The sequence below is a fragment of the Haemaphysalis longicornis genome, unplaced genomic scaffold (assembly GCF_048455015.1).
Source record: "Haemaphysalis longicornis isolate Haplotype H1 unplaced genomic scaffold, Haemaphysalis longicornis Haplotype H1 scaffold_12, whole genome shotgun sequence".
Taxonomy (NCBI): domain Eukaryota; kingdom Metazoa; phylum Arthropoda; class Arachnida; order Ixodida; family Ixodidae; genus Haemaphysalis; species Haemaphysalis longicornis.
The window spans coordinates 74,896,990-74,965,700 of NW_027526225.1; the positions used below are offsets into that span (position 1 = coordinate 74,896,990).

At 49.4% G+C, this 68,711-nt stretch overlaps 2 protein-coding genes across 2 annotated transcripts; both read right to left on the bottom strand.

Annotated features, from left to right (window-relative positions):
* Nucleotides 1-33,563: 33,563 nt before the first annotated feature.
* LOC144161677 (N-acetyllactosaminide beta-1,3-N-acetylglucosaminyltransferase 3-like) lies at nucleotides 33,564-41,186 on the bottom strand. The gene is made up of 3 exons (XM_077692302.1): nucleotides 40,557-41,186; nucleotides 36,700-36,930; nucleotides 33,564-33,935 (listed from the first exon to the last, which is right to left on the bottom strand). The coding sequence occupies exons 1-3, from the start codon at nucleotides 41,184-41,186 to the stop codon at nucleotides 33,564-33,566; spliced, it is 1,233 nt and encodes a 410-aa protein (XP_077548428.1).
* A 7,196-nt stretch (nucleotides 41,187-48,382) lies between these two features.
* Nucleotides 48,383-56,533, bottom strand: LOC144161679 (acetylgalactosaminyl-O-glycosyl-glycoprotein beta-1,3-N-acetylglucosaminyltransferase-like). The gene is made up of 4 exons (XM_077692303.1): nucleotides 56,453-56,533; nucleotides 53,664-53,894; nucleotides 50,680-50,913; nucleotides 48,383-48,424 (listed from the first exon to the last, which is right to left on the bottom strand). The coding sequence occupies exons 1-4, from the start codon at nucleotides 56,531-56,533 to the stop codon at nucleotides 48,383-48,385; spliced, it is 588 nt and encodes a 195-aa protein (XP_077548429.1).
* Nucleotides 56,534-68,711: the final 12,178 nt, after the last annotated feature.

The window sequence follows — 68,711 nt, forward strand, 5'->3', positions numbered from 1 at the left end:
GAAGACACTAGTAAAGCTGTCATCCAACAGTTCCGATACTTACACGGCTTTCGGCTTAACAGCGCGAAAACTGATCCCGCACACGGAAGGCACTTACCATACGCAAGCTCTGTCCTGCGATCGCAGTGGCTGTCAGCTTTCATTTTTTGACAGAGCTGAACTACGTAATACACATAGCTCATAGGATATTGTGTCGTTTATGAAAGGCTTCTGACCACACCGCTGAAGAAAATTGCTCACCGGAGCTCATTATTGCTTTTGTTACAGCCGAGCCTACCTAAATAGGGGTCTTTAGGTGCAAATTCTGTTCGAGTGAAATGGAAATATAATCGTATTTTTTATTACCAATAAGTTAATGCAGCAACCTGTACACACCTAACCACCGCTCTTTTTGAACTTAGTTTTCTCGTCGTGTGCAGAATTTGTAATAATCTAGAAGTGGCTGTACAGAATTCGGCCCGTGGTTCTTTTGCTGCTAGTCTCTGAGATCCCCCGGCGATCGCTACTTCATAAGAGCAAGATAGTCACGTGGCTGGACTCACGGAAAACAACTCCCCGAAAACGGGCTGCGTGACCCAAATGTTCGTGCCCCTGAAACGAGAGTTTCAGTATATGGTTGCCTTAGCGTAGCAGAGTTGCGAGTCCATCCGCCATCGTGAGTTCCAAAGTAGTGCGGGAAAGCCACCCATCACGCTTGTGGGAGCCGCCGTGCCCGTTGCGGGGGCGGGTCAACCGCAGCCGCTGACCTGCGCACAACAGGAAAAGCGATTCGGTACGCAGCACTTAAAGCGGGCTCTCCTGTCACGGTGGAACGGGCGGGCGGCGGCTCGCAGAAATCAGACGCGCAACTCTGCGAAGCGTAAACAGGCACTCCACGTTAAACATGACGGCAATGCCGGGTGCAGAAATACCCAGCAATTATCAAGCGTGAAGCTGCACAGAAACGGTCAGGTTTGAGAAGGACATCCAGGCCTGCCTCCCCACGCAACGATGCCGCAATCAACAAAAATAGGTTTTTACTTAATTGGCGCCAAACTTACACAGCTGGGACGAGTCACGTGACAGCTCCCTTTCGACAGCCAGTCAATTACGTAGTGTGGCTAGCGTGGGGTTTTTGTGTGTGCCGATCTGTGTGTGACGTTACTAAGCATGTTTTCCTATTGACTGCGTCGCAGCCCTACCGGGTCCGCGACTTTTTCGTTGTTTTTTCGTATCGTGGGTGCGTAGTGTGTGCGCGCGGTCATCTCCCTGTAAAGAGCACTTTCTCACGCACACACTACCCGCGTGGAAAAACATGCTTACAGTTGCAGCTCTGATGGGGCGGATTTTTTGTTTGAAAACACGTTCATGTTGCGCTTGGGCGCTGCATACAACCAGGAGCGTACGAGTGAACGACATTTACTGTACAAAAGCAAGTTACAGTACTAATGCAATGATTTTTATTTTTATCTTCGTATTCGGGATGAGAATTGGATTATTCTAGAACAATAGAATACTCGGTTCCGACGAAATATTCGGGCGGTACTGTAAATGTTGAAACTTGCATCGACTGCTAAATAAGCGGCAGCCGTAAAATTAAGCGTCCGAGAATAAATCACGCCAGGGTTGCACAATGTGAAGGTGGAAACACAAAGACGCATTGCTTTTTGATGCGTAGTACTCTTCGCCGAGTATCCCCACCGCCAGAAAGAGCCATGTAACGTCCTGAATTTCCACAAAAATGCAGATTTTGCAAAGGTAAGACATGTAATCGGTATAATGGCCTAAATGGAGACAACTGGTGCGACATGATTTTAAAAACAAAAAATTAAGAGAAAAAAAATAAAACTTACAAAAACGATTAGAAAAAACAAAAACAAAAATATGCGTCTTATACATCTTCCCCCCAAACCAGAGAATAAACGAAAAAGGTCCGCAAAAGAACTTCAGAAATACGATAGAATATATCATGAATGAACAAACCCTGTGGTACTCTTTGCATCTTCGAAGACAAAAAAAAACATAATTACCGAAGTAAATACACTTCATCGCTATAGTGGTATACATGTACATCATTGGCAGAAAGAAGCAAATGAAAACTTTTAAGGAACAAGATAATCTATGGTCTTTCGCTACTCATAGCTATATTGGGCTGTAGAGGACTCACACTCTACAGGCAAGCGGTATAATAATGCGCCGCATTATTGGAAAATTCTCTGAATTTCTGTAGAATTTTGTATTCCTAGTTCACATTTGTTGCCTCCCGATAGTACCGGAGCCCGCAAATAACACTTCGGGGTTTGAAAGATACAATAAAACTGAGGAAAGATATTCGGTATTCGATTCGATATGCTGAATCCGGCATTTTCTTGAAATATTTCTTCTGAATCCCTTTTTTTTATAGAAAAGTGCCCGTCTTTGACCTACGCGTGGCATTGCCGCGGCGAAATTGAGCGAACGCTAGGAGCGCAGGTATACCTGAAAAGGTGCAAGGTGACGTGAAAGGTGAAAGATGTACAGGCGAGGATAAAAATGAGCAGCGGATGATGAACGACGGTTGCAGCTAAAAGAGCGCGAGGAGGAGAGCGAATGAAACTGCTGCCAAAGAGTGAGGAGGAAATTGCGTGGGAGTGCGGATAAAATCAGATTGCGGTTATTGATACACTCCAGCCTTATGTGCCACCTCGGAGCCGACCAAGGCCGCGAGTTCCCTGCAACTCTTCTCAGAAAAGACGCGGGCGCTGCTGAGGTTTCGTCGTTACAGTAGCGCAAAGTGTGAAAGGGCCCAGCACCACGAGCAAAGCGGGGGTTGTCTGTTTTACCCAAAGAACACTCTGTTTGATTAGAAATAAGTAACGAGAAGCTGGCGTATCTCTTTCCTTCCAGCCGTTAATTTGAGTCGTGATGTAAAAGAGCACGTCACGAAGTGAGCCGATCAACTGCCGACCACATGCGACCGCGCACTGAGCAAACCGATTGAGCCCGTCTGGTGATGTGGTTTGGAAGGCGTGGAAAATATCTCGATTGGTCAACCTAACAGCTTACTGCCGGTTCGCTTGCGAAATTGATAGTGCTAATCATTCGATATCTTCAGCGTGGCGCGCGCGTTCACGCCCCCTACCAAGGTGTTTTACTCAAATGAGGAAATGCAGAAATGCTTTGTATTTAAAATGCTGCCCCTGCTATAAATTTCTATCCGGGCTGATCGGACATTTGTTAGCATCAGTTTGCGAGGATCATCTTCATAGTCTGCTGTAACCTGTCTAACCGCGCCTCTGTCATTTCAGCCATTTCCACTAGAACAGGGCCGTTATTTTCGCCACGATACGGTCAGGTACACGCAACGGCGCAATTGTGTGCGCCTCTGCGCAGTCGCACTTTCGGTGCAAGTCAATAGCGCGTCCTGTGCGCGTGCAGTCGGGGTCCTGTGGACATCGGCGCTGTGGCGAGAGGCTAGCGGGTTCTTGGTGCGGACGCTGACGTTCACCTTCTGCCTGGGCTGCGTGCTGGGGCCGCTGCTGAGCGAGCCCTTCATCACGGACCGCAGCATCGTCACCGCAGACTCGGCGATCCCGGCCCCGCTGAGCGATCTGAACAACCTCGAGGACAAGGACTTCATCTACGTGGGGTACGCGTACTGGCTCATCAGTGTGTACGCCTTCTGCGTCGCCTTCCTCGCGCTGGTAGCCATGTTTGTGGACCCCGGGCACCAGGACCTGCGGGACATGGAGAGCCAATGCCCCGTGCTCCCTTGCAGCGGCTTCGTGGTGCTGCTCTTCTTCTACCTGGCCGCGTGCCTGGCCGTGGAGACGCTGTGCAGCCAGCTCGTGGCCCCCTTCGCGCTCCTGCTTGGCCACAACAAGACGGCCGCCACGTACGTGACCAGCCTCTTCTGGGCCGCCTTCACCGCCGTCCGCGGCGTCTCCATCGCCTGCTTCCCGCAGCGGGGCTCCTTCGACGCCCTGCTCTTCTGCAACGCACTGCTCGTGGCGGCCACCGGGTTCAGCGCTTTCTTCGGCCACCAGACGCGGCTCTTGTGGATCGGCACGGCCGTCGTCGGCGCCTGCATGGCCCCCAGCATGCCGTCGACACTGCTGCTGCTGCACGACTACTCGGGCGTCTCGACCTCGCGCTTTGCCCTGGCTATGCTGGTGGCCTGCGCCAGTTCCGCCTTTCCGCCGCTCTGCGTCGGGGCCAAGCTGGAGCGGCAGCCGATGCTCTTCCACCAGGCGCTGGCCGCCCTCTCCACGGTCGCGCTACTCTTGGCGCTCATTGGGAGGACCTTGCTGAGGCGCATTGCCATGGAAGAGCGCTACGTCCGCCTTCCCACCGACGACATCCGGCGTCCGTCCTACAAGGCTCTCAAGCGGCGCGAATAGAAGAGCCTCATTCGTGGAGCCATAGGCGCGCGTAGTTCGGCGTGAACGCTGGTAGTGCTGCCATCGAAGACACAGGCGAAGGTCGTTTGATGTAATTATGGCCATAAATTTTCGCATATTTTTTGTTTATTATAACTTTTTAAATGAAAAGAGGCGGAAGTAGTGTCACGGTTCTTATTAGTTGAAACGCATTAACATTTGTGCCATCTTACCTTTTAGCTTTTTACAGACCTTCAATTCGTGCACGCTGTCCATGTTTACATGACGGATATAATTAGTCCCGAATTCATCTTTACGTGACAGATAAAATTTTTCCCGAGTTAATATTGCTTAAGGCGATCTATTAATTTTTCACACTGAAGGTTTTATCCAAAAATGAAGCGTGCCCCAAATTTCAGCTCTAAGTAAGCCTACAAAAATACCTGAGAAGAAGAAGGGTTGCAAGCTGGGCTAGTCGGAAAGAGGTATTTTTGGATGAAACCAGCGCAAACTTAAACAAAGACAAAATATTATAACCACAGCCGTCAGTCCAATGAATGTTTAATATCAAGAAGGGGGAATATAAACACATAACGCAAAAATAAAAAAAAAACACTGCGCGTGAGCGAAAGAAGATTACAAACGCCACGGTGATAAGGTAACTAGATAGACACCGGCTACAGTCAAGGTCCGCGCAGATATGCAATCTCTTTGGGATGAAGACACACACTTGCTTGGCTGATACGCTTGTCTCCTCTATCAGCTATGTGGAACGAACGCTTCCGTAATAACGCGGGACATTTGTTCACGGTGCCTAAATAAGATGTCAGTGGTAGGGAAATCAGGTTTACATCCGCTGCACTTAGTGCAATGTGAAGAAAGATTGGGCAATTGAGGGAGGGCCTTTAATGACAATTGATGCTATCTCAAACGCACGTTGATACAACGGTCAGTTTGTACAGCAAATATTCGTCCACAGGATAAACAAATGCTGTACACAACACCCGTTGCGAAGGCGACGTAGCGTTTCTTGTGGTTGACAGCACAGCCAACCCCTTTCTTATCACTTCCCCGCTTCTTTGCATCCTTAATTGTTTCACTCATGAGCAGGATTTTTCTTTTTTTTGATAAGTGTTCATATTCACCCTTCTTGATATCAAACATAATTTGTTAGACCAGTGGCTGTCCTTGTGTTTCTCTGTCTTTTTTTGAAAACCACGAAGCAGGCGAGGGTTAGAGGAGACCGCTTTATTTAGGCGTTCGAGCGGCTAGCGTTATTCACTTGATAAAGGTGTCACGAGCCCCGCTTCTCATGCGGTGGTTGCTCGTCTTCGATTCGGTGTCGCAGTCTTCCAATCAACCAGATCCCATTTTGTACCTGGCCATGGGCCGGCGCAATAATATGGATCTGGTTGGTCTCGGGTGACTATAGTATCTGGAACCTGGAAAGCGCTTGGCGAATGATTGGAATTTCTGAGGATGAGAAGAACTGGAGACTCCCGTTTCAGGTTTTTGTTACGCCACCCTAATTTACATGGTCTGTCCAGAAGGTGTTCTCCGTGCTTCCAACGTTCCCAGAGTGTCCTGGCCGATGAAGCTTCAGGCGGTGAAGTCGAGTAAAAACATTCGGCGGTTTCTTTCATATCGGCTTTTGCTTCGGTTTCGGCGAGGACTTTTAAGACCCATGGACTTTTCCGAATTCTTCGTCTGTAGCTCGTGGTTGGTCCGCGTCCAAAGAGGCCTTTTCCCGATCAAACTCTGGTCCTTCAGTTGATACGCGCGAGATGGAAACCACTTCTGATCCTACGATTGGTGAGGTAAGTGTCGCGTCTCCAGGCACTGTCCACCCAAAAACGTGCAGCGTCTGAAGGTAGTTCAAGTTGTCGCAGGAGGTTACTTTTTGGGGGTTTAGTAGTTTGATCATGTGGGCATTGATAATCACGGTTTTGTCTCCAAACATTTGCTGAAAAAGTTTGATAGCTATGGGGTAGCGGTCGTTAGCTGATGGTAATCCGCTGATGACGCCTTGTGCTTCCCCCTTCAGATAGCTATGCAGGTACTTGAATTTGTCAACATCTCAGCCATTCGTTCTTATGTTTCGTCCACTCGAACTGCTCCCAAAATGCAGGCCACCGTATGAATTCTCCGTCAAAAAGCGTATCTCAAGTTTGGGGAATCTTACTTGAGGTGAAGTTGCGGCCTTTACGACACGAGTTGTTAAACCGGCATGCGGCTGGAGGATGTCTTTCAGCGCGGAAGGCCATGCGTACGATAGAATCCCGGTAATCCTCTCCAGTCCTCAGTTCATCACCTAGTTCTTCATCGGGGACGATGGGCTCTATCTCTTTGTCTATTTAGGGTAATGAAAACTCTTTCCGCTTAAGCATATGAAGCTGTTCAGCCAGCTCACAGATTGGTAGTGGGGTCACCTCCATCATGGCCTTCATTTCGCTGATGATCTTTGTAGTCGAGACGCGGAGCATACCCCTTTTCCGTTTCAGACGGTCCATGATACGGCTCGGTAGGCAGAGACGACGTTCTGGTGGGAGATGATGCCATCCTCTTCAATGGGCTTGCTTAATCGGTAGAGGCCTTCAACGGTGTAATTCTTCCATCCTGCTCACGGCACAAAATTGTAAAAACCATGAAGCAGGCGACAGTTAGAGGACACCACTTTATTGGCGACGTTCGAGCGGCTAGCGTTATTCGCTTGATAAAGATGTCACCAGCCCCGCGGCTCGTGCGGTGGCTTCTCGTCTGCGCTTCGGTGTCGTCCTCCAACCAACCAGACCACCTTTTGTGACAGTCGCTGGTTTCATCCAAGAACTGAAAAGCGCCAACATTGGTTGTTTAAAGATTTATTATTGGGTTTAACGCGCCCAAACTACACAGGTTATAACGCGCGCTGTAGTGGAGGTCGCTGAATTTATTTTAACCACCTGGGGAATATTTAATGTGCGCCAAAATTTCGAACACAAGGGTGGCGTTGTTGCTTTTCGGTTCTAGTAGAAAAGCGGCCGCCGCGGCCACAACAATGGTGGTGATAATCTTCTTGCGTAAATTACTCGTGCCCAAAGACGCCAGTCTTTGCGCCTTCTGTACTGTTTACGGTATTTTCTGAACGTGAACACTGCCGTGCAGATAGCAGGATCATCATTGCCAAAACAGCATATCTCTTGAAAGGGTTAAGAGCGCACGTAGGTCCATTACAATCACAAAAAGGAGTGACAGCACGGTGTGCTGACTATGAGAGTGTCTGGGTCACGTGACGAACAATAAAATGAGCCGAAAGAGCTGGAATGAAAGACTGTCTTCTTGAAGATCGGCACGTGCGGATGCGGCTGCGCCCGCTTGCTGGTGATATTGTGGGCTACCGGATAGTGACAGTGGCTTTGGGCCTCGAACTGAGACGTCGTCCCATGTGGCAACGACTGACGGTAGTTGCGTGGGAAGTCGGTCGAGGTGATCGACAGCAAAATTCTGTAGAAGGTTTTCCGCGCGGGTGGCTTCACGCCTCCTGTCGTGTGCTTCAAACCTCTGCTTGATAATAACTTCAAGTGAGGGCAGGTGCGCATAACGATAAACAGAGTGCTCTGCTTATGCTGAATCAAGGGCCCGTTTACAGCAAAGAATTGAATGTCTCCAACCTGGACCAATAACACTAAGCTTGATGCTTGGACCATTCCACTCACCATCCTCCCAGCGCAAAGCCCTGTCTGCATTATTTGAGTACCTCGAGGACATTGGCGTCGCTACAACACTGTAGCCATCTCCCTAGCGTGTGCAGTCAAGTTTTTTACTCAGCGCCCTTAAACAGGACTCTATTCATTTTTAATTTTTATTCTTTTTTTTTCTTTTCTCTTGTCCCCTACTCTTCTTCTACCAGCTTCTTCCTTTGTTTCCTTCTCCCCCCTTCCCCGCAGAGTAGCATGTCAGCGAATTCATGCTGGCAAACCTCTCTGCTTTCTCTGTAATAAAGAGTCTCTCTCTGTCTCTCTCCACGCGTGTGAGCTTCGGTAGGCCGATAATAACTCTGAGGCTTTCGCCATGCAGAACTTCCAATTGTTGGAGTTGGGCCTTCTTTAGAGCGAAGCATACTGCCCCATAACAGGCAATTAGATATAAGCAGAGCCTGCATCAGGGTAGGTAGTACCTTTGTCGTCGCGCCTCCGAAGCGGCTTCCGATTCTCTTAAGAATCTCAAGCGGGTACTTCCAAACAATTTTCAGCAGTCTGAGCCACTCGGTTGCCCCTCTTATTTAGTGCAGCGGCACGCCAAGTATGCGTACCCATCTGTGGGCAGTCCGTTCGATTGGTTGACCATTCATTGGTAAATGCACTTGCGCTTGCAGGTGGTCGAGGCCCCCAATGGCGAGGAATTTTGTTTTATCAGGCAACGGCCTCATTCCGGTGGCAGGACGACGTGCCTCAATAGCATTCAGAGCACGTTGGGCTGTTGAAACCATGTAACCCACGTCGAACGCCGCTTTGTGAGGTCCACCCGGATGGTAATATCATCCGCAGGTGTGCTGCTGGTGCGGGATACCTCGAAGTTCATTGGCTACCTTTCTCATTACCAAATTAAATAGGGTGGGTAGGAGGATTGCGCCTTGGGGAACGCCGGTAGTGTTCGTGAACACGCGGGGATTCTGCACATGCGTTCTTATTTCAAATGTCCGGCCATTCAAAATGGTCGTCACGAATTTAATGACGCGCGTACCACCACCGCAGTATTCCAGAGCAGCTACAACAGCGGTATGTCGACCGCTTTCGAAAGGCTTCTTAAAGTCCACTGCAAGAAGCACGGGGGGATCTTGCTTCTGCGCCGTCTCCTGCTGCCGGTAACCTTTAGTGACACCCCACATTGAATATATGGGGTGTCACTAATGTGAACCGCATATGGGGTGTCCCAATAATGTGAACCGCATGCTCGGCTTCCTTCGATGTAATTTCTCTCGAGCTCCTACTTCATTCAAACGGCAGCTTTACAAGACCCTTGTCCGTCCTAAGATTGAATACATCTCTTTTGTATGGGATACGTATTCCGCCAATCTTGTCTCTACCCTTGAAGCTATGCGAAATCGGGCGGTTCATTTTATATGTATTTATTTATTTATTCAGGTTAACCCTAAAGGCCCTCTAGAAGAGGGTATTACATAGGGGGGGGGGCAATACCACATGGTGTGTAAACTACAACAACAAAAAAAGGAAAAAAAAAACAGAAAAAGAAAGCAGTACAACAGGATACGATGCAACGTAACAACTGCAACAAAACGCAAACCATGAATACGGGCAGCAATTGCATGGCGTTATACAATAGTTAAAAAAAGAGAAACAAAAACAGAACAACAAAAGCAAAAAAAAATAATTAGTTGGTCAGCGTAGCGCACATGAGCTCTAAAAACTTAGCCGAGTCTTTCTCGGTGGCAATGTGTGCGGGTAAACTGTTCCACTCAATAATAGTGCGCGGGATGAATGACTGAGCGATATTCTTTGGTTATTCTCGGTCATCCAGTGCCACTCGCATGAAACAAAAATTACGCCTGCCTGTTCTTGCAACCCGTCGTATGATATCCCGCCTATCTGTTTTCCATAAGACATTTTACACCAATCAGACGTTAAAACGATCCTTTTTTCCAGTTCCACCTTACGTGTCATCACGCAATGATCATCCGTTAAAAGTCTGTTTGCCGAACTCCCGAAGAAACCGCTACCTGAACTCGTTTTTTCCGATGACCAGCTTGCAGTGGAATCACCTTCCAGCCCCCATCGACTCCGTCAGCGACGCTGCACACTTCAAGTCCGCAGTCAGATATCACTTACTGTAGCTGCCCTGCTCTTTTCTCGTGTTTTTTATTGTATCCCTCCCCTCTCTAAGAGCCTCACGCCTCTGAGAGTAAATGACTGAAATGAAATCTATGGAGGAGCATACAGTGTCATAGGTACAAAGCCCTGGTCAAAATCCTGTTTGCGCAAAGTCACAGTACGGCTTTGAGCTAGCGTGCTCAAGAAGGTAAGTTAACCTTGTCAGCATTATGCGCTCGAAGAGCTTTCAATGCGTTGAGGTGAATGAGATAGGTCGCATGTATTGATACGGGTCATCATCTTTCCTTCCTTCGGAACGGGATGAACCACGGAGTGCTTCCACTCAACCGGTAATTGAACAGACATCCTTTCAGTGTTCAGTTCCGACAACATCTGTATGCTGGCGTCGCCATCGATGGATAGACGGACGGACGCAAAGACGGGTGGACGGACGGATGGAAACTTTATTGACAGCGGGGTGGTGGAGATGATTCAGCCGCCTTTGTCCAGGCAGCCGCTGAGGGCCCTGATGAAGTGGCCCGCCCCTTCCCGATGCTCTTGGAGACTCGCGGCAAGAGCCAGCCAGTTCCCGCTGTAATTGCGTGGTTGGAAGGGTTGTAAGGGCATTCCCGTATGGGGGAATAAGGAAGTGGGGACAGAATGGTACACGGGTGTCTGGCATGCGTTAAAATAGATGTAACTGAGTGAGTGTGCAAGTTTGTTTGTTTGTGCCTGCCGAATGATTACTTGCTCGCTACGGGTAAGCCCTGAGAGGAGGGGAGGGGATGTGTGACGAATGCTTAGAAGGTCTTCTCAGGTGGGGAGGAGAGTGGGAGGACAATGATTTGTGCCGCGCGTGTCGACAGGGTCCCGGAGGAGAGCATCGCGGGCAAGCTGATGAGCGTGTTCGTTCCCTTCAACGCCTGCGTGGCCAGGGATCCAGTGCCCGTGAAATTGTCCTTTAAAGTTGTTGAGAAATGATAAGGCAGAGGGGAAGGCGAGACCCTGGGCCAGGTGGTAGCATGCTGACTTGGAATCGGTGTAGATGTTGATTGTGCCGGCGGGGGATGTGGTGTCAGCAGCGGCAAAAACGATGGCAAGAAGTTCGGCTTCTTCTAGGGAGGTGCAGCGTTGAGTGACGGAGTAGTGAATACCTCGTGAAGTAATGAAGGCGACCGCACCGAGGTTATCTTCAAATGCCGCGTCTGTGAATACGTGGCGGCTGTCGGTACCGCGGTTTATTTTCTTGAAGTATGCGGCACGAATAAGACGGCGTGTGGGATTGCGTTGCTTGTGAATGTGGCGGGGAATGGGTTCTACGGTAATATTTTAGAGTATTTTGCTGTCTAGAGGAGTCGGTTGACGTCGGCGGGGACGGGATGGGTATCATAATGGGCGTAAGATATGACGACCTGTTGCAGTTTCGGAGAGTTGTTGACGTTGGTGGCTGTGATGGATGTCAATTAAATCAGGGTGCATATTGCGTGGTAAGACGGGCACAATTGAGTGTTTCCTAATGGAGTGGGGTACGTTTCCAGTAAAGAGAGGTGGCTGGCTGAGCAGGGCCGACAGCGCCAAGCGTGAGAAGATGAACCTCCCCGCTTCGGTTGCTCCAAACCTTAATCGGTGGCGAGACAGGTGCGCCTCTAATAACTGCTCGGCCGAGTTGTGGATGCCAAGTCGGAGTATCTGTTCGGTTCAGGTGCTTGCCCAGAGGCCCAAGGCTTGATTGTACGAATTTATGATCAGGATGTTTATTTTCTCGAGCTCTGTGGCTTTACGCAGAGCGTAAAGCATAGCGTATGTAATCCTAGACGCGACAAAGGCCTGGCCAAGGCGAAGCTTGTCCGCTTCCCCCATGCCCCTGGTTTTGGTCGTGACCCGTCGTACCATATGAGTATCCTGGTCGGTTGTTCTTTTAAGCTTGTTGATCAGAAGGGTGTTGGAGCGGTCCGCGTGGAATATCATGCCTAGGATCTTTACGCTTGGAGATGGTTCAATGATATGGCTCTCTAGGCGCAGGGTGGTATTGGGCGAACCTGGAGAGTGTGTTTTTCGCGGTGGAACACTGAGACAGAGATAGCCCTACACTGCCTCAGCCATCACACGGGCACCCATGAAGTCCCTTCATTACATTGACTCTCTTTCATTCATTTAATCTAGCCTATAAAGGGACTTTAAAAGCAGTGCTACCAGGCATGTACCCCGTTGCACTCAAGCAGTAAATTGGCAACGTAACAGCAAGTGGGCCTCATTCGCCCGACTCGCAAATTTATTTTACGAACAATTCCTCTTCATGCAATGCAAACGCGCGCGCGACATTTAGTGCAAAGAAAAACTCACGTCCAAACGTTTTAGTGCGAAGTACTTTGGAGCGCGGCAAAGGGGTTTCGCGGCGACGGTGAAGGCGGCGGTGTCTGCGTAACACAGTGAGCAAACGAGCCACCCTAGCAGAAAGAAAACACGAGCACCGTTTGGCGAAAGTGTGAGGGGAAGGGCAACGCGTGCTGCTAAGGTGTCACCTCCGAGCGCGTCGCCACGGCTCGGTATGTCTCTTTGCTCCCCTCAAACGTGGCGTTAAACAGTCGTGGACTTACTCCGTGGTCGTGGACGAAGACAAGATAGGACAGATACAGGAAACCGTATCTGTCGTCTGTTGTCTTTGTCGAAGTACATTTTGTTTTGTTTTTTGTCAGCTACAACTTTCGCGGCGGCACATCACCCACTTTGATATAACATCGTGAAGTCGTACACACTCAGGAGATCCTGACTGTGGTGAATACATGGGCTCCAACCGCAGGCGCTTGGTGATAATGGGAAAAGACTGGCACTCGTCTTTTACCATCATCATTTATTGTACCCTTAAAGGCCCCTTGCGGGGTATTACATAAGGGGGGGGGGGCGAAATAATAGTACACACATAGCAAGAATACAGACAGTAATACAGGAACAATTTCGACATACATTCGTGTAAAGAAAGTGTAGACCTACAGGCATGAAAAGAATAAAAAAGGGGGGGGGGGCAAAACAATAGCACACACATAGCAAGAATTAAGACAATAAAACATAAACAACTCCGACATACATTCGTGTAAAGAAAGGGAAGACGAACAGGCATGAAGAAAGAAATGAAAAGAGAGAAGGGGGAGGGAGAGAGGTGAGCAATTTCAAGAAGTCAAAGTTTCCTTCGTCCGCCAAAAAAAAAAAAAAAAAAAGCTAGAAAGAGCAATGAACTGACTGAGGGCGTCAACCGTATGGTTGACGCTGGAGGGCGTCAATGGAGGGCGTCAACCGTATGGGTGACTGCAACTCTCGCTAAACAAATTGCCCCAAGATTATGCGCTCGAGCGAGTGAGTCAGTGAGTTAAAAAACAACGTTTTTTCGAGCCGGTGAAGTGGTAGTGGTTCCCTATTCCAGGAACCCATGTGGTAAGCTGGCACCCTTCACTCTGGAGGAACAATTGTCTGGACATACAGATCGCTGGTAGGCACCAAATTCTCCCACAGGTCATGGCTGGGAAGAGTGGATGGAAGAAGGGGCAGGTTATTTTCCTTGCACCCTTAATATGAAATGAGGAAGAGTGCCAGGTTGTAAACACAACCTAAATGCGGCAGGAGAATGCTCTGGGAACACAATGGAGGCCGGCTGGGTGAGGGGTATTCTTCCTCATCGGTAATGCAATCTCAGCAGATATGAACGATGCTCATCGGTACGGTTTTTTTAAAAGTACCATGGGCTCCCTACGGAACGCGCGAGGTTGCAGGAAGTCCCAACAGATGGCGAGCGTTAACCGTTGCGCTTTTTCCCGGTCCGTCCTCACTTTCAGATTTATGATAAATGACGGGGCTCCGAAGGGAGGCGCATGGTTGCAGAAACAGCCAACAGATGGCGAGCGCTACGCGAACGCGGGAAAATTCAACTGATTTCTACGTCCAGAGGGGTGTGAATTAAAAAAACCTCGCATGCCTTTTTAGCCGCATGTTAGGACAACACCCTCAAATTGATTTTTGGGCAATTGTATGGGCAGCTTTTTCAAGCAAAAACGAATGCTATATATCAACTGGCGGTGTGCTTATTGACGAATGTGTAAAAACAGTGTTTTCCGGAAATCCTCCTTGCTTCTATTGGGTGGGTGTCGTGGAAATATGTTGTAAAACAGTGTTTAGATACCTTAAAAGTTGCCTATCTCAACACAGACCAGTTCAATATCTCAAAGGGTGTGCGATAAAAAATAATATCTAAAAAACTATTTTACCACTTTTCACTCTTCCCATAGAATACTTTTTGAAATTTTCAGCACTATTCACCTCCGACTCTGTAATTACAATGTGCTCATGAAATCTGAAGCCGTTTGAAAGAATAGTTTGGCCAGGCGTGGACACCACCTGCTAGGCCTTCTTGGCTCGACAGCCGTGTCATTTGTAAAAAGCAATTTGGTCCCTTTAGCGGGGTCGCAGGGTGAAATCCTTAAAAACGTTTATCTGCATTTGTATGAGTAACATATGTTACCAACAATCAGTTGGAATAATAAATCGGTGAAAGATTTATTTGAGAATCTTTAGGTGCACCAAGTTTTTTCCGGAATGCGGAATCACCTCCGTAGTGTTGGTTAGGGCGAAATACAGAACTACTTTTTAGATATTCATAAGGGCTAGATGTATCAGCAAAACATACTTAAAATTGTGAACGGGGGAAGGAGGTAATCACTTATCTAAGAAAACACAACTTCCCCACCCATTTCCCTCGGTTAGGAGTAAAATTTCCAAAATTCCCCCCTTAGTGAGCCTCTACCCACTGTCACAAATGTACTACCGAAATTTCAAGTCTCTAGATGCAGCAGTTTTTGCTGGGCGTTGATGAGTCAGTCAGTCAGTAAATCAGTCAGTCGGGCACTTGATTTTTGATATATATATATATATATATATATATATTTGGCATAATAGAGGCACCTGTCTGTCTGTTTCTTTCCGTGTTGTTTTCTTTTTAAAGACACTGGGCGAAGCAGGCAAAGTGAACCGAAAATAAGAGCAAATAAAAAAGTAATATCACAACGACAACGCGGCTCCCTGTTAAAGCTCTCTAAGAATAGAGGGGGGGGGGGGCGAAGCAATCCGAGTAAAGAGCCCTTTTTTATGCTCTGCTTCTTGTCAAAGTGCGTGTAAGCGAAAACAAGCTCTCTGTTTGAGTGTCAGCTCTTCTTAGGAAATGTGTCCAGATAAATGCGTCTAGTAGGGGTGGGCTCAGTTTATAAAATTGTTCCCTTGTATTTTCGGCGTCGGTCAACTTGCCTGCTTCAAAAAGAGTAGTAGTATGGCGTGATTTATGGAGCAAGGGGTACCTAGGTTTGAGGCGCAAACAAAAACTTTATGCATTCAACCAGAATGAACTTCGCTTTGCGAAGATAACAAAAGCTCACACGGGTGATCTAGTCAACTCTTGTTTCTTTTAAGCCCCTGTTGGAGAATAGGGAGCGCCTGTGTTTCTTTTTGTCACTGGCTTGTTGCAGTGGTGGCTACCGCGCACAGCCGTGCACGGAGCGTAATTTGTGCTGACAAGTAAAGAGGCCACTGGTCGGTACAAATTTTACGCAGAATAAGTGAGGTGAGCCTCAAAAAGTAATAAAAAACAGCAAACACGAACTTGAGAATCGAAATGCTGTCTTGCAGCATAGCCCCTTCTGCCTCACAGAAGGGCCTATGTGAAGAGCATTGCGTTTCGATGCCTTCGTTTGTGACCTCCAAACAGTTTCTGACCTGGAACATGCCGGCAAGGGTGAATAGCTTACATAGATCATTGTCCCTTGAGATTGAGGGGCTGAATAATCCACATATCCACGAACAGGCGTCGGCGGGAACATTCAGTATGTTTTCCTGTAACTATCGCTATTTATAATAAAAATCCTGGGCCATCTCTCCTAACCTGAAACCTGGGGAGGGGTGAAGCATCCAGTGTATATGTGTATTCTTGGTGCCTTGGCGTTTTTGCCAACGGCGATGAAACCGTTGGGGGGTAGAGGTATACAGCTTTGCTGTGAACGTCTCGCGTCTTCGAACGTTCTTGCGCGAGGTGTAAACGAGTGTCCCGGTGTTTTTTTAGTACGCGTTACGAAGCGCTCCAGCGCGAGGCGTAAACGAGTGTCCCGGAGTTTTTTAGATGCGGAGCAGCTTATGGTCGCACCTGTTCCCTCCGCCGTTGTGCGGCCCGCCGCCCGCTGTTGTGCGGCGTCCACACCCCCCCTGCGCTTGCGCATCCTCCTCCGCCTCCTCTCCTCTCCGTGTTTCATTTCCTCTCCTCACCGGCATTCCTCCTCCCCTCTCCGACGCTCCTCTCCTCAACGGCATTCCTCCTCTCCTCTGTTCTCCGGGATTGCGCAACGAATGGCAACAACTGCGGCTCCGCGCGCGATAATGCGAAGCAGCTTAGGGTTAGAGGCGCGACGGTAGCCGCTGCATACTCCGCTGGGGGCGCCACTGTAGCTCCGCGGTATAAATGACGCGCGCGCGCGTTCTGCTCCCCTCTTTCTCCTCCCGCCCCGCCCCTCAGTCTCCTCGACCCCACAGCTGCTTCGCATACTACTCAGGGTTCTCCTACGGGAAGATGGTGAAAATTTTTTATTACGCGTTACGTTCTAGCGTGAGGCGTAAATTAGTTATACTATTTTTATTACCGTGACTACACGAGACGAACGGCAATTACGACGACGACAGGAGACACCAATAGCCCCAGCCCCTAGAGTGGCTTCGCCTCTGAAAAGCCAATACTTGCCGCGGTGGCTAAGTGGCTAAGGCGTTGCGCTGCTGAGCACGAGTTCACCAGTTCGATTCCCGGCCACGGCGGTCGCCTTTTCTGACGGAGGCAGAAAGCAAGAACGCCGGAGTGTGCAAGATTTCGGCACACGTTAAAGATCCCGAGGTGGTCAAAATTCACCCGGAGCCCTCCACTACGGCGCGGCTCATCGCCTGCGTTGCGTAGGCGCGTTAAACCCTACAATCAATCAATCAATCAATCAATCAATCAATCAATCAATGAATGAATGAATGAATTAATGAATGAATGAATGAATGAATGAATCAATCCTAAAAAGCGAATACGGCCTTTCTAGCGCTCTGGCTATGCAATGGCTTGAGATTTGTATTTTTACAGTGTAGCACTGACAATTTTTAACGCCTTTTTATGTCCCTGTGCGTATGAATAAGGCGGCACGGCAGTTCCCAACTCGTCTAGTTTTTCGGAGCGTAAAGCACACGACAATATAGATAAAAACAGGTATCTTCAGAGTTTAGGGAGATAAAATTATACGCAGCACTTTTCTTATTTTCAAGACCCCAATAATTGTCGTTGTACAATAACGCAAATATATTATGTGGAGTGCTAAAAAAGGGAAAACGTTACAATAAAGCAGGATGAATTTGTAGTTGCTGCAAGTCGCCGCGTCATCCTCATCAAATTGCGCGATGCTACCGAACGCAGCTGCAGCCAAAGCTCTCATCATCACACATGTCAAGAGAAGTCCGGTTTGGGAAGACACTGCTTACAAAGTCAGTCAATGCCACGCAATTACTTTATTCAATTTTTATTCGCCATTTATTCAACAAATAATAGATGGGATGTTTATCGGATAGCCATACAATAAGACAGAAGAAGCTTTTCGTTGAAAAGAGAAAGAGAAGACTTTGTTCTCCTCAAGTTATTACACAAGGAGTCGTGAATATTCAGCGCCCTCCTAACAGCCTTCTGCTGCCCCTGAACGTTGGTTAGAACGGCGACAGGTATGTAGCGGCGCTTTTGTACCTGCAGAACTACTTGTGAATGGGTCGAATTAACTGATTGAATTGTATTGTTTTGTCTGTTATTGTGTCCACCCCGCTGATGTGGGTGTAGTTAGGCAGCTCGTGAACATCCAGTACTCCTGGTATAATGTTTTCTCCCCTTTTTAGCAGAATGTGGGCCCCCAGAAGGAATTTCTAGTGTACCTAGGTTTACTCTCGGATCTCGTCAATAAGGAACAGAGAGCTCAAGTTGGGGCTAGCTAGATCCAGGGTTTTCTTTTATTGGACAAAGCAGTATTTTTGGGGAATTTTGATGCCCTCGTCCACGACAAGACATTGCGACTGACTACCAGTGCCTGGGCGGGCCGCATTACGCTCTGGTAAGGCACCGTAAAAAAGGTTTTGCACTTGTTGCATTTGCTACTGGAATCAGGTCCGGTGTCAAATGAAAAGCTTTGAAGGGCTCAACGGGGATATCTCTCTTGTTTCTTGTCCAGGCCAGGGATTAGGGGTGTGTCTATGGCGGCGGAAGTTGTCACCAAGATAGTTATCGCCTTTTAGGGTAACCGCGTTACTACCGCTTTCGGAAGTTGGGTTGCTGCTCGTGGGGAAAGCAAAAACAAAACTATCAGTTCGATTAACCCACCATAGTCTCAGAGTGACGACACAGTCGCTAATCTCGCACTAGCCAGGAATGGCCGGAAAACCGGATTGTACTTAATCCTACGAGAGGGACACGGCTACAACAAAGCTACAACAAAGCGAACGAGATGATGATTTAAGAGGAAAGTTGAGAAGGCTACTAAAATGGGAACCTGCACTGCCAAGACTGGGATACCGGCGTCCCAATAGAGAGCAGCAGTGGCGAAGTATTATCTAGGTTCAGCTTTTAGGTGTATATTTGCCTACTTTATTTGCTTGCTTCGGAAGCAGACCATTTTCCATAAAATCTTTTATCATGATAGCCTTCACGTCATTCTTATCACCGCTCCGTCATATGTATCTTGACGTCTTAATCACTCCCACACAATAAGAAAAAATTCATGTCCTGCGATAGCTTTTCTAAAATAATTTATTCCGTTGACATCAAAAGGCTGGAAGCCCCTTCCCTGCCGTATTGCTGCAATCGTTCAATTAGTGTTATTTATCCTGCTGTTCACAACAGCGTTCTGTAACCGTGTTTTTAACAAATCGACGTGTTTTGTATGAACACTTTTGTTGTTATTGCGGAATGTACGCGTAATTTGAGTCATTGTGCAAAATGTACTGTTGTATTCTTGGGGTGATGGTGCTATTACTTTGGTGTTATTGTTCTGCTTACCCCATTTCCCTCTTGAGTGCATAACACTGATGGCATTCACTAAAAAAAATAAAATAGTTAATCACTGGTTTACTTTGGCGGCGTCACCACCCACCCGTTTGATATATCTGCGAGCGCGTCTCTGGCTCCTTGGGTGAAGTGTGTTTAGTCTGAAAAGAAATTAGGCTCGAAGCCGGATCTGTAGACTGTTTGTTTTGGCGCGACGATTGCGTATTTATCGGAGGCGGTATTTATCGAAGACGCATGCAGACAAATGGGAAGAGGGGAAGAAGTGTCATCCAACGAAGCACTTATGTACATATACTTCTCAGCAAAAAGCCATAAGGAGGATTCGCCATGAGTGGCGTCAAACGTTTGGATTGCCGTGTCGAAAAAGTTTTGTGGTGATGGGGTCAGCGTTTGCTTGGACCAATTTAACGGAGTAATATCTGCCTGAAGCAATCAACGCCCTCACTTGCATATAATTCAGCATGTGTGGGTGAAACCGTTACTTGAAAATTTTGCCATCCGTACTCCCAATTTTTACGAGTTGCTCTGGCTGCTTTTGATGTGTTTTGAACTTCAGGTTTGCAACGCGGTGTTCTAAACAATCGTGGCTACCAAAGCAACGCAGTCGCTTTGAAACTAGCTTGAGGATAGAAAACGATAGTTTCTTTTACGACTGAGATGTTTACGTAGACTAGATGTTACGCCATCTGAAAAAACATAAACGTTACGACGACTATAGGCCACCTCCCTGAAACAAAAATTAGCACCGTAACAGACGAAACCACTTCTGTGCGACCGTCGTTGCATACAAACAACGTCGTACCTGTCTAAAGCATCGACGCGCGGCCAAATACACCAGTCGTTTCGGCGGTTGGCTCCGACCGTTTTTTCGATATTTGTTTCCTGAGTGTTTCTGGTGGCAATCCCTTATCACGCTCATAAAAGTTCTCGACGCATAAAACGGTGAAGGGTTGTGGTTATTTGATACAAAACTGAGCGCTAACGCAGATTACATTATTCCAAATCAGAAGAGTGTCTTAACAAAACTTGTTGAGCTAGTTGGTTCATGCTTATTGGAAAGAATAAAAGAGTCGCTATGTGCGCTTTCGGCGCCTGTATGTGGTGTGTGTCTCTACTTCGTCTTCGTCTGCTTAGCACCCTTTTTATTCTTTCCAATAATTATAGCAGTGCTTGGCGAGAAAAAAAAAACACTTCTATTACAGATAAGCACCGCGAACCCTGAAATCGCAAATCTCTGATCTAAGTGGCCGTTGCGATAATTGGGCACCAGATGGCGCAATAAAAATACTCACAGGTGCACGTTTTCTTAATTCTACGGTTTTAGCCACGAAGGTTACTTTTATTAAGTGAGGCACAATAACACTTTTTATATGTACGCGTAGTTGTCGAGTGTGATACGATACGCTGCGTTTTTTCAAGGTCCCGATTGAAATTGCATGCCCTTGTATGTTTCATGAGTGAGATCCCATGGAAGCGTGTATAAGCTTTTCTAATATGCGAGCAGCTATAAAACATTAACGAATAAATAAACAAAAAGGTCATTCGAAGATGAATGTTTTTTTTAGTTATCTAGTTCGAACAAAAAAAAATCACAGCATATCCACGGGGTGAATGATGATGAGTGGGCGAAGCTCCTGAGGGGAAATCATCGGTAAAACCGTGACTCTTCAGTGAAAGTTCGCCCACTACATCTGTGTCCGAACGTAACGTCTAGAAAGTCTCGCTTAAACCGCGCGTCGGCACCTCGGGGCTGAGCTCGCCTGATGCGTTTTGCAGACGCCTCACGAGCTCTCACTGCATCGGGGTCTGCCTGCCGATACGCGCGCTTTCTCGCCGCTACCCGTTCTCTGACGTTTTGGAGATCCTCTTCGCGCCGCAGCCGTGCCGCTTCGCGTACGGCAGGGTCCTCGCGCCGTTGCCGTGACGCTTGGGCCTCTCGTTCTCGAACGCTGGGATCTTGGCGGCGTCGTCGCGCAGCCAGACGACACGCTTCGGCCTCCCGCTCTCGTACGGCAGGATCTTGGCGGCGGCGTCGCGCAGCTTGACGGAGCGCTTCTGCCTCGCGGGCTCGCACATCTGCAGCCTTATCCATCGGGCGACTCCGAGCGCGCGCCAACAGCGAACGGATTTTATTACAACGCTCCCCGCCATCTAGTAAACAATCCAAGAACTAAACTAGAGGTAGCCACGCCATCTAGTAAACAATCCAAGCGCATCTTTTCATCATATACAAGTACCGCCATCTAGTAAACAATCCAAGAACTAAACTAGAGGTAGCCACGCCATCTAGTAAACAATCCAAGAACTAAACTAGAGGTGGCTACATACATACGTCGAGGATGGACAGACCCACGCCTTAAGGAGCTTCGCCCCTAAAATCAAAGCCTGCTTTCACAGTGGTGCGTGCATGATGCCACGCCATATAATGTCACGCCTGATGTTGCGCCTGATGTCGCGCCATATAAGTCACCCAGAACCATTTATCCTGTGTACATATATATGGCGCTCGTCAGTATAAGACGAAATCAAAGGGAGAGTAAAGCATATAAGTTGATAATGATGACTGATAATTGCTAGTGGTATCCCCGTTGTAGCGGGGTGATGAGGTGTCATCTTGCCAAACAAAAAACCAGTATAACTATGTGTTATGCTCTTCGTTTCACACTAGCGCTGCTCTTAGGACAGGCACAAAATACTTATTCGATACAAAAATCCGTATTTTTTCTGTTACCGGTAGTATCTGTCCTAGGCAATATTCCCCTCTTTGATTTTCGTCCTCCTGCATTTTAATCTTCTTTTCGTCGCCTCTAAAGCCCTGAAGTTAACTCCCTCGGAGCTACCATTAAATCCTAGGGCTTCTGGAAGCCGAGTATTTCCCTCAATATTTCCCTCAAGGATACACTCGAATTCTAACGTTATGTGCCGCATAGTTTCTGTTTCTGTTCCGCAGAGCACGCATGCCACATCTTCTTGTGTATACTTCCGCACAAAGCTCTTTATTCGCAAGCAACTGCTCTAGCCCCCAAAAGCAAAGCACTGCCGTTAAAATTATTGCAGTAGTTTTCCTTTCTGATGTCAATTTCTCCGCCCTGTACATCTCTAACGAAGTTAAGGCTTGCATTTTTGTCCATTTGTTCGTTTCTATCTGTCTTGCCTCTTGGTTAGCTTGGCTGTCTTTTATCCTCCACTGTTCTTTGCGTATTTCACCGTTAGCCCCTTAGTCGTCCTTAGCCACTCGGTGCCCACGCTTTTTATGTATAGGTACCTAAAAATATTAGCTGTCCACCAACGTTGATCCATTGTTCTTTGTTTGTTGTGCTTTATTTGCACAGCGCCCTCTTCAGTCTTCACACACGTCATCGTCCGCCGTCCCAAAGTCTTCGTCGAGGACTCTCTCGCCGCTGAAGGCATGCACTACTTCTTGTTCTTCTGGGAGATTGCATTCTCTCCTGGCCGCGCGGCACACTTCTTGATAAGCCGCATCGTCTTCTTAAGGCGTTCGGATGTTCTTTGGTCGACCCACCCCCCATTTTCGCGGCACAGAGTCGGAGATAGTTCTTCCACCGCCGCCGTGGCCGCTCCTAATTTTATGAGCGCAGGTGGTTGCCCTAGCCACGCAGAGCAAGTGACCTCAGGAGCAGACAAAAGTCGTTTTGTCGGTGACGCTGTCTGCTCAAATGCTGACTGGCAAATGCGCTCAGAATTTTTTCTTCTCTTTCGGCGAGCTCCTCACGTGGCGCAAGTCCACGCGCAAGCCAGGACGACGCCGGCACTCCTCATGAGATACACGCTCGCATGAGCTCCGTATTTTCTGGTATTTTTCGTTTATGGAAGGTACAACCAAGAGCTGAAACAGCTCTGCTGTTAAAGATGGGTCTTTCACAAAAAACAGACATGCGAGAGCTGCTGCATGTCCTTTTAGGTTTCAAGAGTGAGATGACGGGGAAGGTGTATAAGCAATAACACGAACATCTATAGAGAGTGGGCGAAGTAGAAGTTGGGAGGAGAAACGAACACAAAGTTTGTAGTTAGCCCGTAAAGCGTACTCCACGGCAAACAGACGTTTATGGAGGCGAAGATAGCACACGGGCATTACCGAAAATAGTTATGCCGGCGTGGTTGCATTTAAAAACAACAACAACAATAACAACAACAAAATGCCTCACGAATACAAACACAATCTGCCAAAACAGACAGAAAAATAACAAACGTTTGCAAATGTAACAAAAATGCATTTATTTTTCTGCGCCTGTATACACTTAAAGCACGGGAGGGGTCGGAAATTACCGCACGTTTCCTACGTGCTTCCGTGGTAATTCTACTCATATCTCCGTGGTAGATTGCGAAGGATATAACAATTTCTAGTTTTTAATGCGGAAGCCGTGACGAAATCTTGCCTATGGACGTATTTGTTCCGATTGCCGTCTGGTGCGAATAGGCTCCCGCACGAGACCTACAGAAAGAAAGGCACGCAAATGAGAGAGAGAGAGAGAGAGAGAGAAACATTTTATTGAGCCGGTGAAGTGGGAGTGGTTCCTTATTCCAGGAAGCCATGCGATGAGCCGGCAGCCTTCGCTCTGGAGGCCAAACGTGTCTGGACGTCCAGATCGCTGCTGGTCACAAGGTTCTCCCACAGCTCAGGGGTGGGAAGGGGGGATGGAAGAGGGGGGAGGTTGGGGTTGTGCTTGCACTCTAATATGATGTGGGGAAGAGTACCGGGTTGTAAGCAGAACTTGCATGTGGCCGGGAATTGCGTGGGAAACATGCGATGTAGGCGGACTGGGTGAGGGAAGGTATTGCTCTGCAGTCGGCGAAGTAGGGATTCTTCTTCTTTTGAGAGTTTAGGATGCGGAGGAGGGAAGTGCTGTCGCTCGAACCGGTAATATTGAGTGATGTCCTGAAAAGTCAGTAGAGGGACGGACGGTTCGGTATCCTCAGTAGCCTGGAGGGACAGGGCGCAGGCTTGCTGGTGAGCAAAGTTATTGCCCGTCAGTGAGGAATGGCCAGGAGTCCAAACGAGGGTGACTTTCCGGCAGGGTTGATGCAAAGACAGTACTTTTAAGGTTGAGTGGGCCACCCTTCCGGCTAGAAAGCTTCTGCAGGCTGCTTGAGAATCTGTGATGATTACGGGGTTCTTCGTATGAATGAGAGCTAATGCAATGGCGAACTCTTCGGCAACCGATATTGACGACGTCTCGATTGTTGCTGAAGCTACGAGGGCGGTCTTGGTGGTGACTACGGCTACTTGATTCTGTCCGTTGGGGTAGGTGCTAGCGTCCGTGTAAGAGACATCTGCACGCTTTCCATAGATGGTCTCGTGTACTTGACTTCGCGCTTTTCGGCGGCCGGGCTGTAGGTCCGGGTGCATATTTTTTGGCAAGGGGCGAACCCGGATAACACTTCTCCAGTTATGAGGGAGGGGCTGAGAGGCAGTGGATTGGCATGGGACGTGAAGACTTTTCAGGAGGGCTAAGCCCGCAGGTGTTTGGGTGAGACGGAGACGTTGACTAGATAAATGGCCTTCAATAAGTTCTGACACCGTGTTGTGGAGGCCCAGTTGTAAAAGACGGGCCGTGGAGGTGTTCATAGGAAGATTTAGCGCTTGTTTGAATGCTTTTCGTATAAGCCGGTCAATGGTGTCCGTGTCACTTTTGGTGAGGATAAGGTACGGTGCGACATACGTGACACGTGAAATAAGGAGAGACTGGACCAGTCGGACCATGTCTTTTTCCTTCATGCCACGGTGGCGGTTAGAAACACGTCGAAGCATGTGGGAGACTTGGTTAAAAGCCTTGGAGAGCTTAGATAAGGTTTCATTGTTGCGTGTATTGGCCTGGATGGTGAGGCCTAAAATCTTAAGGGAGGAGCCGGGCCGTACAGTATGACCGTCGAGGTGGATGCAGACTGGTTCTTTCTGTAGAGCAGATGGATGTTTACGGATTATGACAAGCTCAGATTTTTGGGGGGAGCATTGAAGTCCCACGGAGGAGGCATAGTTGTGAACGACGTCGGTAGCCTGTTGAAGGTAGTCTTGGATGTTTCCCATGGAGTCTGTGTCTGTCCATATGGTGATGTCGTCTGCGTAAAGTGCGTGATGTATGTGAGGGATGGCGTCAAGTTTCTGGGGCAAATCCAGGAGGGCGAGATTGAAAAGGAGTGGAGAAAGAACTGAACCTTGAGGTGTTCCCTGGTCCCCCAAAGCAATAGGCTGGGATTTAATGTCACCTACACGAATAATAGCTTGCCGATGAGTAAGAAAATCTGCAATGTATGAGTACGTACGGTGGCCGCAGCCTGTTTGATTGAGGCGGGATAAAATGGAGGAATGCCAAACATGATCAAATGCCCCTTTTAAGTCCAAGGCAAGAATGGCCCGAGGGGAGCAACGAGTCGCTGGAGCAAGGACTTCTTCTTTAATTCGAAGGAGAATATCTTGTGTGCTGAGATGCTTCCTGAAGCCATACATGGTGTCGGGTATAAGGCCTTTTTTTTCAAGGTAGGGTTGGAGGCGCTTCAGTATCATTCTTTCCACTAACTTGCCCACGCAGGAGGTCAGAGAGATTGGTCTTAGGTTATCAAGATGAGGGGACTTATTTGGCTTGGGGATGAATCGTATTTCAGCCGTCTTCCACTGGGGAGGTAGGTGACCTGAGCTCCAGTGCGAATTGATGTGGTATAGAAGGTGATCCAGCGAGCCGCCGTCCAGGTTGGCAAGAAGCCGGTAAGTGGCTTGGTCTGGTCCCGGGGCGCTATTTTTATTGCATTCGAACAAAGCTGCTTCCATTTCGTAAAGTTGAAAGTCCTTATCCAAGTCACTATTTGTCGATCCCGTGTAAGGAGGTGGGTTGAAGTGGCGAGAGGTGTTCAAATATTTAGCCGTGAGTTTTTGGATGAGATCTTGGGGAGATCCGTTGAAGGAGCTTAGGGTCCGAGTCATATTGCGTTGGGTCTCACTTTTGCTTGAGAGCGGGTCAATGAGGTGCCTAAGGAAATACCACGTTTTTCGAGTGGTAAGGGTACCCTGGAGGCTGTCACATAATTGAAGCCAATTCTCTTTGCATAGGGAAATGGCGTATTCAGTGGCTTCTTTATTAAGTGCTGCAATTCTGAGCCGGAGCTTGCGGTTCCGTCTTTGCCGTTTCCATCGCTTTGTGAGGCTCCTACGGGCCTCCCAGAGGTGGAGAAGTTTAGCATCCACGCTGGGGGTCTGGAAGGAAGTGATTATGGATTTTGTGTTTACCCTGACTGTTTCAATAATGTCATCGATCCAGTCGGATAGAGGTTGGTTAGGGTCTATAGGGCGAGAGGAATTGGCCTTGCGGAACGCATCCCAGTTAGTGAGACGGGCGACTCCTGTCTTTACGTTGTAATCGAGATTACGAATTGTTAGTTCGATAATATCATGGTCGGATCCAAGGTTCTCGCCAGTGGATGACCATAACACATCCAGGGTGCCCAGTAATAAAGACAGGTCTGGGGAAGTGTCCCTGGCTGTGCTGGTTCCCATTCGTGTTGTTGAGCCGGGATGGTTTAGAAGCAGGAGGTGAAAATCATCAATCGCTTGCGCCAGAAGAGTGCCTCGTTTCGTTTTGTAAGGATAACCCCATTGAGGATGAGCAGCGTTAAAATCCCCAAGAATAAGGAGCTGTTTCGTTCCAGCTATATTAATAGCGTCACGAATTGTTGATAAAATGTCGGGAACCTTCTGGGTTGGGCGGCAATAGATATTGAGGATGTAAAGGCTTAGCTTGTTCTTAGGAGATGGAGATAGGAGCTCGGTGAGGATGTGATTGCATCCCCTCTGTGGGGTGACATGATTAACAGCAGATATAGTGCTACGAATAAGCGTGAGCGTTGAGTAGTTGTCTGAGGAACCGTAGGCGATGTATCCAGGGAGTTTCATATGACTGTTCGTTTCCTGCAGGGCAATGACCGCTGGTTTCGAATCAAGGGTGGTGAGGAATTGAGTAAGGGATGCAGCTTTTTGTTTGATGCCTCTACAATTCCATTGGAGGATCGTCGTAGAAGTTGAATTAAGTTGCTTCCGGTTCATCAGGTAACGAGGCAGAGATGGTGTTGTCTGTGTTTCGGGCGTATGGGACGGCACGGGTGTGGTTCCTTAAGGAGCCTTTTGTAGCTCTGTCTTGTCGGATGGGGCCGAGGTCATTGCTGTGGTCGAGGGAAGTGGGTGAAGTGTTCACAGAGATTGCTTCCTGCCTGAATGTGTGATACTCCATGCGGAGGGACTGAATATCTTGTTGTAGTTTCTGGTTTTCTTGCCGAATATTCTGGAGGTCTTGGTTTATGGAAGCAAGCTGCTTAGCTAGGTTAGTAAACATTTCTTCGATCTGCGGTGGGGGCGACGGCGGCTGGGTCTGTTTCTGCGGCGTCCAATTAGGCAGTTCGGGTGTCTGAGCGGGGGGGTTGGGTTTTTTGCGTTTTTCGCCGGCTGTAGATTGGTTGTGCTCTAGTGCATCGAGAGGAGCATTGAGTGATGCTATTAGAGCATTTTGTTGTTCCAGAATTCGGGTAAGATGCTTACATTCCATGCAGGGAGTTGTATTCTGGGACTGTTGTGGGGGCGGGGGCGGAAGGGAATTAGTTTGAGCTGCCGGAGAGACCCTTTGGGCCCAGCTTACTTGTTTTGGCTGGATGTCGGGTGACAGCTGTGGATCCTGCGGATCCTGGGACTGCGTTGGTGGTTTGCTTCGAGAATGGCTACGTTTTCTTCACGAAGGAGTCATTGAACGGTACCGTCCACGCCCACGAACCGGTATGGAGACCCGGGCTGTTTCAGGAGTGCTTGCCCGGGCTTGTCTGAGCCGCCTTTGCCGGAGAATAAACGGTTCGACATAACGCTTTGAGCAGCCTGGTGCTCCCGAAAGGTGGGAACCACCGCAGAGGTCGCAGGTGGGCGAGCACGTGTGGTTTAGTTGAGGTTGCTTGATCCCACATTCATGGCAGACCGGAGTGGTAGGGTTCGGGCAAGCCGTGGACCTGTGACCTACGGTATGACATGTAGCACACACGGGAACGGTTTTCTTGTAGATTGAGCATGGATATTCTGCGCCGTAAAGTCGGACTGTGTAAGGTACCTTGGGTCCCGCGAAAGTCAGAACTACTGTAGATGACGTGCCAAGTCTTCTAGCTGTGTACACTTCATCCGTAGTCTGATCAATGTTGTTGAGTATGTCTGCTTCAGACAGTCTAGCTGGGACACCACTGATGACGCCTTTAACAGAGTCGTCGGGTGCCAGGCCGTAAAGTTGGACGGGGTACTGCTTGTTATGAAGTGTTACGTATTGGACTTGACCCAGAGCTCGTGCGGCCTCGGAGGATGGAGTACTGACAGTGGCCGTGTTTTGTGTTACATCAACTCTGAGGCGCAGATTTGCTTGACGCCACGTGACCTTGATGGCGTTCAGTAGCGCCAGGGACAGCTCAGCGTACTCAATGTTGCCGAGCGCCAGCCCGCCCTGGGGACGCAATACTAGTTTAAAGTCGTCCCTCGGCAGGGGCTTAGGCCTGAGGAATGGTTTATTTGCGGGCGGCAAGGCTTGCTTGGCTTGTTGTGGAGTCGTGGTTGTGGCAGTGTTGGCCGCGGCGGCACTGCGCTGTCGGCGACGTTGGGCTCGCGAGACTACTTCAATGAAGTCTTGATGGTGATCTTGATTTACGGCACAGTGATCTTCTGTGATAATCGAGTCCATTTCGGTGTCTGCTGAGGGGTTGGATAATGGCTGCTGGTCTTGATTTGCAGTCGAGTGACCTTCTTGTATGACATCAGCATCCATATCTGCATCCGAGGAGGTCTTGTTTGAAGGCCCAGTGGCGGCACTCGAGGTGCTCGAGGTGTCTTGCATGACGGGTTCCTTGGCTGCGCCTAGCGCTCGGCGACAGGCATGGTGCGGGAGTCGTGAACAAAAGTAAATCACGAAATATTTCACCCACGGGGTCGAGGCGGGTGCTCCGGTGATCGGTAGAGCTTGTAGAATTCAGTATCACGGGATAAAGGGTGGAACAAAACGAAATTTAACACATGCTGCGTGAAATTCTGCGGAGCCGATGAAGGACACGTCTGATCAGCGCAGCACTTCTTCTTCTTTTCCACGCAAATGATTGTCATCTCGTGAAAAACAAATTTTCCCGCCACAGACACGAAGTATGCATACAATGAAGTCTTGTGGAAAGAAGACTACTACATAAGGGTAAACCTCCATGGTGCTGTGGGCATACCCTTAACCTAGACCAATAAGGTGGACGTATTTCGCGCCGCCAGGCACAGAAACTCAGAGGCTCTTCTTGGCAAAGGCCGTCAACATGGCGCCATGGGGGTTGGCATAAAAGCTAAAGCGTGACCTCAAGGCGCCACTGTAACGGAGCAACTTTTTGGACCGAGTTCCAACTCTTGGCCAAAAGGAAAAAGCATCCCAACAAATATTTTAAACGCGTTACAACCGGGCAGAAGCCGAATAAAGGGAACGGCCAGAAAAGATGACCAAAGACGTATTTATAAAAAAAACTTTTATGGCACACGTTTCGCAAAATGTAAAGAAAGAAGTGCTTCGCATTTATAAAAGGCAGCTAAATTACTCACCAAAATTCCACGGCAGCCCCTAAACTCCAAACTCCATTTTTTGAAGAGTCAACATTTAGGTTTTTATAAAATCACCAATCTTTCTGGATGCACCCGTAACCGGTGGTCAGGCATAGAGGAACAGCTTTCAGGGAAAGGGTTGTGGTCATGCTGCCACAACGTGTTACCTGTCTTATAAACTACTAGCTTAAACTATCGCTCATTCTCTAATTTTTATGGCTTTGTATAGCGACTCAGTTTGCACACTACCCAGCTACAGCGGTAAATTTCTCATTAATTATTTATTTTATTTAAATAATACTACAAGCCGATTCATGAGTTCTAGTAGGGTAGACAGCGACAACATGAAGTACAAAACATAGCTAACGAGATGGAATGAAGCCGACAATTCGTACACCTTGCTCAAATGGCTGCCTAGATGAGCTTCACACCTTTTTTTGTTAAAGATGGGGCTGTATGCCTTACTAATGCGAACCATTTTTTTCGTAAGAACCTCCCTAATTTCCCGAACTTCAACATCAACACACATTCGCTCGGTATTATCGTCGTAGTGCCGTTGTGACTATGAACAGAAACACAGGAAACTTTTGATGAGTTAAGCGAAAGCAGATTTTTGTGACAAATGCCAGTTTTTTCTCTACTATTCACGTTATTATCGGAAGAAATTTATACTTCTTGAATATTTTATTTGGACTGTTTAATTTTGCCGTTGACGCATGTAGCGCTTGGCCATATAGCCATTGCAGTAAGATGAAGACAGTTCGTTATGATAAAGTCAAGGAAAGGAAAAAAGTTCACGCATCTCCACGAAGGGAATTATGACGAGTGGGCGAAGCGCTGGGGATCGTAGTTACCGTAAATCACCCGTGAAAGTGCTTACTGCTGCTAAAATGATTTCCAATCCAATACAATACAATACAATTCACTTCAATGTACTTCAATCCAATCCAATCCATTTGAATCCAATCCAATCCAAATCCAAATCGAACCCAATTCAATCCCATCCAATCCAATGCTCCTCGCGCATATAAAGCACGGCTGTCCAGGAGCAGTATTTCTATTTCTCTCTCTACCCTTTTGTGAACCTTTTATTTTGTTCTTGTTAACCTTTTGTTCACAGATGTTTGATTTACACGGTGCTGTGCGTACCTCCCTCCCTCCCTCCCTCCCTGACCCTCCCCTCTCTCTCTCTCTCTATCTCTCTCTATAACCTTTTGTGAACCTTTCATTTTGTTCTTGTTAACCTTTTGTGAACTCTTGTAGGCTAAGCTCGAGGCAGACACAGGACGAGACAAGGGATGAGACGAGGACGAGAGCTCGTCCTCGTCACATCTCTTGTCTCGTCCTGTGTCTGCCTCGCGCTTAGCCTGCAAGAATGCATCACCAACAAGCCCAAATTTACACTCTCGTCTTTTGTGAAACTTTTGTCCCCAGATGTTTTGATTTACTCGGTGCTCTGCGTCTCTCTCTCTTTCTCTCTGTCTGTCTCTCTCTCTCTCTCTAACCTTTTGTGAACGTTTTATTTTGTTGTTGGTAGCCTTTTATGAACCTTTTGTTCACAGATGTTTCAATTTACAACGTGCTGTGCCGTGAGCACAGCACTGGACAAGCCTCGGCCGTAAGGTGCTTCGCCCCTAAAAACTTGTCTCGGCATTTGTTGATATAATAATATTTTTAATCTGATCTAAGTCGGTTAAGTTTGGGGTTTAGAGGAGCTTGGAAGCTTATTGTAAGCAATGAGAGTAGCCGAACTTCAGATTGTTGAGCGTCCTTTCCGTGTATACGGATAAGTGCACATGAACAAAAGCAGTGCCCGGTTCGGCATGCATCCAGGAGTTATAATCTGCGCTCGCTGAACCAAGCTGCTATGCTTTCGCGAACAGTCAGTATTCCTAAAAAAATGAAATATTGGTCGGATGTAAGGTTTAACGCTAAACGAACAAACACAAGAACGAACGCCAGTCAATGTTCTTCCTGCGTTACCCGCCGCGGTGGCTCAGTGGCTAAGGCGTTGCGCTGCTGAGCACGAGGTCGCGGGTTCGATTCCCGGCTGCGGCGGCCGCTTTTCTGATGGAGGCGAAAAGCAAAAACGCCAGTGTGTACGAGATTTCGGCGCACGTTAAAGATCCCCAGGTGGTCAAAATTAATCCGGAGCCCTCCACTACGGCGCGCCTCATCGCCTGCGTTGCGTCGGCGCGTTAAACCCTACAATCAATCAATCAATCTTCCTGCGTTCCTCCGGGACCTGTTCGTTTATGCCGCACAAGCCATTATGGCCATAATTAGGCAAGCAACACTTGGCATTAAAACAAGTTCCTTATTTGTGAAGCCTGCTTGTTTGGCGGCATTTGCCTAGGGAGCGTAAAAATTAAAGTAAACTCGGCACAACTGCCTTCAAAAGGACGTTTGCTAAACGCAGGCCTAATTAATTATATATCTTATATCACAAGCTTTGAGGGCACCAACTAAAAGTGCGACCAGTGCTTATTTTCAGAAACGTCGCACGAGAACACAATAGGAATATTAAAAAAGTTAGAAACTTGTCAAAATTAAAACGCTTAAAACCACGAATTCAAGTAACTAACGACCAGCAACTAAGTCTTAATAGTTAGGCAAAAATGAAATGGCAGAGTAAGAATCCTGTTCCTTCGAGACTTTCCTACAAGGAGATCAGTACCTTTGCTTTAAGGTAAAATACCCAGAACAAATACAGACAATTTGGGTCTTTATAACGAATGGTGAACCGAGCAGTTGACCGACTACCTTCACCACGTGATCTACAGACGGAGTGAGAAAGAGGCCTACGCGCTTTGTTGTTAATTCCCGCTTTTTTCTTTCTTCCAGAACACCAAGGAGGCAGACCCAGTAGAAAGCGAGTAAGATTGCTTTTTCGGACAAGAAAGGACGAACTACAGAAGGAAGAAGCCACCATGTTAGGTAAATATACAATACCGTTAAATATATAATAGCGTCTGGGAGCTTTCCGTAATCGTAGGCATACATAACTATATAAATGTTGCGTTTTGATTATTTGGATCAAGTCATTAGATACAATTTGTGGCATTAGTTTAAGTTGTCAACTTCTGTGCGATTACTCAGCGAGAACAAGAGTATCACCGCTTTCGCCTGTTCGCGCTTGGAAACCTTAATCGCATTTTGGAAACCAGGATTTGGTTCGAGAGGGATCGGGCTCGATCGCGATTAAAAGTTCCGTGTAGCAGCGCCCGATGCGTACCGACTCAATCGCGATTCAAAGTGCGCGTATCACCGGGGTATTACTTACCAAGGCAAAACACTCCTGCACAGAGTAGGCGCCCTAATATTTTGACATCAAATATTAGGCCTGTCACTTTATAAGAATAAGGAACGATGTTACCTTTGTTGCTGAAACCATATGAGTAAAGTGCTTGTACAAGGAATGTCACTGTGCGCGGGTGAGAATCTTCTCTTTCGTATGGAGCATACAGAAATCTCTTTCGCATATCAACCCACCGGTTAGCAACAGGAGTTTGTATGGGTAGGCATAATACTGCCATTTTCCCACAAGGTATGCTCCAGGGCATGACAATGAGGCATGACGTACGTAAACACAGTCGGATTTATTTTTACGTGCAGGCCAGGAGATACACAAATGCACTGTCAAGCACCGAACTACGCTTGTTTGGTAGAGCCCTATTTCCGGTTAGCGTCTAAGAAGAAAATCTTTCGAAAAAATTCAAGGTGCTCTAGGGAGACGGCAGAGGCGCTTGTTGCGCTTTATCAATTCTGTTGCGTTTGATGAGCACTGCCCTCGTCTCTTGGAAAGCAAGTGCATAGTCACGGGACTTCAGCCTGCACGATAAGTCCAGCCTCACTCCCGCGTGCACCTTTCGGTCCGAGAGCAGGACAGACCAGTAGAAGCGAGCGTCCAGGGTCCTCGCGACTTCTTCAATGGCCTTCCCACCTGCAACAACCTGCCAGTGCATGAAGATGCAATCGCCGACGAAAAGGCAGCTTCCGTTTGATTCTCGAGAGGGTTCGTAGAAGTACAAGCGACCAATGTCGACGTGGCCGATTCCCTGGAGCAGCGCGAGGTCGCCGGTCACGTAAGCGTCGTCCTGCGTTGGCCGGGAAAAAGAAACAATTGTGGAAACGTTAGCACGTTTGCGTAATAGCAGCTTCAACTCTTTGTATGGATGGAAAGACTTTTATTAGGGGGCAAATGAAAGTGGGGAATGGAAAGTGGAGCAAAAAGAAAGCAGTTCTACTCAACATGGAAGCTGCCGAAGTGCGGAGTAGTAGTTCGCCAGAGGGGCAGTGGCACCATCTTGTGACTAGTTTCAGTCTCAGCCTGGCGGTGATAGCGAAAGCCGTCAAGAGTTTGCGGCGGAGCCCCAGAAAAAGGCCCATCAAGAGGCCGTATCATTGATTTTTCATCAAGCGCAATAATGCATTATTTTATGCTGTTTTCGCTATTTTATATTACCGTGTACTTTTTGTCGCCAAGCAAAAGCAACCTCCGTGGCAGTGGCGCAGCGCAGAGACCACCCCCGACACTTACCATGTGAGTAACGTGAGGTTCGTCGGCCCGAAGGGCAGACATGAACTTTGTAATTCGAGACGCAGGTTCTAGTCCGACTAGCGGAAGCGGTTATCTGTTCGAAGCCCCGTATTGGCGCGTGAAACCATTATCCTGGAGTAGTTATGACGATACCCGGGCCCTTAAAGTGTTGTGCACCTAAAATAGAATGCCTAGGTCGAGCCAGAGGACCAGGTCTGGAGATGCAAGGACTGCTGCCATAGCCCTCTGGATCACTGAGCGCTGATTATGAAGGGATAAGCTGACCAGGGCCGCCAGCCATGACGCGGTTGTTGTCACGTGGGTGTCAATTTAACTTTTTATGGCTCGACACATACTCAACCGTGTCGTGACACAGTAAACTATAAAAAAGAGATTGGTATGGGCTGCCAGAGAGGGTGCTATGTAAACCTTACATTCATCCCTCCTCCAGAAGACCAGGCCCCTTGAGCCAATATGAAGGAACGTTTCGTCCATGCAAAAGCAGGGAAACTGGGCCCAAGACGGCTGTAGCTCCAGTCTTCACACCGACGATGTCCGTACAGGGAGGAGGGGCTTAGTGCCCCAGCGGTGCCTCTTGCAAAAGCCGAATGCGACTGGAGTCCCTGTTTCGAAAGCGCATCCTTCACTTCTGCTGCCATTTTGAAGCTCCCCTTCTTTCTTATGCATCTTTTTTTTCTGGCCTAAAACCACGAAAGTGTCAGTCAGCTCGGCATCAGTTCGCGCCAACCGTTTTCGTAGAAGTCGTGCCATCAATTCAGGGTCTTTTAAAGACTAGACTCTCCGAGGGGCTACCTAAACTATCCAATGTCCGTCCATACGTCTGAGTGTCTAACCTTCAAATCAGCCACGCGGCCGAGACGGTAAAACTAAATTTTGGAACTGTAAGTTTATACATCCAAAACCGTTCGAAATCGCTAAATCTGGAAAACGCATTCGTACATCAAAAAGAAACATCAGGCAGAATGAAGGCAAACCATCAATCCATAGATGGCCTTGGCAGCGGGCTTTTAACAGAGACTGCAAATGTGCTGTATCTTTGCGGGACCAAATGAAAATACGCGTGAAAAACCACATTTGGACGAATAAATACAAAAAGAGCTTGAAATCCACGACTAGACCTGGAGGCGGCATTCCAAGTCCACCAAAACAGAATGGTTCCGATTGATCGCGCTCGAACTGCGGAAGCCCGGAAAAATGAGTTGAATTTGAAAAATCTTCATTGTATTTATTCTGGTAGGAACGACACAGGAGGGGATGAGTTGACAGGATAGCGGGGGAGAGTAGGGGATTTACGGGGAAGTTCTGTGAAGACATGTGCATCGAAGTGAAGGGAAAATTTTCTTGCAAATGGAGAAATGTTTGCGTAAATTTGTCTGAAATAATAGTTGTTTTTACTCGTGTTTTTTCGTAAGTAACGGCGTTTACGTACGTTTTAAACAGCGTTACGTAATGTGCAACTCATCATCGTCTTTCATTCATGCTTTGCGTACTGCAAGAAGTACATTTTTCCTGTACTCTATTAGAAATATAAAGTAGCCGCAGTGTAAACTCCGCAGGCTGTATATGACAAACGATGGATGGCTCAACGCCGCCAGGCGCCCTCCCCCAACAATGCTCACAAAATAAACACTTCGAAACGCTGAAGAACAAATCATTTTTTCCCGTCAGTCCGTCTCTCTACGTGTGGTAAAACGTGGGTGCGACGACGAGTGCTCCCACCTGAAGAAAAGGCTTTTGGCAAATGGGACACCGTCTACGTGGCTGGAATGGTAACAACTCACACTTGGTTGCTTTAAATAGCACTGTTGCTACTGAGCAATGCTCCATTATTCAATAAATGACTTGCTATGCACGCCCCTCCCCCTCTGGCAAACCGAACGTCTGGCGCCCAAATATTACCTCAAACGTTAAGCTCCTTTCTTTCCACTATATTCATCTGGTGGTTGTAGCAGAACAGAGGCATTTTTATGATTATACGACTGTACTTATTAAAAGCTCAACGCGACATTCTGCCTGCCCTGCCATGTACCAGCTCTGTCAGTAAAAGTAGCGTTTCCTGCAGAACAAGCAGAGAGTGAAATAGATTCTTTTATCTAGCGGAATACCCATTGTCTGGTGGTGCTAGAGGCATGCAATTATTGCAGGTCAGCGCAAATAAGCACATCTATTTTGCGGCATCTTATTCGAGCGTACATATTCGAGCGTACACACGAAAAAAATCTGAATTTCGAGCCTGTATTTTCACGAGTACAAGTGTCGCTTTTGGGGGAAGTGCACGCAAAGGCGACAAGAGGCCTTACCGTGGGGTGGGGATGCACCTTGGGTGACGCTCTAAGGAGCGTTCGCATGACGTTGAAGGTCATTATGACGGCCTGGCCGGAACAGTAATTGAAGTACACCTCCATTGGGGCGTCGTCCGTTCTCACAAAAAAGCGGATGCCTGGTTCCCTGTCCACTGGCTGGCCAACACTAACGTAGCAGTGCAGGCGTGCGGGCTCCCGGGGGAACTCCGTCTGTATGTACTGGCTAAGCTGAGACGTAGGAATAAAAAACCGGAAGTCAGTCGTCAGGCGTTAGCAGCACAGATATGCGGGTATGACAATAGGAACCCGGAAGCAGCTCTTCAGGCGTTAGCTACTGATATGCGGGTACCAGAATACAAAAACCGTAGCTACCTCTTCAGGTGTTAGCATAGGCAGAATGTGAGCTTGTTGGATAATAATTGATTAAATACTGGTCAGCCTCAAGTTAACTCAGGACATAGACAAAGACGAAAGACGAAGCACAAGCGCTGACACTACCAAATGAATTTTATTACGCCTCGCCCTGTACATTTATACACTCCTCTAGCCAAGTGGTCTAAGTTATTATAACACTGCGCATAAAACGTTTATCCGTTAGCGCAACCGACACTGTTATGACACAATCGTCCATGTTTTCTTCAATTTCCATTGCTCCGTATATTTCGCGCGCGAGCATATCACTGTTTTTATGCATGGTAATGACGCCATGGAAGTCCCCTTCACACTTCCATGGCGTCATTACTTGGGGCAATCTCACCAGTGCGTGGCCAAGTGACCTGGCGGAATGTCTTTGTTGCCACCTTGTGCTATCGAACTCTATTGTTGATACAACGGCAGGTCTGGCCAGTGTAGCGTTTCCCGCACGATAAAGGTAGCTTGTATACAACCCCCTGCACGCATGCTGCGCACTTGTTGCGGTGGTTAGTTGTGCAATGAAATGGCTCTCTATCATTGGATGATTGACATGGCGGCGCCTGGCATACCCTTTGTTTGGAGCTGAGCACACAACTGTCTCCCCCTCTCTGGCTGCTATCTTCTTAATGTGTGATTCCGTGCAGATAGGGCACAACCATAATCTTGCTCCTGTCAGTAGCCTCTCTAGGACCCCTGCGTACTTTTAAATGCAGAGCATTTCAGACTCACGATGTCACCCGCGTTGACGTCCGTAGTCCGCAACGTCGTTGTCAGCACCCCTCCCTACTATATAAAAAAATACTATCCGGCGCCCGGTTTCGATCCCTCGACCCTGCGGGCGGAACCCAATGTACGTGGTGCTCTACCCACTGCGCCACAAAGCCGACACAGAATGGGACGCTATGAACGCGCCTTATATCGTTGACTCATTCAAATTACTGCTGACGAGCGCTCTCTCGTCAGCAGTTGCCACAAGTGCAACAACATTAACGTAACGCAAACTACTTAACGTCGTGCGCCCCCGGAAATGCTCTGCATTTGATCGTGCCCCTCGCAAGGGGGATGTTTCACTGCGTCTTCTCTCGGTCGCGGGACCCGTGGCGCCATCTGGCGGAGGCGCGGCACAACTCGTAGCACTTTGAAAAGATGCTGCGCTAGCCAGCTGTTTCTGTAGAATCCGAGGCCATATAAAGCTTTGCTGTAAATAAAACCAGGCCGACAAAGGAATGCACACGACCCAGGAGCTCACGCGACGCCTTCCGTGAGAAAGAAAGGGCTGCTGACGAATCCGTTCGCGTCATCGAAGCTGAGCGTAAGCGACTTGGTGGCAAAAGTACGACGTTCGCGCTCTGCGAAGCGGGCAACTCTGCCGACAGACGCAGGTGTCTAGCTGCAAAAATGCAGAACTTCAATGGGGCCGACGCAAAGTTCAAGCGTCAGTTTCTGAACAATGAACTCGGACGTGCGTGCAGCATATGTACTTGTTTTCCTCTCCTGCCGACGGTGCTCCTTTATACGAAAAAGGTACTTGGAAAACAGGTTTAATCAATTGGCCCTCCCACTGTCTTCTCCGCTCTAATCTTATCATTCGGGGCGAAGGTGCTGGCTTTTCTATCTCTCTCGAACTTACTAACTAAATCATTTCTTCTGCTCCCCTACTTTGTTTTGCCTAATTGGTTTCCTCAACTAAAACAAATTCTTTTCCTTTTTATCTTTTCAAGCAACGACTCCCAGATCGACACCAGGACCACATTCGGATAGCCTGGATTGGGCAGTTTCGGAATTTTCTCTGTGAAGCTCCTCTCCAACTCGCCGGGTTGGCTCAGTGGATGAGGGCTTGCGCTGCTGAGCAGGAGGACGCGGGTTCGATTCCCGACCGCGGCGGCCGCTTTTCTGATGGAGGCGAAAAGCACAAACATCCTCCTGTACGAGATTGCGGTGAACGTTAAAGATCCTCAGGTGGTCAAAATTACCTGGAGCCCTACACTACGGCGCGCCTTCTCACCCTCGATGCATCGGCTCGTTAAAACCTGCAAACAATCAATCGAAGCTCCTCTACATCCCAGGGTTATATTATCGGCTTGATGCCAAGGTCAGGGCAGTGTTTGACAACATCCGCTTGACATTCTTGGAATGCGCAGAGTCAAATGGCAGAAAACCCTTCCCTACCTGCCATGCGTATCTCCAGCACGTGACATCGGGTCTGAATTGCAGTTTTTGGTCTAGGAACCTTAATATTTGTGTGACTGCTTATGTCGGTCCCTAGATGGCCGTCAGAATATGAAATATTACAAATTCGTAATGAAAGCCTTAATATGGAATAAGAACCCAGAAGCGACTCATCACGTGTTAGCACTCCTGATTTATGAGCATGAGAACGAGATATCGGAAATGACTAATCAGGCGTTAGCAGGGCTGATAGTGGGTATTTGACTTGGAAACCTGAAGTTACTCGATGCGTTCGCAGTACTGATATTTGGGGCATGTGCTTGAAACACTCGCCACTTTCGAAGGGGCTCTGCCCATGTGCGGGCATCGTTCAGCCTACCTTCCCATTTTTGGTTTTGCAATTCGACGCACACTTTGTGAAACGCTCTGCAGTGACGTGTGTTTAGAGGCTGCCTCGGACGCCGACTCAATTTGCGGTTTTGCACAATCTGGAAAAACTGATGCCTTCCCATTAAAATTTAGGCAATAACTTGACAAACGTACCACTCATGTCTGCCCACAACACGGCAACGGACGTATTTCTTGATGTCACGCTTTGGCGTGACCTCAAGGTTAAAGAGTTAAAGAAATTTAAAGAGTATGCCTAAGCATATTCCCACGAGATGAGAAGGCGAAAGCATTTCTCTTGCTTAAATAGTTGATACACAGTGGTTTCCCCGTTTGTACGCCCTGACTGAAGGCGAGTACAGGGGCGGAGCTTTGCGCTCTGAGTTTTGCCGATCTTCAAAAGATGGAAGGCAGCGTTTGTTTGACTAATACGTAACCGTTCAAATACGGATGGTGATAGCGGTTTTTAAGTAATTGACTAGGAATGTTATTTTCTGGGGAAGTGTCCGCTCGACGACCATTCTCTTCGGAAGAACATTAAAACACAAGATGTGGCCGATTTGATGGACTGCCAAGAACACTGCGACACGAAAGCTTCTGATCAGAAAGCGCTTCAAGTAAAAACGTTAACCATAGCTGTTTGCATACATATTTCATTTGTGTATGTTAGGTTTTATTTAAATTGAACTAGTTCCTAATTTACCAGCTCAAAACAAAGGCGTTCGTAACTTAAATTTCTTTAGCTTGGTACAGTGTGCCAGTCGTTGAACGTCTTGACTAGACATCAACTACGGCCCCAGTAACTGAGCCCTTAACTTTTGGTTAACAGCGTGGCTTTCATTGAAGAATATAGCGTCGATGTTCGTTGGCATATTGCCATTCACCTTGAACGGGTGAACGGTGACATCGTCGTCCAGCTTGACGATCACCGGCACGTTGGGACAGTGGTCGGCCACCCATTGCATGCCGGCCACCCACTTGGGAGTCACGGTCCTGTAGCCGTCTTCGAACGGGAACACCACCAGGTCGCCAAGAGCGTCCGCCTCAAGGTTGAGCCAGGCGTCGAGGAGTGGGTCCTTGCAACGGCGACCTACAAAGAACACGGCGGCCCAGTTGAAGCGTCTAGCGGCCGCCTCCTCGACGAGGGTGTCGCGCAGGACCGCCCGCCGTCTCCATTCTCGTGAGCAGGCGTGCACGAAGAACAGGACATCGATGCCCTCACGACAGCCCGCTTCCACGGCCCAGCCTCCGCGGTGCGGAAGCCGCGTCGCTTCAAGCTGCTCGCCCTCACGTAGAGCAGCCTGACCGACTTCGTGGCTCCAGTATTCGATGTGCTTCAGATTCTCGTCCTGAAGCAAGTCCTTCAGCGCTGTAAAATTCCCCAGCTGGAAGAACGCGAACACGCTCACGGTCGTGACGAGGATGAAGACGGTATTTCGCATGCGGGATAACTTGCTGCGGGCTATTTTCATGGTGAAGTCTCGGGATGCGAAAACCATGCGGGCGACCGCCATTTGGGTGATGATGACCACAATGATGATGATGATGATGATGCCTTTCTTCGCCAAATAACCACTACTTGCTTGAGGGATACCCAAAAACTTATAACAAATCCAAGGGAACCTCAGAATTGTTAAGGACATAAGAATGCGAACGTTCTAAATGCAAACTAAATGCCACTGAGGGTCATTTTAATTTTTTAGATGCAAAAACGTTTTCGAGTATTGCTGCAGGGTATGTTTCCGAGTTGTTCGGGTAATTCCTCACGTGCCCTCTATTGATCTTTGGTGTATACGGCCTCGATTTCGAACGTGTTGCTTGGAGAGAGAGAGAGAGATACAACTTTATTTTTGTCCAGTTGTTTGTAAGGAGGCCTCCTTCCTAAACGGCGGCCAGCAGCCCTTGGGCCCTGGCGGCGTTTTCAGCCAACTGGACGGCCCAGAGTTGGTCTTTTGGGTCAGAGCTGAGCAGCACGGTCTCCCACTGCTCGTCATTCGCGATCTTACGGCCTTCTTGGGTCGCCTGAGGACAAGCCCATAGTATATGTGACAGGTCCGCCCGGTCCTTACATAGTGCGCACATGCCTGAATATTGGCCAGGGTAGTAGCGACTGTATGCCACGGGGTTTGGATAGGTATTCGTTTGGAGGAGACGCCAGACCACCGACTGCCTTTTGTTTAGGGATGGATGAGCGGGAGGATAACGGGCGCGTTCGAATCTGTAATGATTCGTGATTTCCCTGTATGAGACCATGGGGTCTCTTCCCGACCTCAGCGGAGGCTGCTCGGTGGCTCGGCATGCGAGTCCTCGAGCCGTGTTGTGAGCTGCCTCGTTACCCGGAAGGGAAGAGTGTGCAGGTGCCCATAAAATTTGGACTTTCCTCTGGTCTCGGAAATTTAGCAGAATGCGTTGCGCCTCCGGCGATATGCGCCCTTTAATAAAATTTCGAACTGCCGTTTTCGAGGCACTGATTATGTATTTAGCTGTCGTGGAGGCTATCGCAAGTGCGATGGCGCACTCCTCGGCTGTCTCGGATTTTGCGGTTACGACCGTTCCGCAGCAGGTTAATTTGCCTTCACAGTCTACGGCTGTCACTGACATGGCATCACACGTGGCATATTCTGCCGCATCGACGTAGATCACGTCCCTAGAATTTTGAAACCATTTCTTAATGGCTTTGGCTCGCTCTTGCCGCCTTCCCTCGTTGTGTTCCGGGTGCATGTTACTTGGCAACGGAAGTATTTTGGCACACTCGCGTATTTCCTGAGGAATGTCCACCTTGGTGCCTTGTTGTGCCGCGTAGTTAATTCCTAGGGAGTCGAGTATGTGTCTTCCCGTTGCGCTGTGTGTAAGTCTTTCGTATTGTGCCACTGTGTGGGCTTCTATAAGCTCTTCCAGCGTATTGTGAATTCCTAGAGCTAGTAATCGTTCGTTAGCCGTACAGGTAGGTAACCCGAGGGCTTCCTTGTATGCCCCTCTGATGATACGCTCGATTTAAGCCTTTTCGGCGACTTGCAAGTTGAGGTACGGAGTAACGTATATAATACGACTGACGACGAAAGCCTGCACTAATCTTATCAGGTTTGCTTCCTTTAATCCGTAATTCCTGTTGGCGATCCTCGAGATGAGTCTCATCGTTTGATGGGCGCTCTGCTCTAGCAACTTGATGGCTTCCCCATTGTGCCCGTTCGACTGCAGTCGGAGCCCGAGGATTCTGATGCTTTTAACGATGGGAATCGGATTCCCGTCCGCAACTAATTTAATGTTTGGGGTTTCGGTGGGGCTTTTCCGTCCTCTACGTGTTGGTTGATAGAGCAGCAGTTCCGATTTTTGTGGCGCACATTTGAGACCTCTGGCGGACACGTAGTGTACGACTGTATTAATGGCCGTCTGTAGCGTTTCTTCTATTAGGCCATCGCTGCCTCCCGTAAACCACAGAGTGACGTCGTCTGCGTATAAACTATGATGCAGCCCATCTATCTTGTTGAGTTCTGCGGGTAATCCTAACATTGCAACATTGAAAAGAAATGGAGAGAGGACTGAGCCTTGCGGCGTGCCTCTGCTCCCGAGGTTGATACTCTCCGATTTGACCCCGCCTACAGTTATTTGCGATGAACGGCCGGAGAGGAAGTCTTTGATGTATGTATACGTTCGTTTTCCGACTCCTACGTTTTGTAAACTGTCCAATATGGCTTTGTGCGTGATGCTATCGAAAGCTTTTGTGAGATCTAGGCCAAGTATGGCTTTTATATCTGTCGATTGGGATTCTTTGTCAATTATTTGATGCTTTAATTGTAACATTACGTCCTGGGTGGATAATTTAGTTCTAAACCCTATCATTGTGTGAGGGAATAACCCTTTATCGTCCATGAAGTTGCTTAGTCGGGTTAGGACTACATGCTCCATGAGCTTACCCACGCACACCGCATTTATTATTGTGTAGTGCGACGGTGGTTTTGGCTGCGTGGGATTTTTCCATGTTGCGCATGTGTTTCGAGTACCAGCAGTGCTGTATTTGTGTCGAAATACTTCTGATATTTTTTACTTGGAATTTTCTTTTTGCTTGATTATACGCATTCTATTTGTAAACAAGGGTATTTTCGTACTTTTAGATCACTTTTATGTGCAGGAAGCATAAAAACACGCTTAGAGTTTGACATCACAACTGAAGTGAAAGACTTGTGCCCATGTTCGAACGACGTATCACCCGAGGTGGTGGTCGCGTACTATGTTGATGGTTTAGAGTTCCGAGGTATACGTTACGCCATGGAGTCAAAGGAATACCACAGTACTATAGGCATCGCCGGGCACAGAGGCCTGGCTTGCTGAAGAATATTGCTGAATGTGACACACGGGCTATCGATAATGTCGCCGCCAATGCACATGAGCAGGGGTTGTCCTGCCAGTGCGCGCCACGCTGTCGGAGGACCACTGAGCCATTCTCATGAGTTGGGAATTTAATGCGATTCACGTCCTATGAACCGAGTCGCATCGAGTTGTAAATCCCAGTAAATCCCCCTTTGTGTGTATTTTAACACGAGAGTGTTTTATGCCCGGGTACACCAAGATTTCCCTCTCGTCATATCCGTCACGAAAGTAACGTCGAAAGAAAAAGTGACATTGGCTCTGCGGTGCCTGTATTCGAGCCCATGCCCTCTCGAGCCCTGTCGCCGTAACGAGACGTTCGTGGCGCTCTACCCACTGTGCTATGAGCAGCGGCGTGAACTGCTCTACTAACGCGCCTTACGTCTTTCCCTGATGACTCATTCAAATGGTGCTGCAGTTTAGGAGATGCGAAGCGAAGTAGCGCATCATGATGCTAATGAGCGCCGTCAGTTTGCTTCTCTATTCCAGGGCCTTTGTGTTAGGGGGACGCGTGTGAATTGAGGCGCCCTCCGTGCTGGCGTTGTTCCCTTGACCGCTGTGTTTCAAGCTGCTGTTTCTGTGATTGTCATTGTTTGTTTTGTTGTCCCTGAATATACCGGTAATTTTTTTGTTGCTTCCGTGTGGGCGTCGCTTCGTCTGGCGGGGTGAGGCTCGCGAACCATTCGCACATGTACAAGGTTCCTTTAACATTCAACTTCTCCTGAGAAGGCCCCTTTCACTTTCGTGTTTTGCCGATTCCTATGATAGAGGGATCAACCATAATTGGTTTTCAAGCCTTTTTTCAGCCCTAACGTGTGGTTGGCTAAAACTGAAACCAAGCGACACGTGAAGTAACGTCAAACTCGCTGCACGTGTAGTGCGTCTACCAACTGTAAACGTTCAGCCACGCTGTTATTTCGAATTATTGTTCGGGATGTTTTTATTATTCGTAAAAAAAGTTGTGGAGTATACAGTTTTCGTAGCGTGTAGCATAAGTGGCGCAAGCGCTATTATGAAGCATGATTGTAGTTTTTTTTGCGTAGAATTACACTAAAGAAAATCAAAGGCAGAAGTACTGCCATGAATTACATTACGAACGTTTGACCCCCTACGAAGATTCAGTCTCCACGGCGAGAGAGAAACGTGAGAACCAAGATTTCCCTTCTAGTTTGAAGCAAGCAAACAAAGAAAAAAAAAGTAGAACGGGTGGGCGTTGAATAACATTGATTTAGAGGTTTGTCCTTCTCCAGTGCTATTGGAAATAATACAGACAACACAGGTCTGTTATTGCTACCGTAGAAAGGAAAAAGACTTGCACATGCGACAGTTTTGCTTGCTACCAAGTTTAACAAATGAAAGGGAAGCGGGACCGTTATCTGCAAACTTGAGCGTGATTGGAATTGGGAGGTGTAGTCAGTGTTATCGGAGTCTGAACTATAGAGCATGTGTCGCACGCGACGTTTAAAGGCTAATGTTAGCATCCGAAAGCAAATGTTTAGTTTTCCGCCTTCTCATTCGATATTAAAGAGAATTTATAAATCAGAGACCTTTGAACAAATTAAATCAAAAACTCCGAAAAAACAAGTGAATGCAGACTCACATTTTAGCAGACTGTTCACAATGATTGCTACTCAGTACAGAGGGAAAATTTTTTATTTGTTCGCGTTCCAAGTAGAAGCAAAATTGCTGCGTACACTTCGTTTCCCATCTACTTCAGTAATTAACATGAGACTCCCTGATACCAAAATAGAGTTTTATTTTTGTATGAGGCTTCCAACCAGGTTCCGGCACCATCGACATTAGAGAACACTTCATTCTCTTTAAGTGCTAAGAACGAGAAACGTTGCCGTAATTATACGACGCCTAGAGAAACGACCAGTAGAGCACCGAGACCCGGAATTCAGCCTTCAGTCAAATTTGTTGTTCGATTAGTTGGTGCACTATGAATTACGAAAATTGCGCTAAATTTACCAACAGAGGAAGGAAGACAGACAATGCGCGTACTGTCTGTCTCCCTCCCTCTGTCGGTCTTTCTTCCTCTGTTTGTCAGTTTAGCGCAATTGTCATAATTCAAAAATCAGCCTTCGCCTAATTTCTTTACTTCTTCCAGGCAACGGAGGGGAATGGGTTCTTTCTGTTACCTTTCACCCTATCTCTGCTCCCCGCTTGAGTGAATGGCTTTGTCCGTCATTACGCCGCTACCAAGTTTTCAGTAGCATTTGTTCTTCTCGACATTCTCTTTTTTAAATTGCCCCACTTGCCCCACTGAGAAAAGAACAGAAACACCAACTGCGCCCGTGTTTCTCTCCTTGTTTTGATTCTTAAAAAAACACTCAAAGTTATTTAGCACTTATTAAAAGGAGGAAACGCGGAACCGATATACACATGCCGTGCTAAGCTTTGCTGACGTTTGCATGTAGCCACTTGAAATGTAGTTTGTTTGACACAGCTATTCTTAAGTAAGTTGTAAAAACCGAAACAAGAGAGCGCAGGCACCGAACAAGTTCCTTAAAAGACATCAAGTTTCATCATTTGTTTGTCTTAACAGAAATATCACAATTTTCCTAGCTCTTCGAGTACTAACGTGCTAGCATCAAGGACAAAGGATAACATGGGGCAATGAGCGCGTTGTGAGGACATACAGAGGGATTTTAAAAGTGCTTCCGATATTCCTAAGGTGTGGTACTAAAGTTCTGCTAATTTCAAAAGGCTCCTGAGCACCTTTTCCTAGTCGGCAACTTCGGTACTACCCTTGTCAGAGGGGCAATTTCTATCCGGATTGAAGGGAAGCGCGATTGAATTTACGAGCGCGCTCGACACAACGCCACAGCTACACGGCACGTTGCAATCACGATGAAGTTGTACCAGTTAAACTCTCGTACTCCATGTGGCGCCGAATAATGGGCTTTGCGTCCGGCGTCTGGGAGCTTTCCGTAGTCGTAGGCATACGTAACTATATAAATGTTGCCTCAAAGTTATTTGGATCAAGTTATTAGATACAATTTGTGGCATTAGTTTGAAGTTGTCAACTTCTGTGCGATTACTCAGCGGGAACAAGAGTATCACCGCTTACGCCTGTTCGCGCTTGGAAACCGTAATCGCATTTTGGAAACCAGGATTTGGTTCGAGCGGGATCGGGCTTGATCGCGATTGAAACTGCCGTGTAGCAGCGCCCGACGCGGACCGACTCAATCGCTATTCAAAGTGCTCTTATGACAGGGGTATTACTTACCAAGACAAAAAAGTGCCCCCGTCGCATGCCCCTGCGCGAGCGACACGAGTACATGCAAAGCATTGGGGGTGGTCACGTGGCGTAGGTTGTGGTAGTTGGAGGTGGTAGTTGTAGTTGTTGTTGTCGTACGGGTGCGTCGACGGCGCTTGAAGGCCAAGCATGACGAAATGCACGAAGCGTTGGAGCACAGGGAGTTTGCGAGCTTGGACGAGTTCCTGCGCGCCTTCGACGTGCGGTCTGGGGATGAGTACTCGGAGATTCTCTGGGCTGGCGCGTCGCGTCCGTGCGTGCTTCACGCGAGGACCTCCGCCGAGAAGCGCGTGAACGCGTTCAACCCGTGGATCGGAAGGGTTCTCGACTCCAAAATTTACCTGCAGATCATCCTCGACCACTACGAGTGCGCGGCGTACGTCGGGAACTACGTCAACAAGGCCGACGGCGGCATCTCGTTCTCGTAACGCGGGGTCCGCCGCTAGCCGCTGTCGTTTCGAAACCGTGTCTCGCTCTCGATTCGATGGATACGCAGCTCGGCGCTGACGACTGGCGGCGGCCTCCCGTTCTCGACGTTCGGGATCCGCGGCTCGGCGCTGACGCTTCGCCGCTGCCTTAGCGCGCGCAGTAGAGGGAGAGGAGGTAGCACCTGCTGCTGCAAGGCCTCTTTCAGCGCCGGAGCACGCGCATGCGCGCCCGCAAGTGTTGTTGAGAGCGGACAACGCCGAGGGACGACGGGTGACAGTGCGAGTTAAAGAAATGCTCTGCATTTAAAAATTTCCCCATCTCCCCAAAGGGAACTATGCGGTGATGCACAGCACGGGGTTCCGTGTAGGTTCCACACCAGAGCAGAACCAGCGCAGGCGGTGTCTCGGAGCAGACTGAAAGTGGCGCAGCGCGCGCACCTGCTTTTATACAGCTGGAGGAGAGGAGAAGGGAGGAGAGACGCGCATGCGTAGAGGTGGTGTGGACGGCGCAGTAAGAAGAGAAGGACATCACTGTGATGTCTCTTTAAGGGCTTTCCCTTTAAGGGTTCCTGGAGCGACAGTGTTACCGGTGTCTTCCTGAGCCGGCACGAGACGAGCCGAGCGGCGAGGAGGAAAGCGGCGTTATCACAGCTGGTTAGGGCTCCTCGAGCGACAGTGTGGCCTGTGTCTTCTTGAGCTGGCATGGGACGGGCCGAGCGGCAAGGAGGACAGTGGTGTTATTCCAGGTGGCATGGAGAGGGGGACGAGCAGGAGAGGTGTCGACGGACGACGGAGGGTCGAATAAGGGATGCCTTGCAAAAAAATCTCCAATTGCCCAACCGTAGCTTGTTCGGTGTAGGCTCTATTGTGTTGCCGTTATGTGGTTTCATTCATCAGAGCACGAATGGGAACGTAGTGTAAAGCCCCATGTAGAGACAGAGAAATGTCTCTAAGCGAGGAGAAGACAGCGAAGAGACCGACACCGGCGTTACCTGAACGAACACCTACTGGTTTTTCGTCTTTCTTTTAAATGCGAATGCATTTCTTAGTCGGGGGTTGTCGTGCTCCGTCAACGTGCGCCTGCATTCCTCCAGCGCGAGCGCACGTGAGCGTGCGCCTCGTAGTTCTGCCTTCGTCGTCGTCGTCGTCGTAAATGTGAATGCATTTCTTAGTCGGGGGTTGTCGTACTCCGTCGGCGTGCGCCCACAGGTGTTATCTCTCCGCGCTCCTCCTCGCCCCTAGCAACAGCTGTGGCGCGCCTAGCAAACGGAGCAGGTGGTAGCTCGGGCGGGAGTAGCGGAGGGCAAGGGCAGAGGAGGAGCGCTCTCGGGCGTGTGAGGGCGCTCGCATCGCGGAGCTCGGGCGGAGTAGCGGAGAGTGAGTGGAGAGGAGGAGCGCGTTCGGGCGTGTGAGGGCGCTCGCATCGCGGAGCTCGGCGGGAGAGAGAGCTCGCGCGCGGGGCGGGCGTGTTGCGCGGGTCTCTCTCTCCTCTCCGCGTACCATCTCTCCGCTCGCTGCGCTCGGAAAATGTATATAAATGCAGTGGAGCGCACGCCTCTCTCCATTACTGCTTGCCGCAACACACTAATCGGTGCACCCAATGCATTCGCATTTCCGCACGATCCCCTTCGGGGAGGAGGGGGAGTTTTTTTTTATGACGCCTTTATTTCTGCTTTGTACAGGTTATAAACCTTGCGACAGAACTGGGGGACTTTACGGTGAAGGGGGAGGAGGGCCGCTGTCCACGCCTTCGAGGTGGGGTGGCCCCGACGTCGGCTCTGGATAGAAACGGCCGGATCGTCTCTCGTCCTTACAATATTGAAGAGAAGCACGCCTGTGCCAGAGTGCGTCCGATGGTGCAACGTGAGATGGTGGATCCATCCACTCCTTGAGGGTTCCAGGTTGGCGTACGCCGAAAGACTGAAGGGCACGACTGAACATATTTCGTGGCTTTGCTCTCGTCTTTCTTTATGGCGTGCTCACGCTCCTACCCCGCTGCCCGCCCTCTTCGTCCTCTTCTCTGGTTGAGCTGCAAGGCGCGTGGAACTTCGCGCCCCAGCTTTGCCACGGGAAATTCAACATCCTCGTCTAAAGTTTTCAGTTCGTCGGTTCCGTTTCCCTTTACGTTTAGCTTCGCGTGCCTTCGTTGTATCAGTAGCTTCTTGACGTAGTTTGAATGAGTCAAGGACATAAGGCGCGTTCGCAGCACTTGCTCCAGTCTCGGTTTTGTAGCGCAGTTGGAAGAGTGCCGCGCATGTCCCGTTGCGGCCAGAGAGTCGTGGGATCGAAACCGGGCACCACTAACTATTTTATATTTATATAGTGTAGGGGGAGAGGTGCGGACGCCGGACATAGCCCGAGCAAGAGATGCTTTGCATCTAAAACTCCTGCCCAGAGTTAGCGCCCTAATATGTTGTCATCAAATATTAGGTCTGTCACTTTGTAAGAATAAGGAACGATGACACGTTTGTTGCTAAAAACGCATGAGTAAAGTGCTTGTACAAGGAATGTCACTGTGCGCGGGTGAGAATCTGCTTGTTCGCGTGGAGCCGACAGAAATCTCTTTCGTATATCAACCAACCGGTTAGCAACATGATTTTGTATGGGTAGGAATAATAATGCCATTTTAGCACAAGGTTTGTTCCAGGGGATGACGATGCGGCATGACGTACGTAACCACAGTTGGCTTTATTTTTACATGCAGGCCAGCATATACACATATACACAGCCAAGCACCGAACTACGCTCGTTTGGTACAGCCCTATTTCCGCTTAGCGTCCGAGAAGAAAGAGAAGAAAATATTTCGAGAAAATTCATTATGGCCTAGGGGGACAGCAGAAGCGCCTGTTGCGCTTTATCAATTCAGTTGCGCTTGACCAGTTGTGCCCTCGTATCTTGGAAAGCAAGTGCATAGTTACGGGACTTCAGCCTGGATGATAAGTCCAGCCTCACTCCCGCGTGAACCTTTTGGTCCAAGAGCACGAAAGACCAGTAGAAGCGAGCGTCCAGGGTCCGCAAGTCTTCTTCAATGGCCTTCTCGCCTGTATCGACCAGCCAGTGCATGAAGATGCAATCGCCGACGAGAAGGCAGCTTGCGTTTGGTTCTTCAAAAAGGTACAAGTGAGTAATGTCGACGTGGCCGATTCCCTGGAGCAGTGCGAGGTCGCCGGTCACGTACGCGTCGTCCTGCGTTGGCCCGTAAAAAGAAACAAGTAATCGTTGAAACGTTAGCAGGTTTGCGGAATTGCAGCTTCAACTCTTTGTATGGATGAAAATACGTTTATTAGGGTGCAAATGAAAGTGGGGAATGGGAAGCGGAGCAATAAGAAAGCAGTTCTACTAACGCGGAAGCTGCCGAAGTGCGGAGTAGTGGTTCGCCAGAGGGGCTGTGGCGCCATCTTGTGACTAGTTTCAGTATCAGCCTGGTGTTGATAGCGAAAGCCGTCAAGAGAGGACGGCGGAGCCCCATTAAAAGTCCCATGAAGAGGCCGTCTAATTGACCTTTCATTAAGGGCAATAGTGCATTATTTCATGCTGGCTTTCGTGTTTTATATTACCTTGTACTTTTCGACGCAGAGCAACAGCAGCCTCCGTGGCAGTAACGCAGCGCAGAGTTCACCCCCCACACGTAGCATGTGAGTAACGTGAGGTTCGTCGGCCCGATGGGGCAGACAGAAGCTTTGTAACTCGAGACGCCGATTCTGTCCTGACTAGCGCAAACGGTTATCTTTTCGAAGACCCTGTATTGGCACGTGACGCCATCATCCTGGAGTAATTACGACGATAATCTGGACCCTTAAAGTGTTCTGCACTTAAAATAGAATGCCTAGGTCGAACCAGAGGACCAGGGCTAGAGATGCAACGACTACTGCCTTAGCCCTTTGGATCAGTGAGCGCTGATTATGAAGGGCTAAGCTGACCAGGTTGTCAGCTGTGCGTCGTTTTAACTTTTTATGTTTCCATACACACTCAACCGTGTCGTGACACAGTAAACTATAAAATAGTGGCTGGTATGGGCTGCCAGAGAGGGTCCTATTTACACCTCACATTCCTCCCTCCTCCATGAGGACCATGCCCCTTGGGCCAATATGAACGAACGTTTAGTCCATGCAAAAGCAGGAAAACTGGGCCCACGACGGCTGCAGGCAGCTCCAGTCTTCACATCGACGATGTTCGTTAGAGGGAAGAGGAGCTTAGTGCCCAAGCGGTGCCTGTTGCAGAAGCCGAATGCGCCCGGAGACTCTTTTTCGAAAGCGCGTCCTTCACTTTTCCTGCCATTTGGAAGCTCCCCCTTCTTTCTTATTTATGTTTTTTTGTGGCCTAAAACCATGGAAGTGTCAGTCAGGTCGGCATCAGTTCGCGCCAACCGTTTTCGTAGAAGTCGTGCCATCAAGGCAGGGTCTTTTAAAGACGATACTCTTCGGGGAACTACCTAAACCATCCAATGTCGGTCTGTAAGACTGAGTGTCTAACCTTCAATTCAGCCACGCGGCCGAAACGGTAAAACAAATTTTGCCACGGGAAGTTTATACATCCAAAACCTTTCGAAATCGCAAACCTTGAAAACGCATTCGTACATCAAAAAGAAAACATCCGGTACATTGAAGGCTAACCATCAATTCATAGATGGCCCTGGCAGTGTGCTTTTAACAGAGGCTCAAATGCGCTTTAGCTTTGCGGGATCAAATGAAAATACGTGTTAAACACAGTATTTGGGCCAAAAAATGCTAAAAGAGCGTGAAACCCAAGACTAGACCTCGAGGTGGTATTCCAAGCCCACCAAAATCGAATGGGGCCAATTGTTGGGGCTTGAACAGTGGAAGCCCGGAAAACAGAACTGATTAAAACAAAGCCCCATTGTATTTATCCTGGTAGGAACGACACGGGAGGGGATGAGTTGACAGGATAGCGGAGGAGAGTAGAGGCTTTACGGGGAAGTTTTGTGAAGACATGTGCATCGAAGTGAAGAGAATATTTTCTTGCAAATGGAGAATTGTTTGCGTAAAATTGTCTGAGCGAATAGTTGTTTGTACTCGTGTTTTTCCGTAAGTAATGGCGTTTACGTACGTTTTAAATAGCATTACGTGATGTGCAAGCCATGATCGTCTTTCATTCATGCTTTGCGTACTGCAAGGAGATCATTTTTTTCTTTACTGTATAGGAAATATAAAGTAGCCGCAGTGTAAACTCCGCAGGCTGTATAACACAAACGATGGATGGCTCAACGCCGCCAGGCGCCCTCCCCCAATAATGTCTACCTAATAACTACTTCGTAACGCTGAACAAAAAACCATTTTTCCCGTCAGTGCGGGTCTCGATCTGTGGTAAAACGTGGGTGCGACGACGAGTACTCCCACCTGAAGAGAAGGCTTCCCACAAATTGGACACAATCTACGTAGCTGTAATGGTAATAACTGACACTTGGTGGTTTTAAAGAGGACTGTTGTTAATGAGACGCGCTCCAATATTCCATAAATGATACGCTATGCACGGCCCTCCGCCAATCACAAACCGAACTTTGGCGCCCAAATATTAACTTAAACATATAGCTCCTTTCTTTCCACTATATTCATCAGGTAGTTGTAGCAGAAGAGGAATTTTTATGATGATTGGACTGTACTTATTAAAAGCTCAACGTGACAATTTGCCTGCCCTGATATGTACCAGTTCTGTCAGTAAAAATAGCCTTTCCTGCAGAAAAAGCAGAGAGTGAAATTGATTCTTTTATCTGGCGGAATACCCACTGTCTGGTGGTGCTAGAAGCATGAAATTATTGCAGATCAGCGCAAGTAGGCACATCTACTTCGTGACAACTTATTCGAGCGTACATATTCGAGCGTACACACGAAAAAAAAAGGTGAATTTTGAGCACGTATTTTCGCGATAGAAGTGTCGCTTTTGCAGGAAGTGCACGCAAAGGGGAGAAGAGGCCTTACCGTGGGGTGGGGATACACCTTGGGTGACGCTCTAAGGAGCTTTCGCATGACGTTGAAGGTCATTATGACGGCCCGGCCTTGACAGTAGGTGAAGTACTCCTCCATTGGGGCGTCGTCCGTTCTCACAAAATAGCGGCTGCCCGGTTCCCTGACCACTGGCTGGCCCCCCAAAACGTAGCAGTGCAGGCGTGCGGGCTCCCGGGATAACTCCGTCTGCAGGTACTGGCTAAGCTGAGACGTAGGAATGAGAAACCGGAGTAAGTCGTCAGGCGTTAGCTGCACCAATATGCGGGTATGACAATGAGAACCCGGAAACAGCTCTTCGGTCGTTAGCAGTACTGATATGTCGGTATAAAAAAAGAATAAAAAACCGTTGCCAAATTGTAAGGTGTTAGCATAGGCAGAATCTTAGCTTGTTCGATAATAATTGTTTAGATACTGGGCAGCCTAAAATTAAATCAGGGCACAAAGACGAAAGACGAAGCACAAACCTTGACACTACCTAATTAATTTTTTTCGCCTCGCCTTGTATATTTATACTCTCCTCTAGCTACCTGGTACGAGTACAATCATGCGCAGAAATAGTTTATCCGTTAGCGCAACCGACACTGTGCTGACACAATCGTCGATGTTTCTTTCGATTTCCATTGCTTCGATGATTTCCCGCGCTAGCATATCACTGTTTTTATGGATGGTAATGAAGCCATGGAAGTCCACTTCAAACTTCCATGGCGTCATTAAGTCGGGTAATCTCGGCAGTGGGTGGCCAAGTGACCTGGCGGAGCGTTTTTTTTGCGACCTTGTGCTCTCCAACTCTATTGTTGATACAAAGGCAGGTCTGGCCAATGTAGCTTTTCCTGCATGATAACGGTAGCTTGTATACAACCCCCTGCACGCATGCTGCGCACGAAGTACGGTGCTTAGTTGTGCAATGGCTCTCTATAATTGCAAGATTGACATGCCGGCGCCTGGCATACCCTTTGTTTGGGGATGAGCACACAACTGTCTCCCCCTCTGTGGGTGCTATCTTCTTAATGTTGTGTGTGATTCCGTGCAGCTAAGGCACAACCGTTATCTTGCTCCTGTCAGTAGCCTCTCTAGGACCGCTGCAGACTTTTCCTTTTATATTTTGAAGCAACGACTCGCAGATCGACACCAGGACCGCATTCGCATAGCCTGCATTGGGCAGTTTTGAGATTTTATCTGTGAAGCTCCTCTCCAACTCCCCGCGGTGACTGAGGCGTTGTGCAGCTGAGCACGAGGACGGCAGGTCCATTCCCGACCGCGGCGGCCGCTTTTCCGATGGAGGTGAAAAGCACAAACATCCGTCTGTACGAGATTGCGGCGACCGTTAAAGATACACAGGTGGTCATAATTAACCTGGAACCCTCCACCACGGTGCGCCTCCTCATCCTTGTTGCGTCAGCGGGTTAAACCCTGCAATCAATCAATCGAAGCTTCTCTACATCTCAGGGTAACATTATCGGCTTAATGCCGAGTTCAGGGCAGTGTTCGCAATCTTCGCTTGACATTGTCGGAATGCGCAGAGTCAGAGGGCAGAAAACCCTTCCCTACCTGCGGTGCGTATCTCCACCACGTGGCATCAGGTCTGAAGTGCAGTTTTTGGTATACAAACCTTATTATTTGTGTGCTGCAATGTCGGCCCCTAGATGGCAGTCGTAATATCAAATATTACAAAAGGCGTAATGAAAGCCTTGATATGAAATAAGAAACCAGAAGTGACTCATCAGGCGTTAGCACGGCTAATATTGGGTATGGGACATAGAAACCGGAAGTTACTCGATGCGTTAGCAGTACTGATATTTGGTGCACGTGCTATAAACACACTCCAATTTTGAAGGGGCTCTGCCCATGTGCGGGCATCGTTCAGCCTACCTTCCCATTTTTGGGTTTTGCAATTCGATTCACACTTTTTGAAACACTCTGTAGTGACGCGTGTTTAGAGGCTTGCCTCTGACGCCGACTCCATTGGCAGTTTTACGCATTCTGGACAAATTAATGCCTTCCCATACAATTTATCAAGAACTTGACACACGTACCACACATGTCTGCCCACAACACGGCAACGGAGGTATTTCTTGAGGTCACGCTTTGGCGTGACCTCAAGGTTAAACAGTTGAAGAAGGTTAAAGAGTATGCCTAAGCATATTCCCACGAGATGAGAAGGCGAAAGCGTTTCTCTTGGTTAAATAGTTGTTACAAAGTGGTTTCCCCGTTTGTACGCCCTTACTGGAGGCGAGTGCAGTGACGGAGTTTAGCGCACTGAGTTTTGGCCGATCTACAAAAGACGGAAGGCAGCGTTTGTTTGATTGGTACGTAACAAGGCAAACCCGGATGGTGATAGCGGTTTTAAAATAATTGACTACGAATGTTATTTTCTGGGGAAGTGTCAGCTAGACGACCATTCCCTTCGGTAAAAAATTAGAACACATGATGTGGCCGATTTGATGGACTGCCGAGAACACTGCGACACGAAGGCTTCTGATCAGAAAACGCTTCAAGTAAAAACGTTAACCATACCTGTTTGCATACATATTTCATTTATGTATTTTAGGTTTTCTTTGAATTGAACTAGCTCCTGATTTACCAGCTCTAAACAAAGGCGTTCGTAACCGAAATTTCATTAGCTTGGTACAGTGTGCCAGTCGTTCAACCTCTTGACTAGACATCAACTACGGCCCCAGTAGCTGAGCCCTTAACTTTCGGTTAACAGCGTGTCTTTCATTGAAGGCTACAGCGTCGATGTTCACAGGCGCATTGGTATTCACCTTGAACGGGTGAACGGTGACATCGTCGTCCAGCTTGACGATCACCGGCACGTTGGCACAGTGGTCGGCCACCCATTGCATGCCGTTCACCTACTTGGGAGTCATGGTCCTGTAGCCGTCTTCGAACGGGAACACGACCAGGTCGCCAAGGGCGTCCGCCTCAAGGTTGAGCCAGGCGTCGAGGAGTGGCTCCTTGGCACGGCGACCCACAAAGAACACGGCGGCCCAGTTGAAGCGTCTCGCGGCCGCCTCCTCGACGAGGGTGTCGCGCAGGACCGCCCGCCGTCTCCATTCTCGTGAGCAGGCGTGCACGAAGAACAGGACATCGATGCCCTCACGACAGCGCGCTTCCACGGCCCAGCCTCCGCGGTGCGGAAGCCGCGTCGCTTCATACTGCTCGCCCTCACGTAGAGCAGCCTGACCGACTTCGTGGCTCCAGTATTCGATGTGCTTCAGATTCTCGTCCTGAAGCAAGTCCTTCGGCACTGCAAAATTCCCCAGCTGGAAGAACGCGAACACGCTCACGATCGTGACGAGGATGAAGACGGTATTTCTCATGCGGGACAACTTTCTGCAGGCTTTTTTCATGGTGAAGTCTCGGAATGCGAAAACCAAGCGACCGACCGCCATTTGGGTGATGATGACCACAATGATGATGATGATGATGATGGCCTTCTTCGGCAAATAACCACTACTTGCTTGAGGAATGCCCAAAAACTTATAACAAATCCAAGGAAACCTCAGAATTGATAAGGAGATAGGAATGTGAACTTTGTATATGCAAACTAAATGCCATTGAGGGTCATTTTATTTTTTAGATGCATGGAATTTTTCGAGTATTGCTGCAGGGTATGTTTCCGAGTTATTCGGGTAATTCCTCACGTGCCCTCTATTGATCTTTGGTGCATACGGGTGCGATTTCAAATGTGTTGCTTGGAATGGCATTTAATATTGTGTAGTGCGATGGTGGTTTTGGCTGCGTCGGATTTTGCCATGTTCCGCCTGTGTTTCGAGTACCAGCAGCGCTGTGCTTGTGTCGAAATACTTTTAATATTTTTACTTGGACTGTTCTTTTTCTTCATTATATGCATTTTATTTGGAAGCAAAGGTATTTTGGTATTTTTAAATCACTTTTAGGTGCACGCAGCATAAAAACACGCTTAGAGGTTGACATCACACCTGAAATGGCGGACTTGTGGCCATGTTTTTACGAAGTATCACCCAAGGAGGTGGCCGCGTACTATGTTGATGGTTTAGACTTCCGAGGTGTACTTTACGCAATGGAGTCAAAAGAATGGAGTCATCATGCTGCTGTTTTGCTGACCTGTAATGGGGCCGGGACCTCGTCAAGCTGCTCCAGCTTTTAGTCCCGTACTCCTCCTTTTCAAAAGAAATAAAGCTGTTTGATTGATTGATGATTGATTGAATGCCACAGTACGATACGCATCGCCGGGCACAGAGGCCTGGCTTGCTTAAGAATATTGCTGAATGTGACACACGGGCTATCGATAATGTCCCCGCCAATGCACATGCGCAGGGGTTGTCCTGCCAGTGCACGCCACGCTGTCTGACGACCACTGAGCACTCCTCATGAGTTCAGAATTTAATGCGACTCACGTCCTATGAATCGCGGCGCTTTGAGCTGCAAATCTCAGTAAATTCCCTTCGTGGGTATTTTAACACGAGAGTTTTGTGCCCGGGTACACCGAGATCTCACTCTCGTCATATTCGTGACGGAAGTGACGTCAAAAGAAGGAGGAGGAGGAATCAACGTTTATTGAGCCCAAAACGAAATCGGTAGTGCAGGCTGGCACCAGACGGGGTGGTTCCCTCCCATCGCTCAAGGGGTTGGGGATTGCGGGGGTTGTGGGGTAAGGGAGGAGGGGGGGTCTTGAGTTCTGTACACTCTGCCAAGATGTGCGGCTGGGTGCCCCTCTCTCTTTTGCAAAACGGACAGAGCGTATCGTGTTCCGCGGGGTACATGCGGTTAATCAGTACTGGATGCGCAAGCGATCCCTTCTGCGCTCGACGCAGGATCGTCTGTTGTTGCCTAGTCAGTTTTGGGTGCGGTGGTTCCGGCAGTCTGCACCTCTCCTCTCGGTACATCCGGGTAATGACCCGAAAGCTGGTAACCGGGTGCGGTAGCTCTTCCGGCTCGTGCTCGGCCCGGATTGACATTTCTCGGGCATGGTAGTCGGCGATGGTGTTGCCTGCTAGCGGCGAGTGAGCCGGGACCCACACGAGCTCTATGGCTCTTCCCGGTGGCTTGCACTTGGATAGAATGGCTCGGGCCGCGGAGGAGATTACCCCCCTGCGGAAGCTTCCGTACGCTGTCATTGAGTCGGTGACCACGGTGTCCACGCACGGCTGTGCGAGTGCCAGGGCCACGGCCACTTCCTCTGCACCTGCGGGGTCTGTTGTCTTCAGGGACGCGCTGACGATCAGCCGGTCTCTGGACATAACTACCGCCGCTGCACGGTCGCTGTGTTTTCGGAGCGAGGCGTCCGCGTAGAGAACCCTGGGGTTCTTTTCCAGCTTCCGGGCCATTGCTTTTGCCCGCGCGGTGCGCCTCTCGTCGTCTTTGCCCGGCGTCATGTTCTGGGGAAGGGGTTTCGTCTGAATGCTCATCTTCCAGTCTTCCGCAAGGGCTGCCTTGATGGGTACTGGCTCGATCTGCCAACCTATCTTGCGTAGGACGGCTCGTTCGTGCTCCGTGTGACTGAGCCGGATTCTGTGATTCGAAAGGTGGGCTTCGATGAGCTCCTCCACCGTGTTGTGGGCGCCCATGTCTAGCAGCCTTTGCGTGGACGAGTAAATGGGAATTCCAAGTGCTTGCGTCGTTGCCTTGCGAAGCATCGTGTTTAGGGTGTCCCTATTTGCCTTCGTCAGGTGGAGATACGGGGCGGAGTAGGTAACCCGCGACACGACGAACGCGCTTACCAGGCGCATGACATCGTCCTCTTTCAGGCCTCGGTTTCTGTTAGATACCCTCCGAATCATACTGAGTATTTGTTAGGATGTAGTCGTGATCTTTTTCACGGCGGCGTGTGCCTTCCCGTCGCTCTGAAGTAGTAGGCGGAGAATCCGAATCTGCTGATCTGGCTTGATGGCCGTTCGTCGATGGTGATGGTCATGTTCGGCAGCGGCTCCTTCTTAGGTTTCCCTGGTTGGATCATGAGCAGCTCAGATTTCTGGGGGGCACAGCTCAGTCAGCATGACTTAGCGTACTCGTGCACGGTCGTGGCCGCCCGCTGTAAGGCTTCCTCCATCCAAGCATCGGACCCGGCTCGGGCCGTCCACACCGTATCGTCGGCGTAGAACGCGTGGTCCATGCCTTCGATTTGCTTGAGTAGATCGGGCAGGGGCAGGAGGGCCAGATTGAAGAGCAGGAGCGACAAGACCGACCCCTGAGAAGTTCCCCTATCACCGAGCTCGGCAGGGTCCAACTTCTCGTCCCCTATCCTGATGGTCGCCGTTCGATTTGACAGAAAATCTGTTATGTAGCCGAATGTCTTACGGCCGCACCTGGTCTTGTTCAGATTCTGCAACACGCTTGCGTGGCACACGTTGTCAGACGCTCCTTTCAGGTCGAGGGCAAGTATCCCGCGCTGCGCGTGCCCCGTTGCCTACTTGACAACAAGCTCGTGGATTTGTACCACGACGTCTCGGGTGCTGAGATGGTGTCTGAAGCCGTACATCGTCTCCGGCATCTGATGTGTTTCTTCGACGTGCTTCTGCAGCCGGCGAAGAACCATGCGCTCTATCACCTTCCCCGCGCAGGACGTGAGGGAGAGGGGCCGCATGTTGTCTATCGTGAGGGCTTTGCCGGGCTTTCGAATGAAGTGGGCCTCGGCTTCCTTCCATTCCTTCGGCAACCGCGAGCTCTCCCAGGTTTATTTGATGTGCTCTAGGAGGCCGCAGGCCGCTGCACCACTCATTTTACCGAGCAGTTTGTATGTTATGGCGTCCCTGCCAGGTGCACTTCTCTTATTGCTTTCGTCTACCACTGTCCGAAATTCCGTCATGGTATACGGCCTGTCCAGCTCATCGTTGTCGGGTCCTTCGTACATCTCGGGCACCGGGTACTGGTCCTTCTCTTCCTTTAAGTACCCCACCTTCAGGTCTTCCAGGAGCCTGCTGCCGTCTCCCTTGTACGTGTTCAATACTTTGGTGAGGTTGCGATTGATCGCAGTTTTGGTACTCAGCGGGTCGATCAAATGCCTCAAGAGACACCACGTCTTCCGCGCCGAGAGCTTGCCCTGCAGGCTGTCGCAAGTCTTGAGCCAATTTTCCTTGCATAGCTTGGCCGCGTGCTCGGCGATCTGTATGTTCAAGACCGCAATGCGTTTGACCAGCTTTCTGTTGTGTCTCTGACGCTTCCACCGCCGCCACGTTAACGAGTGCCGAGCCGCCCACGTGTGGGTCAGTCTGGCGTCCACGTACGGTACCTGCGCCGTCGTTGCGATTTCCTGGGTGAATTTTTGGAGGACCATCTTCTGGTTTGTTTTCTTTCGGCTTGTAGCCGACTCTTCCTCGAACGCCGCCTCTTGTTTTTGGGTATACTTCCTCATCTTGTCTCAATCCGTGATCCGCGCCGTCCCCAGCAGAGACCGATATCGGGAGCCTCGGATCGTGATGCGGATCACGGTGTGGTCATAATCCAGGTCCGCTTCTTCGCTCCTCCAGGTGACGTCTAGCGTGCCCGATAACCACGACAGGTCTGGCGTAGTGTCCCTTGCGCCACTGTTACCTCTTCTGGTGGGTACGTCCGGCTCGTTCAGGAGGGCCATCTCGTGATCCTCCATTGCCTTGGCCAACGATTTTCCTCTCTTGGACTGAAACTTATAGCCCCACGTTGTGTGAGCGGTGTTAAAGTCGCTGAGGATCAGGAGCGGCCTCGTCCCCGCCAACCCTTTCGCCTGGCTCACGATGCGGTCAAACTCGTACTGCTGTTGTGACGGCAGGCAGTACGCGCTCATGACGAATAGATTGCCGGGGTTGCCAATTTCTCTTGCATGAATTTCGACCAGCGTGTGCTCGCACCCGCCCTGCGCCGTGACGTGTTGTGTTGCCGCCACGTTGCTGCGGACGAGCACCGCCGTTCCGTTCTCCGTGGGATATGTGTAAGTGACGTACCCCGGGAGTCTTGGTTTCCCGTTAGTTTCATGTAGAGCTATTATATCTGGCTTGTTTTCTTGCCCGTCAATGTGTAACAGCAGTTCCGCTTCTTTGTTCCGACTTCCGCGGCAGTTCCATTGGTAAATTACGGTGGTGTCTCCCCCGCTCTTCTTCCTGTGCTTCTTACTTGGCCTCTGCGTAATCCTCCTCGGACGTCTCGAGTCAACCGCGCCTTTACGCGATCGCATATTTGATTCTCTCGGCCCGCTCCTTTTTCAGGGATGCAAAACGGTTTGTGGCTACTTTTATTCCTTCAGCCCGCTCCTTTTTCAGGGACGCGAAATGGTTCCTCACCGACGTTGTGGCTACTTTAATGCTAGGCGCTCGTGCTTCACCGAGAGCGTGTGAACCTGACTCTCGGCAGCTTCGAGTCAGCCGTCCATTTTGCCTAGCCTTAATTGCGGACAAAATTGCCGTAAGCTCTCCTCCATGTGGGATCTGTATCGTTGCCGTGGTCACGGTCTCTGCGGCCGCCGCTTCCTCTCCGCTCGCGGGACCATCTTCGGCGTCCATCACCTCTTGATTGTTGGATGTACGTTGCGTGGACCCAGCCGCTCCCGCCGTCCGCCCTAGGCGGGGAGAGGGGGGATCCATCCACGCCACCTTGCGCAAGCCTTCGGCGTTGTTTGTCGCCGTGGTGTTGTTTTGCGGTCTTGCATTTCCCGAGCTGCCGTTACTCGCCAGCGTTTCAATCTTGCTCATAAGCGCCCGTATTTAGGCATTCTGCTCCTGGATCAGAGTGTTTTGGCGCTCTGTGATCCTCTTAAGCTCTGCCACGTCGCTACTGTCCTTTTGCGGACTCGCTTGTGAGTTAAGGTGTTGGGAGGCGGGGAGGGGTGGGAATGCGGTATCGCTGGTTCGAGCGACGAGAGACCTGTTGGTCCAGCCCACCTTTTTCTCGGCGATCCCTCGGCGTCCGGTTGACTCGTTCTGGGACTTCGAACTAGCCGGTAGCTCGAACTGGTCCGGTCTCTCGAACTGATCCGGGACCCCGAGGCGGCCTTGGTTTTCGAACGGGACGTGGTCCGCGATCCGGATCTCCCGCTCGAGCAGGGGTTCACCGTCTCCCAGCGGCGCTTGCCGCCGCCGTTGCCACCCCCGGATCGTGACTTCGATCGGGCGCCACTCTGGCGGTCGTTTTCGCCGCTACTGTTGTTGCTGCGGCGGACCGGCGTTTGCGACCGGCCCCGTTGTTTGGAGGCGCTACGGCGGGGTCCGCCTGTAGGACCTCTTTTTTCTCGGTTCCTTCTCCCAGCGTCTTCTTCCTCCGCTCGGCGCCGTTTCCAGCGCCGCCGGCGGACGGCGTAGGGCGTCTTGAAGCGGGCTTGGCAGGCCTTGTCCACGGTCAGGTGTTAGCCTCCGCACAGGCCACACTTCGGGACACATGCGTGGTCTTCGGCGGGGTTGAAGATTCCACACCCTCGGCAGATCTTGTTCGAAGGATTCGGGCACACGTCCATTCTGTGGCCTACTCTTCCGCACGCATAGCATACGTCAATATGTTTTGTGTGCAACGTGCACTCCGTGAGCAGGTTGCCGTATCTAACGTAATTGGGTACTTTGTGCCCTTCGAAAGCGATGACGACCGATCGGGTATTACCGATTCGGTTTGCCTGTAGGGCTGTTGGGTTATGCTTGTGCACAACATTGCCCTGAATCTCCTGGGCCGTATGCTCGAGCGGGATGCCCCTTATGACGCCCTTCACCGTGCCGTGAGGGGCCGCTTCGTATGCACTTACTTCGTGCGCCATGCGCCGTAATTGTGCGCCGTAATTGGGTACTTTGTGCCCTTCGAAAGCGATGACGACCGATCGGGTCTTACCGATTCGGTTTGCCTGTAGGGCTGTTGGGTTATGCTTGTGCACAACATTGCCCTGAATCTCCTGGGCCGTATCCTCGAGCAGGATGCCCCTTATGACGCCCTTCACCGTGCCGTGAGGGGCCGCTTCGTATGCACTTACTTCGTGCGCCATGCGCCGTAATTGTGCGCCGTAATTGGGTACCCAAGTACCCAATCGTGCGCCGTAACTGGGTACTTTGTGCCCTTCGAAAGCGATGACGACCGATCGGGTCTTACCGATTCGGTTTGCCTGTAGGGCTGTTGGGTTATGCTTGTGCACAACATTGCCCTGAATCTCCTGGGCCGTATCCTCGAGCAGGATGCCCTTATGACGCCCTTCACCGTGCCGTGAGGGGCCGCTTCGTATGCACTTACTTCTTGCGCCATGCGCCGTAATTGTGCGCCGTAATTGGGTACCCAAGTACCCAATCGTGCGCCGTAATTGGGTACTTTGTGCCCTTCGAAAGCGATGACGACCGATCGGGTCTTACCGATTCGGTTTGCCTGTAGGGCTGTTGGGTTATGCTTGTGCACAACATTGCCCTGAATCTCCTGGGCCGTATGCTCGAGCGGGATGCCCCTTATGACGCCCTTCACCGTGCCGTGAGGGGTCGCTTCGTATGCACTTACTTCGTGCGCCATGCGCCGTAATTGTGCGCCGTAATTGGGTACCCAAGTACCCAATCGTGCGCCGTAACTGGGTACTTTGTGCCCTTCGAAAGCGATGACGACCGATCGGGTCTTACCGATTCGGTTTGCCTGTAGGGCTGTTGGGTTATGCTTGTGCACAACATTGCCCTGAATCTCCTGGGCCGTATCCTCAAGCAGGATGCCCCTTATGACGCCCTTCACCCTGCCGTGAGGGGCCGCTTCGTATGCACTTACTTCGTGCGCCATGCGCCGTAATTGTGCGCCGTAATCGGGTACCCAAGTACCCAATCGTGCGCCGTAATTGGGTACTTTGTGCCCTTCGAAAGCGATGACGACCGATCGGGTCTTACCGATTCGGTTTGCCTGTAGGGCTGTTGGGTTATGCTTGTGCACAACATTGCCCTGAATCTCCTGGGCCGTATGCTCGAGCGGGATGCCCCTTATGACGCCCTTCACCGTGCCGTGAGGGGTCGCTTCGTATGCACTTACTTCGTGCGCCATGCGCCGTAATTGTGCGCCGTAATTGGGTACCCAAGTACCCAATCGTGCGCCGTAACTGGGTACTTTGTGCCCTTCGAAAGCGATGACGACCGATCGGGTCTTACCGATTCGGTTTGCCTGTAGGGCTGTTGGGTTATGCTTGTGCACAACATTGCCCTGAATCTCCTGGGCCGTATCCTCAAGCAGGATGCCCCTTATGACGCCCTTCACCGTGCCGTGAGGGGCCGCTTCGTATGCACTTACTTCGTGCGCCATGCGCCGTAATTGTGCGCCGTAATCGGGTACCCAAGTACCCAATCGTGCGCCGTAACTGGGTACTTTGTGCCCTTCGAAAGCGATGACGACCGATCGGGTCTTACCGATTCGGTTTGCCTGTAGGGCTGTTGGGTTATGCTTGTGCACAACATTGCCCTGAATCTCCTGGGCCGTATCCTCAAGCAGGATGCCCCTTATGACGCCCTTCACCGTGCCGTGAGGGGCCGCTTCGTATGCACTTACTTCGTGCGCCATGCGCCGTAATTGTGCGCCGTAATCGGGTACCCAAGTACCCAATCGTGCGCCGTAACTGGGTACTTTGTGCCCTTCGAAAGCGATGACGACCGATCGGGTCTTACCGATTCGGTTTGCCTGTAGGGCTGTTGGGTTATGCTTGTGCACAACATTGCCCTGAATCTCCTGGGCCGTATCCTCAAGCAGGATGCCCCTTATGACGCCCTTCACCGTGCCGTGAGGGGTCGCTTCGTATGCACTTACTTCGTGCGCCATGCGCCGTAATTGTGCGCCGTAATTGGGTACCCAAGTACCCAATCGTGCGCCGTAACTGGGTACTTTGTGCCCTTCGAAAGCGATGACGACCGATCGGGTATTACCGATTCGGTTTGCCTGTAGGGCTGTTGGGTTATGCTTGTGCACAACATTGCCCTGAATCTCCTGGGCCGTATCCTCGAGCAGGATGCCCCTTATGACGCCCTTCACCGTGCCGTGAGGGGCCGCTTCGTATGCACTAACTTCGTGCGCCGTGCCGCGTTTGTCGATCCTTTCCACGGCAGCATACCGGTCGGCGTGCTCTCTCTTGGTGGTGCTCAGCACAACCATATTATGCTGGAGGTTCAGGCACACGACATCTTCATTTGCTTCGTTTGCGGGGATCTGTGCCGCCGCCGCAAGTGTACGACTTAGTTGAACGCGGGTCACATCGCACCCACGGAGCCCGCCTCGTGGGCGCAACAAGATCTTCATATCGCCGCGCGGCAACTCTGGCATGCGCGCACCGCACCCTTCAACAATTTGCCCTTGTTTATACGTTTCACCATTGAGTGACGTGTATCGTTGCCGGTGGCGCCACTGCCGACGTTGTCACTCCGGCTGTTGACTTCAGCCTTTGCCTTGGCGCCATCTTGGCTCGCTCGAAGTACGGGCGTTAGCATTAACTGGCCCACGCCGTTTTGCCCCACTCTTTCGCCGGCAGTTTTCCTGCCGTGCGATCTTGTGCACTGTTCCCGCGAAATTTCGACGCCGTTCACCTCTACACGCATAGCGGTAGCCATTTTAGGGCAATGCTCACATGCGTAATCACCGATGGTTCGGTTTTTCGCTGGCGGCTTCGCCGAGCCCTGGGCTAGGCCTACCACTCCCCTGGCCGAGGCCGAAGTCGACGTTAGGCCTAGCGGCGGGCGCTCCTCGCGGGCACAAAAAAGTCCTCTAAATTGGAAAGAAGTGGTTCCCTACCTCGGAATTTCGGTTTCCGGTAAACCACACAACTTCATACATTCGGTCGATGCACTTTCAAACAGCTGCGGTTCAATTAACCGGTGCAATTTGTGAAAAAGAACGGAGCCGATGTGAACGCAGCGCGATGGCGATCTTCGTCTTCCTCTCCCCCCTGACGTCGAAAGAAAAACTAACAATGGTTCTGCGGCGCCCGGATTCGAGCCCATGCCCTTTCGAACCCTGTCGCCATAACGGGAGGCACGTGGCGCTCTACCGACTGCGCTATAAGAAGCGGCGAGAGTACCTTTACGTACGCGCGTTATGTCTTTGCCTATATGACTCATTCAATTGGTGCTGCAGTCTAGGAATGGCGAAGCGAAGTAGCGCATCATGACGCTAATAAGCGCCGTCAGTTTGCGTCTCGATGCCAGGGCCTTTGTGTTAGGCGGATGCGTGAGAATTGAGGCACCCTCCGTGCTGGCGTTGTGTTCCCATTACCGTTGTGTTTCAAGCTGTTGTTTCTGTGCATGCCATTTTTGGTTTTGGTGTGCCTGAAAAAACCGGTAATTTTTTTGTTTCTTGGGTTTCGGCGCCACTTCGTGTGACAGTGTCAGGCTCGCGAATCCTTCGCATATGAAGGAGGTTCATTTAACATTCAACTTCTCCAGTGAAGGCCCCTTTCACTTTTGTGTTTTGCCGATTCCCATGATAGAGGGATCAGCCACAATTTTTTTCCAGCCTATGTTCAGCCCTAACGTGTGGTTGGCTTAACCTGAAACCGAGGGACAAGTGAAGTAACGTCAAACTCGTTGCACGCCAAGTGCGTGTACCAGCTGTAAACGTCTCATAAGTAGAAAGCCCCAAGGCATTCTTATAGGTATGCAGCGTCGAAACAGGACGTGAGCACTGTACGGGACGGATTAGCACAACATAAGGGCAAGGCGTAAAGACAGCACGCCGCAAAACAGCACCAACATAACATTTTGTGACGGAAGAGCGCAGCCACAAAACATCACGCGACAACACAGAAAAGCAACAAAACATGTGTGCTAACAATGATGCAGATTGACTCTGGCCAGAAGTGGTTTGGCCGGTTAGGTTATAATTAGTCTGATTTTAACCAACCAGTAAATCTGTCGCTCACTGACAAATCACAGTCACTGTTAATCGATAATAGTAGCTCTGGCTGGTTATTGAGAGGAAACTGTTTCACCGGTTGGGTCAAATCGAGGGGGACTGCTCTCTCACACCGGATAAAACGCCAGCGAGAGCAGCCATCCTGCATGGGCTCATTCTGTAATGTTCTTTGCCCAAGCGGCCGAACCGCTTCTGCTCATTGTATTGACTGAGCTTCCCCGGATTGTCCCTGAGGGGAAACGGCTTCGCTGGTTGGGGGAAAACTAAGACTGATTAATAGCATGCAAGTTCTCGGCGACGACGGGACTCCATTTTAACCATCACACTTCCGGCTTGCTGTTTTGTGCTTGTGCAGTTTTGACGTTTTACTATTCTGCCGCTTCTGTTTTGACGTTTTGCTTTTGGGTCGCAGTGCTGTGTTGTCACGCTTAACAGAACACCATGCTGTTTTGTCACATACAAAAGAAATGTAAGGAAAGACGCGCTTTTCTTTGAACACAGATGTCTTAATCTTATAAACCGCATATCGGAATACATTCAGATCGTTTGTAGATGCGTTTGCTTAGTGCGCAAAAAATCGTGACTATGATGCGCGTTCGCTTAAGACGAATTTCGTGGTCCCTTCCCGCCGACGCAGAGGGTTATCATCGCTACCGTATACAGAATCCTCGAGTGAGTGCTTCCTGAGCGCACTGCTGCTGCGCCGAAATATCGCATCAGGGAGTGTCTTAATTGCCCGCCATTTTTTCATCGCCAGCCATGGCGCGTGGAATTTTGCATCCATTAGATGCGCACAATGTCGGGTAGTCTCCATAAGACGTATACAGTTAAATCTGGTTGTAACAAACTTGAAAGTAAGAAATTGCAGAATTTAACGACGTTTTTCAATTCCCAATTCCTACTGCCATAAAATCTCATATGTTTGCGCCCTGTGTGTAACGAGGGTGTTGCGGCGGTTAACCTCGATATGACGAACTCGCCAAGCTGGTAATAATTGCTTTTGCAATTTATTTAAAAATGGGCTGGAGGAATGCACTGATTTACTGAATACTACCACTACTTTAGAGAGCCAGCAGCTATGAAAACATCCAGAATTGCCAAGAACAATATTTGTCCATACGATGACGATGAAAGGAGCGGCTAGTGCCATCTCATGTCACTTGTTTGAATGGGAAATGAGGGGTTCATCGAATTAAGTACGGTGATTCAAGGGTTGGCGGATCCGCGTGTACTCACGTTGGA

What these genes read in the sequence shown, in the direction of transcription:
- LOC144161677 (XM_077692302.1), bottom strand. Translation starts at nt 41,186, where the DNA reads ATGGCGGTCGCCCGCATGGTTTTCGCATCCCGAGACTTCACCATGAAA. An exon ending in TCACCGTTCACCCGTTCAAG is followed by an intron (nt 36,931 to 40,556) that starts GTGAATGGCAAT and finishes CCTACGTCTCAG; the next exon opens with CTTAGCCAGTACATACAGAC. An exon ending in AGGTGCATCCCCACCCCACG is followed by an intron (nt 33,936 to 36,699) that starts GTAAGGCCTCTT and finishes CGGCCAACGCAG; the next exon opens with GACGACGCTTACGTGACCGG.
- LOC144161679 (XM_077692303.1), bottom strand. Translation starts at nt 56,533, where the DNA reads ATGCAATGGGTGGCCGACCACTGTGCCAACGTGCCGGTGATCGTCAAG. An exon ending in AGGTGTATCCCCACCCCACG is followed by an intron (nt 50,914 to 53,663) that starts GTAAGGCCTCTT and finishes GGGCCAACGCAG; the next exon opens with GACGACGCGTACGTGACCGG. An exon ending in ACCAAAAGGTTCACGCGGGA is followed by an intron (nt 48,425 to 50,679) that starts GTGAGGCTGGAC and finishes GTCCCATGCCAG; the next exon opens with CTCAAGAAGACACAGGCCAC.